Raw genomic sequence first — 70,617 nt, 5'->3', positions numbered from 1 at the left:
AAGTCTTCAGTACTATTGCCGGAATATTGTCAGGGCCCATAGGCTCTGCGCTATCCAGTGTCTTCAGCTGTTTTTTGATACAACATGGAATCAATTGAATTGGCTGAAGACTGGCATCTGTGATGCCGGTGTCCTCCAAAGGCAGCCAAGATGGATTTTCCACTTGGCACTTCTAGCTGAAGATTGTTGCGAATGCTTCAGCCTTATCTTTTGCACTGATGTGTGGGGCTCTCCATAATTGAGGATGGGGATATTTATGCAGCCTTCTCATCCAGTGAGTTGTTTAATTCTCCACCTCCATTCGTGACTGGATGTGGCACGACTGCAGAACTTAGGTCTGATCTGTTTGATTGTGGGATCACTTAACTCTGCCTATCGCTTGCTGCTTATGCTGTTTGGCATGCAAGTAGCCCTGTGTTGTAGCTTCACCAGGTAGACATTTCATTTTTAGGTATGTTTGGTGCTGCTCCTGGCATGCCCTCCTGCGTCTTTCATTGAACCAGGGTTGATCCCCTGGCTTGGTGTTAATGGTAGCGTGGGGGATATGCCTGGCCACGAGGTTACAGATTGTGGTTAAGTACAATTCTGCAGCTACTGATGGCCCACAGCGCCTCATGGTTGTCCAGTCTTGAGTTGCTAGATCTGTTCGAAATCTATCCCCTTTAGCATGGTGGTAGTGCCACACAACATGATGGAGGGCATCCTCGATGTGAAGATTGGACTTGGTCTCCACAATGACTGTGCAGTGTTCACTCCTACCGACACTGTCGTGGGCAGATACATCTACGGTAGGCAGGTTGGTGAGAATGAAGAATGTTTTTCCCTCTTGTTGGTTCCCTTACCAACTGCTGCAGACCCAGTCTAGCAACTATGCCCTTTAGGTCAATAACTTAAGTTTTACAATAAAAGATCCATAATAAGGAGCCATGAGGAGCAGAAGTTCTCTGATCAGCTCCACATTAAAATTGCGACTGATGCTGGCTACCGCCCACCTGCTCTTCCTGATTATCTGCCCATTCCCATACTTAGCTTAGGCCCTTGGCTGGCTAATCTTGCTGCCCACATATGACTAATAAGCCGTCTCTTGGCTGTGACTGGTGCGTGCAGCTTGTTGGTGCTATACAAATGAGGACAGGGGACCATTTTGGCATGTTCCTGGCATTGGCCTCGTTAAGAAGGTGCAGCATGAACTGCACCAAAATCGGGGTCTGATTTGGTTTGATCTAATTTCAGGACCAGTTTTTCTTCCTGCGTCATTTGTTTTAAGAATCCTGTAACATATTATTATATTTTGTCCTATATGGTACCTTTCTAACTTGTTGGATAGTTCTTCTGATATTTAATAGGTCTTTATTTGTAGTTTGCCTTGCCAAGCAACATGCATTTACATATGTATTGAAGCTTGCTTTGTATCTGTAATTATATCACTTCATTGTTCAGGTTCTGTAATTGTCTGTATCTTGTGGTAAAGTGTCGCTTTTTGTTTCTGTTTAACTGTGATTCTATAAAGTCCTTGACATCTCATTGATGAAGTGTTTTATGTCTTGGGAACTTGACGCTTTATGTAAATTTGATTTATTTTCTCAGTGTCTTTCTTTTCCTGTTTGTGCTTTTTGATAATCGTGTTTATTGTCTGATGACCTGATTGTGGATTATATGTGGTGTGCTTACTGGATGTTCGGCTGTTACCATGGTAGCAGCCGGAGGAGGTGCTGTGCACTGTGGGCTGGGTTTGAATGCATTGGAGCAGCTGCTAAGTGTTTCTGTCAGGAAGGTTTTAACAAACCTTGCAAAAGCTATTTTCATATCCGGTATGATAATAATCCCATTAAATACATCCAGTGCATGCTGTATAACTGGCCCAGGGATGCAAATCCGTGTGTAAACATTGAGTCAAGACAGAAACATATAAGGATCAATCAACAGAAAGAAAAATCCTTGCCAGTTTTACAAAAGGGGGCTTCTTCAACCTAACCTAACGATACTAATGAAGGCATATTTGAAATATTAATTCATCTTTCTCTTTTAGATGTTCATCAACTCGTTGTGTTTTTCCTTTGGGTCAATGTTTTTATATAGCATAGATTAGATGGTAATAGACGGGAAGACCACATTGTTTGCTCAATGCAGTTTTTGGGAAGTTGAGCCATTTCTATGATTGGACTTCATTGAAATGTAATCAGCGAGCTGCGAGTGCTAATCCTACTCCCTATAGGCAGCTGGCCAATTGGGAGGCTAGTAAATATGATGGGATGGCCTTATTTAAAGGCATCCTCAAACACCTTAAAGGAGAGTTGGTTTTTTTCAATGGTAGGTTGCTGAAATTGAATTTATGAAGAAGCTAGCAGGATGGCTTCACCCAGGGGCTCAGCTTTATGAATGTACTTATGGAGGTGTTCATTAACATATAAGCTGTAGAAAGAAGGTCCTTTCTTTCCTCCTCTTGCCAGAGTCCAATCACCTTAAGAGTTTAAAATATCATTGATCGCATATAAGTTGACCCACATAATATGCTCCCATTTTTTGCCTGTGAAGAAATAAATACATTTTTTTGGTGCCAAACTGCATGTTTAGGCCTTTACTCGGCGTATAACTCAGCTAATAAATGCATGTTTAGAGCTAAATTCACATTAGGTTTCGGCCTAATTTTTTCAATTCAGAAATACATGTTTGGAGTCATATTTGCCTTAAAAGTCACCACATGGGACCAAGTAGATGATATGGGCTAAGTTGACAAGAATTTGTGAGGGGTGTTTAAGACAACCCCACAGAGACTAGAGTGTGCGTGGCAACCAACAAACAGAAATGGGTCCTCCTGCAAAAAGAATGAAATATGAAGCTAGTAAAGAGTCGTAACACTTGCTAACTTGTCAAATAACTGTGCTGCAACAAGGGAGTTTGGTGTTAGTGAAAACCTAATGCAAGAATAGAAGAAGGAAATCTCCCTGAAGACGATGCCCAAGTCCAAATGCGCCATGAGAACAGGGACCAGCCACTGGCTTGACCTTGAGAAGCAAGTGTTGGAATGGATCCTCGAGAATGGTCAGAATGGTTACATCATCACCAGAAATGCAATGCGTATACATGCACTTAGGTGGGGCACATGAAACCCTGAGGCCAGCAAAGGTTTCAACAGCTGGCTGGTGCAGCTGCTTTATGGAATGAAAATCTCTAGTGTTGCGGCAGAAGGCAAAGATCGCTCAGAGACTACCGAGAGATCTCAATGCCAAAATTAACGGTTTCCAATTATTCATCATTAGACAGCGGCAGAAATGTGAGGACCCATTATGTCACATTGGGAATGTGGATGAAACATCCATGAGTTTTGCTACTCCCGGCAACCAAACTGTGAAGTGGAAAGGTTTGTAAGCAGTTCTAGTGAAAACCACAGGACATGAGAAGACATAACTCATGGTGGTACTAGCCTGCATGGCCGACACAACAAAATTAAAGCCCACAGTAATTTTCAAATGCAAAACCATGTCATTAAGTTCTCCGTGGGAGATTTTGTGTATGTTCATGACAATGGTTGGATGAATGAGGATGGAGTTTAGTTGTGGATTGATAATGTGTGGAATAGGTGTCCCAGAGGCCTATGCAAAAAACACAGCTTATTAGCATGGGACATGTTCAGATCTCATATAACCGATGAGATCAAGAGGTGCCTGCAAAGAAATAACATCCAAATTTCAATTATATTGGGAGTCTAGAGTCCGTAGTTCCACCTTTGGTTGTGTACCTCAACAAGCCATTCAAGAATCATGGTCACACCAAATGCAACAGGTGGGTGGTTGATAGAGAAAAAAACTATCTTGACGAGTGGAAATATGCATTCTGCCCTGCTTGCTGTTTTGTGTGGTTTCATCATCAATTCATGGGATGTATTAGTATACAAACTGTCGTCAGATGGTTCAACAAATGCAGAATATCCAATTCAGAGGATGGAAAGGAGATGATTTTTTGTGGAGGGATGATTATAAAACTGAAAGCACCACATCTGACCCAGAGTGGGATCCTTATGATGATACCATTGCCAAAGTGGCTCAGGATAAATTTGATGAAATTTTTGCATCAGATTCCGAAGAGGATGAATTTGATGATTTTTAAAACATTATGATTGTAGTTCAAACTATCATTGTAGAATAATTTCATTACATAAAACATGACACATTGATTTAATTTGAATTACTGATTTTTTTTTTCACATTTCAGAATGGTGACCACCTACAGCAACACTGGCGCTTCATATTTTTTTACTTGACCTATAAGTCAAACCACATTTTTGGAAGGGTTTTTTGAAGATTCAATGGTCAACTTATATGCTGAGATTTACAGTATTCGAAAACCACAACAAAAATTTTGAAATGCTATAAGTCAAAAACCACAAAGTAAAAGTCACAACAAAATGTCTCCTAAATTTTACTTGCACCTCTGTAACATTAGCCATTTCGGCTCTGCCTCTGCTTATTTGCTGCTGCAACCACACTTCACTATGCTTTTTTTTAGCTTCAGACTCAGTTGTTCCATTGCTGTCCTGCCCAGTCTCCCAACTTCCACCCTCTGTAAACCAGAGCTCATCTAAATCTCTGTTGCCTGCATCCCAAATCATTTATCCATCACCCCTGTACTCACTGACCTGCATTGACTGCTAGTCCACCAATATCTTGTGTTGCCCTCCAAAATCCCCGTGTTCCTGCAAATCTGGTGCCTGGAGCCTCCTTTCACACCATAGTCTTGATGACGTCTTTTGACCCTGACTTGCCGTATTCTTTAGAGCCCTGCTGATTCTAATGGGAGCTTCAGCATCTCAACTGAGGCTCTCTTAAAAATCCAAATGGGAGGACGTCCAGTGGAAGCAGCTCTGTGTTCTCTATGTACTTTTTATGTTTCTAGTGTAAGCAGTATGGTAACCAGTGGAATTTGTGAATGTGTGCAGGAAGGGCTATCCTGAGGAAGTGATATATGATGCATAAATGCAAGTTCTTTCTTCTTTCTTGCTGGAGCATTAACAATGCTAGGAATCCTGCAAGGAGTGAGTAACCCATCTCTTGACTCCCCAAAGCCTGTCCATCATCTACAAGGCACAAGTCAGGAGTGTGATAGAATACTTCCCACTTGCCTGGATGACTGCAGCTCCCACAACACTGAAGAAGCTTGACACCATCCAGGACAAAGCAGCCCGCTTGATTGACATCACATCCACAAACATTCACTGCCTCCACCACTGACGCACAGCAGCAGCAGTGTGTACCATTTACAAGATGCACTGCATGAATTCATCAAGGCACCTTCGACAGCACCTTCCAAGCCCACAACCACTACCATCTAGAAGGACAAGGGCAGCAGATGGATGGGAACACCACCACTTGGAAATTCCCCTCCAAGTCACTCACCATCCTGTCTTGGAAATATATCACCGTTCCTTCACTGTCGCTGGGTCAAAATCCTGGAACACCCTTCCTAACAGCACTGTGGGTGTAGCTACATCAAATGGACTGCAGTAGTTCAAGAAGGCAACTCACCACCACCTTCTCAAGGGCAACTAGGGATGGGCAATACAAGCTGGCCCAGCCAATGAAGCTCACATCTTATAAATGAATAAAAAAGAAAAAATGAGCTGGAAACCTCTGAGTGATCAGCCAGGAAATTATGAGTCATGGAGTCAGAGTCATTATGGCACAAAGGAGGCCATTCGGCCCATCAAGTCCATCCTTGCTCTCTGTAGAGCAAGGCAGTCAGCCTCATTCCCCGCAGTATCCCCATAGCCCTGCAAGTTTATCTTCCTCAAGTGCCCATCCAATTTCTGTTGAAATCATTAATCATCTTTAATGCCACACTCTCATGGGCAATGAGTTCTAGGTCATTACCACTCACTGTGTAAAACACAGTGTTACCTCACATCCACTTGTATCTCTCATCTAAAACCTTAAATCTATGTCCCCTAGTTCTTGTACCACCAGCTGATGGGAACGGCTTTTCTTTGCGAGCTTATCCAAACCTGTCATAATCTTGTACAGCTGTCCCTCACTTAGCACTCTGGATGCGTTCCTAAAAATTACAGTGTGCAAAATGAGAAAGTGCCAAATGAAATCACTTTCCCATAAGAAAGCATGTAGTAAGGGTGGGTCATGTTCCTGACCTGTAATTTTTACATTAAAAACCTATTGTTTGCCTTGAACCTAACTTGTTCAAAAATCCTCTCATGAACTTACTAACTCTTAATAACTTACTAACTCAATAACTTACTAATTATTTCTATTTACCTCCTGCTTGCTGCTTCCCACCTCCTGCTCGCCCTTTCCCAACCCTCCTGCTCACTGATGCCTTCCTTCCCCAACCCTTCTGCTTGCTGCCCCTATCCCAACTCTCCTGCTCGTCACCCCTATCCTGACTCACCCGCTCCCTCCTGTCGTTGTTTCCCTATCCCACTTCCTCTCACTCCCAGATTCTCTCCAAAGGCCCTCCCATTTACTGCTTCCCTTGCCTAACCCTCCTGTTCCCCACTTCTCTCCCGCGACTCTCCTGCACCCTACTACTCACCACTTCCCACTACCCACCTTTTTCCCATTCTCTCCCTCCCTCCCACCATCCCTCTCCTGAACTCTCACTCATAGAGATGGATCTGGAGGAGGTGGTGAGTGAGGTGGTGAACAGGAAGCAGCCAAGGTCTGGGAGAGGGAAGTGGCAAACAGGAAAAAGGAGGTGAGCAAAGCAGCAGCTTATTTTAAAAAAGACTGAGCATGCACAGTAACTGCGCTAAAATGAAAATGAAGCCAGTGCTATTTGGGGAACTTCCCTAATTTGCAAACTGTGCTAAAACGCAAATGTGCTTTTAGAACATGCTTTAAACAGGAGGTACCAGTACAGCCCTATCAAATCTCCCATCGATCTCCTTTGCTCCAAGGAGAACAACCCCAGCTCCTCTAACCTAACCTTCTAACTAAAATTCCTCATCCTTGGACACGATCCAGTAAATTTCCTATGCACCCTCTCCAAGCCCCTCATCATCCTTCCTAAAGTGTAGTGACCAGAACTGGATGCAATACTCCAGATGTGGCCTAACATTGAAGCTTTCTAAAGGTTCAGCATAACATAAAATAATTTGTGGCATGTTGCTATATAAAAGGTAGCTACCACATTTACCTACCTCATAAAAATCTTGATTGCATTTAAAAGGTAATTCATCAGCTGTGAAATGCTTCCAGAAACCCAGTGATGAAATGCTTTATTACGCTTGTAATACTCACATCAATCAAAATAATCATGTACAATTTTTCAAAGATATGGTTCATAGTGGTGTAAGAACTTATTAATGCTAACTGAAAAAATATATTGATTAAAACCTGGCTTTGCTGTTTAACATGGAGTCACTCTTTAAAAATGAGGGGTCGCCCATTTAAAACAGAGATGAGGTGAATTTTTTTCACTCAGAGAGTCTTGAGTCTTTGGAACTCTCTTCCTGAAAAGTTGGTGGAAGCAGAGTCTTTGAATATTTTTAAGACAGAGGTGGATAGATTCTTGGTAAGCAAGGGGGTGATAGATTATAGGGGGTAGGTGGGATGCAGATTTGAGGTTACTATCAGATCAGCCATGATCTTATTAAATGGCAGAGCAGGCTTGAGGGGCTGAATGGCCTACTCCTGCTCCTTGCTTGTGTGTTAGCTGGGTTTTGCTAAATACTGCTCCTTGCATGATATTGCCTGGAGGTTTTGTTAACATACTCTGGTGGATCTAGGCTTTCTGAATGGGACTGGGGGGAGTAGTATTCAAGATCTCACTGACTAGGGTAGAGGGCACTGAGCTGAAAACTGGGGAATACTGACATATCCAGCTTTAACCCTGACCCAGGGACCCACAGAGCTGTAGGCTGAACCTGGAGGCTGAAAATTGAGGCAGGCACCCAAAACCATGTTGCCTGACCTCACCCTGAATGGGGGGGTGGGGGGTGGGTGATAGAATGACATGGCTCCCCCCACCCCACTGCCACCCCTTGGATACTGACTGGCTCTGCCACTGTGAACACACCATGTTCTGGGAATTTGATGCTCCAGAATGTTAGTTCCTAATGCTGGAAAGCCTTTGATGGTGTCAATTGGACAGGACCTCCTCCATATCCCTCAACAATTACTGGTGGGCTTATCATCCGAAAGAGATTTTCTTTCCAGCATATAGTGGGCAATACAGACCAGCAAGTTCTAAATTTAACTTAGCAGGGTTAGCTGATGCCAGTCCTGCTGGTACAATTGACCACAAAGGCAAAAAGTTGGACATCCCTGGCTTAGACAATGAGTGTCAGCAGGTCCTGCTTTTACCCGATGTATAACTAATGTGGAGAGGGAGTGAAAAATTGGCTTCATTTCCTGGTTGACAAGTACTTGTGAGGGTTCCAGTTTCCTGATAGGTTTGTTGCTTTTCCTTGTTTCCTTCACCGACAATTGAATTTGCGTGGTTAAAATTTTCTCTTAAACTCCTGTTGAGAAGGTTGGACGCTCCTTTATTTAAAACCAGACTCTGATATCATGCTGTGTCACAATTGTTCAGTTGATGCTGCTGAAGAAAATTGTTTCTTTTTTGCATTGGAGGATGACATGCTAAAGCAAAGATCTTCAGGGGTGCAGCCAGCAGAGCCAGGCTTTCTTCCCCACAGGGAGGGATGAAAGGATAATTACAGGATGTATCACCCTGTACAGTTCCTGTACTCACCCTGTCAGCTGCTTCAAGTACAGCATTGCAAAAGGACTGGGAGTGGATTGGCTGACAACCAGTGAACACTCAGGATGGAAAAGAGGAAAGTGCCCTTTTTAATAGGGAGCGAGGTGGAGTACTTCTGTACCTTGCTGCTCTACATTCAAAAAATAAAACAGCCTGTAATGGCAGCCTACAAGTGTCTCTTTAAGAGCGGCTGCTTAGATTGGATGTAGATCTGGTTTTCTTGAGCGCAGTCGGCCTCTTCCCAATTTCCCTCTGCTAATTCTTCACTCCCCTTTCCTGCCACCCATGCCCCCCCCTCCTCCTCTCCCCTCTCCCCATCCTCCTATTTGCTTCCTCTCCCTCCCCCCTGCCTTGGTTCCACCATGCTCCACACTTTAGCCCAACTTGTCCAGAAAAATTCAGATTGGTCTTTCAAACTGAGGTACATAAATTGCTACTCCACAACAAGTGGTGAGACACAGCCTGCACTCCCTCACATAAAGAGGCCTTAATCATTGGCACAAAGTGCTGCATTGGGTAGAAAGGAATTTGATATGAATTGAATAATTATGACTTAGCATACTTTAAGAGTTTAAATGATTTCTAATTGGTCTGATATTGGAACAGAGCAATGGGAGAAGGAGTGAACATGAAATTACTGACATTGACTTCTGTTCATGTAACTAGTGATACACCTGGATTGTTTTGTGCTCAATGCGCTGGTCTACTGAAAATGATAAAATGTGCTACTGCTTTTTGTTTGCTTCCCTGCAGTTTACAGTCCAGTCAATGTAATTTGCTATTTTTCCACAAACTTGGAGATTTTATGCCAATATTTCATATTGTTTTGGTGAGTATTATTTCTTGTCAATTATTTCCCCCGTTTGTCGTCCTTTTCCTTTTCTCCTGAAGCCATTGATTTCTTGTTGCCTCACATTTCCTCAGGCAACAATCACCATTAGGCCCTTGCCCCATTATTCACATGCAAGTCCTTTAGAGTGGGGTATTGGTGAGATACATGCACACGATAGGACAATTTTGGTTGAGCGCTCTATTCTGTCCTCAAATTCTGTGTGTTCACACATGTACGTGAACCCTAGATAGCGAGCTTGAACTGAAACCCAAGCAAATGTTTTCTCCCACATCTTAAGGCTCTGAGGTTATTTTTAGTGGTCCGGCCACCACATGGCTCTTGGAATTCAGACTGCTGGTAGGATCATTTCGGGGAGGGTGGGGCACATGTGTACTGATGGCTGAGTCATGTGCAGAAAGAAACCCCAGAGAACATTTCACAAGAAAAGACAGGAACTTTTTTCTAAACAGTATGTATGGCTCTGGGAGCACTTAATTGTATTTCCTTTCCTTAATTCCTATTTCTTTCTTAGCCTAGGTTCAGATTTGACATTCCCTTTGCTTTTAGCAAGTAATTCAATGATTTTTGTGCATTTTCTTTGTTTTTAAATGGGCTGTTAAGAACTTTTTTTCAATGTTATGAGGTGTACATATTCATACATATATTTTATGAAGCTACTATACATATAGGTGTACATTCATATACATTTTGTGAACAATTGTTGTAAATTAAGGGCGCATTTGCACAGATTTTTTGTAAGCTAATTGTACACTTAGATGTATAATCACACAAATTAAATTAGATCCAATATTCCTATATTGTGTTTATGAAGTCACTGCGCATTCTGAATGCAAGTGCCCATGAGAAAAAATGTATCGCCACATCAGGCTGCTTGCAATGAGAACAATGCAGGTTAAGGTGCCAAGGCAATTGGTTTGGGGCATATACTCTGGTAGGGCAGGAGAAGGGTCCAGAATACTGGTAGTCAACTTGATTGGGTTTCACGCATGGTCAATAGTGAGGGTAGTGTGTTGTTGAATGGGAGTCCAGTAACAGGCCCCAGACTGCCTGGCATCTCTCAGATGTTGGATTTTATCTGTAGCACCTGGTGACTATTTCACGGTGACGTTTTTAGTTGTGAAAGGAAAATCTTGAACCGGTGTTGTAAGCTGTGCATCTGAGCTGAGAAGACACTGTTTCTGTTCAACCTGGGCAGCTCGATTTATTTTTATGTTCTGAAATTAATTCTTAAGAATCAGGCTACAAGGGAAAACTCTTCTTTAAGGATTAGCAACATAAACTGAAAGACGAACAGGAAACTTTTTGTGTGGGAGGACATCACCACCTGCTGTATAAAGTGATGTACTGCATCAGGTTAGCTCGCAAGCTGAAAATAATTGTTTGTTAGCAGTAGTAAACATAGGAAGTGAAGTTCCTTGCAAGATAAGGCAGTTACACACTTGTCATGTCATTATTGCACTGCAAAACTTTGAGGAAAATTGCACTAAGCACATTATTATATTGCATCAAATACAAATTTCCTCCATTTTATTAATGGTGCAGTCAAAACCTCTCAGTGCTCATTTGCATAAGTTGCACTTTTGAGGTAAACAGGAGTCTCCTGGATTTTACACTGCTGCATTGGAGTAACTTCATACCCTAAAGAAATCAATCTAACAGCTGACCGTCACACTTTATATTAGTGTGAGTGAGGGGTGAAGAGGGCATGTGAATTCTCAGAACCCATTGAGTCATTTGCGAAATGATTACATGACACTTGACTACTGTGTCCCATTACAAGACAACCTGGAATGATGTCGATAAAAGATTAAATGACTTTAAGAAGCCTGCCAAATAGACCACTGTGTTCAACCATGGGCTCACATAAACACTGGAGCGGGTAATTGTCCTTGCTATTGCATGAGAGGGAAAGGTACATCTCAGGAAAGCAAAGCAGCATATTATAGGAGGTGATGGCAAAATATCGAAAGGGGGAGGTGACTTTGACTGTCATGGCTGCAGCTTGGCTGCTGTAGCTTTGCAGCAGATGACAGACTTGAGCTGGCTTCATTCTAACTTGTGGAGCCACTTTATAATTGAAGTTGCCAGATAGGTGTGTCCAGTCCTACCCATACATTCTGAGCACAAGGCGATGGGGGGGGTTGGGGTGGCTACAGGAAATTCAGGGGCGGAGTGAAGCTTCGCCTCCTGGGCTTTGTTTGCATGGGGTGGACAGGGCTTATGTCCACATCAGCTCCACCCTGAATCCACAGCGGAGAACCACAATTCCTGCAAAGTCAGTAGCTTATTGAGCAGAGGGAGATTTGGCCAGATTTCCCTCTCCCGACCCATATTCAGCAGCCCTTGCTGAAATCATGCTTTGTGGATGTTAGGTAAGATGGGACTAAACATGGCGGTGGTGCCTCCTGCAGTTGAGCAGTCCTTCAACCTGCACAGTGCCCAGAATTAAATTTGGAACCTTCCTAGTCCACACAGCTCACCTACTCAGTTGCTCAATGGAAGGAGCCATCAAGGGAGACATGGTTGTCCCAGTCAGTACCTTGAGAAAAAACCTGCCAGCTAAGGGCGCAGAAAGCTGATGTAGCAGTAGCACATTTCCCAAATGTCAGCTGGTTCTGAAACAGCTCTCAGTCCTGTCCAAAGTCCCAGCTTTCATTAAAACTAGTGGAGCTCCTCCAGGACAAACTTGTCGGTGAGAAAATGAGAAGGGGGGCTGAATTTTACTTTCCACTGGCGGACCTGCTTCCTACTGAAAGTGCACGTAAAATAGGATGGATACCCACCCCACCACCTCCCTACCCAGCCCCTAGCGGAGGGTGGGCGGGTGCCAAAATCGGCAGCCCTCCTGCCACACTTAAATGAGCAATTAAGAGTCAAATAGGCTTGTTATTAAGCCAATTGACCCTGATAATAAACTGCCCACTCTGTGGGCAGCCGGGTGGGAGCAGGAAGTCCATTTTTTTACCTTGTGCTTAAAGGGCAGGAAAGAAGTGGAGGTGGTCACTCTTCGGGGGCTTCCCTTTGTCAAGGGCAGGGTGGCCTCCCCTTAGATAGAACCCTGCCTTCCTTTCCTTCCTACCCACTCCCTCCCTTAAACCCATCCACGCACCCCCCCCTCCCCCCCACCCCCCCCCCACCCCACCACCACCACCACCACCACCACTGCCCCCCTCCCTAACCTACCCAAGTGCTCCCAGCCCAAGACCCTGGACTTACCTGCTCCAGAGATCCATCTTCTTCATCTTCTGCAGTCCTGGCATAGGCTACTGTCATCTTCCTGGCGCTACCGGGACTGAAGGAGCTGCCAATCAATCTGACTGGCCGGCAGCTAAAGAATGTGGGACTTCCTCCTTCATGAGGAGCGGAACTCCCACTCGGCCCTTGTTAGTCCATTCTGCAGCGCTTTATGGAGTCCAGCGTGTAGGCTCCATGTCAACGCAGTTTCTGGGGCGGGCGTATCCAGCCGGGGTTGTAGGGGACTGATTGGAAGGGAACAAAGAGACCTCAAACAACACCTCACATTATGCTGAGAAAATGATCATTTATTAAAAAACATGAAGGAATGCTTACAGCAAACTATTATTGCGTGAGGAGGGGACGGAGTACCCTGTTGAGACGTTTCTTTTCATTTAATCAGCATCCTTGTAAATGAATAATATTTTAAAAATTGATGTACTTCACTGCACTGTTCACAAATGACTGAAAATCTAGGAAAGAACATGCCATACTATCTCTTTCATGCCATTTCTTAATTCCCATCTGACTCTTCTGTTGCCTCAGGTACACTATTCAACAAGGTAGTGCTTCACCTATGAGCCTGATTTTGTCATCACCGCCAGTGTCCACGTGTACATGCTCTATGTTTACAATCAGAAGCTGAAACCTTGAGTGATTTTCCTCCTCCTGTTCCAAGATTGGCAGTCCAAGTGGAACGCCCCTACGCTGAAATCAGCTAACTTGGCATGGCTAAAAGGCCAAATCTAGAAGCTAAATACAGCCCAATGCCAGACTAGGAAAAGGATGTACTTTAACACTCATAAAACAGATCCTGTTGAGCTTGCTCTGAGCTATGTGCTGGCGTACTGTTAGCTTCCAGCTTCCTAATTATTTTCATTGAACCACAGTTCTGTGCAACGTTTTACAACACACCTTTAGAGACCATCACATTCATTCACATCACATCATTTTGCAACTGCAAAACACTTAGCAAACCGATGATGGCATGGAGTCCTGCAGAATGCACTGCAGTAAGTTGGATAGCTTTATAACACGGCAGTACATAGTCGAGCCAGCTTGGCAGAGCATGGTACGTGTGAGTAAGCCATTTTTCCTTTTCCTAAATGGGGCAGAGGTTCCATTTAAGGGTTGGATTTGAAACTAGTTTAAATCCAAACTGGCACTCCATGGGTACAAATTAACAATACCCATTTGTCCTTAATTTGTATTAATATTGTTCCTGCAATCTACTTTTATGGACCACATAATAGTGAATGTAGAGGAGCGTAATGTCCCATTGGTACAGTGGGTTGTTCTTCCAAATCTGGGTACATTGCCAACACAAACTAGAAAGAAGATTTTACATTGCTGTTGACTTAAGTCAGAGGCTTGACACAGTGGTTGAATTCATAAAACACTTAACAAAAAAGCTCAAGAGAAATCTTCTGTTCTGTTGTGCCACACATGCTAGCTCAGACAACTACAGATTGTTTTGTTATTGTTTTCCCAGGCTTTCTCTGGAGATCATTAAACTGACCCTAACAAGCACTCGCATTCCTCAAACCCAAAATGAAAATAAAACCTTACGAATCACAGGATGTTGACTGAAGTTTTGTTTACTGCATTCACTGGGTTATCTTTTATAAGCAGGCTCAACAGATGGCTTGCATTACAGTTTGTAATGGAAGGATCTTTCTGCTGCCAGAATACCCTTAAGTTCCCCAGCTTTTCTGAATCAGAATATTTTAGTACAGATAATAGGGATAGAATAAAATTCTTGGAAATCAGTATCAAATTCACGTGGTTAATAGCTTGACAAGCAATAAAAATAACATGCAGTTATCAAGGATGCAGCTATACAGTAAGTCATCACTTAAAGTTGTAGTTGAGTTCCTGGAAAGTGTATATTTAAGTGCACCTTGACTGCACCTTGCACTGAGCTTAGTGACTGCAGATGGGTGAATTAGTTGTGCTCCGCCCCAGCCCTTCCCACAAGTGGTTGATGTTTAATAATAAGAAAAAAGCGCAAATGCTTCTAATCTGAAATAAAAATACAAAATACTAGGATGATTACCTCCCACTTTTCATTTCTGATGAATTAAGAACATCTTCCTCTTTCCAGACCTACAGTGTGCTTCCAGTGCTTTTCTGACTAACTTTTGATGTTATGAGAGGATGGGTACCAGCATCTGCTCTCCCCTGAGATTAAGATATTTAAAAACATACTTATCTAATCCAGAAGGTCCAATGGGTGTGCTGGGCACTTTCAAAATGCTGTGCTAGACTGGGCTGGGCTATGTTGTACCCAGTGAGAACTTCCCATGATGTGTGGTCTTAGCTCCTGCTTTAGTGTGGTGGGAAGTCAGATCAGCCAAGTTAAATATGTTGATGTTTACTCAAAACCATTTGCACAGCCAAAACTGCATCCTAGACCTTGGGGCAATTCATACTTTCTTTTTCTTCACTTATACTTGCCCGTGATATCTTTTTATTTTGTCTTCTTGGGCACTTACTCTTCCCCCTCTTTCTGTTAAGATCTATCCATCATTCTTAGTTTTATTCATTTCCTGTTTATGATTCTTGCTTTTACTCTACGTTTTACATAATACATGTTCCTTTCTGCCACTGTGTTCCCAGGACACTTTTTTTCCACTCTTACTGTCTCTCCCTTTTTTTACTATGTGTTGAATCTTCTGTATTCTGATCCTCCTGTCAGTCTGGAAAGTGCAAGCAGATGGCATGTGTTGAACGGAATTTAAAAGTTGCATAAGTCTCGGTTTCAGCCTCTATAATCTGGAATCTGGCTCAGAATCTAGGACTCGGAGCCAACAAGGCGCCTGGGGACAAAGGGATGAGACGTAACTTCAAAATATTCAGAGCAAGCATTCATAACGGAGGAAGAAGACAAGATTTCTCGTTTTGAGTATTGATACTGAGGTAAGCAATGCTCTGTAAACTCCTGAAAATGTTTGTCTATTGAGGCTTTATATAAATATGTAGCAAACTTTCCTGGAACATTTCTTTTGCATTATATTGCTCAATCCAAGCAAGTTTGCAATCAGGTCGGTTGTTAGTTTCTGATGGCAGGCTAATAATTGAGCTCAGCAAAACTGTAGTCATTCTGTACGTTAATTTACAATTAAAAAATATTATAACAATTAGCCACCAGCTGATAGTTGTAACATAAATATTTAAATAATGTACTGCTTAATTAGTCGCACCTCTGTGTTATTGTAAACTGTCTAAAGTGCATCGGGAAGAAAAATTGAGTTTTCTGGTAAATGTTTACAAAAAAAGGAGTTTCAGGATATGATTACACTGGCACTGGATCAAATAGCAGCTTATAGAAAAACATGCAAACCCATTTTTAAAAGTATTATTTTTTATAATATAATTATTAAAGAGGCTCTGTTGCTTGACAAATAAACATTAAACGTTACACAGAAGCAAACACACATATTGAAATGCCAACGGTCACTTAGTACATCTGGATGTTTGTGATAATGATACATTTTTCAAAGATGCTATGCAAAAATAGATATATTGTTAAAATCAAAAGGTAAGCAGAGTGACTGTCATTGTATTGTTTAAATTTTGAGTTAGCCTGATCTTGCATTTTGTTTCAGAAGCTGATAAAGTTTTTGAGAGTGAAATAAAGGTTTGCTTAACTGGTTCGTGGTACATGTCATGTGAGAATGTATCTTTTAAATGACAACAATGACTAATGACTTGGGGTTCCACTGCAGTGTGATCTATGAGATTTGAATGCTATGCCTTTCAGGATTTTGCAAGCCTGTGTGGCTGATTTAAGTGCGGTCTACTGTAATTGCACAGTTCTACAACATTCTGTGAAATGAACTTTTGTTTCACAGAAGCGATACTGCAATAATAACATGAAATACAGTGATGGAAAGGAACTGAATTCTGAACATTCATTCACAGTGTCAAGAATTTATTTCCAATGCAGGCCTGTTGAAGTAAAAAAGACCATTATCTCAGGAGAATATTCTGTAAGCCACAGAATGAGAAAAATAGCATACATAAGTTATAATTGATTTATAAAGCTCTTTCTTGGAAGTGGTGCGCCATTCATGACCAATACTTCTATAATGAGATTCTGTTTCTATATTCACTATTTCACTGAATGGAGGTTACTCTCTGCAATGACTGTTTTAACAGTGTATCGTTTTTAAAAGTGTTTGGGGATGGTAGAGCCATGGTGATATTGTGCACAAGTGATACAATGATGTGTTTCAAGACACATTGCAGTGTCTATTTACAAACAGGCAAAGTAAGATTGATCAAATGTGTTTAGGAAGAAAATGATCCTTAACTAATGTATAGGCCCTATGCTTCAACCTCCCTTCATTAGCGGGGCTGAATTTGCAGAACCTTACTGAAACTTGTTAAACAAAGTGGTGGTCCAATTTACAGGAGCCAATTAGCATGATATTTTAATGCCTTACTCCAGATATTTCATGTTATTCTGTTAGAAGGAAGGTTCCCTAAAATTCTCAGACAATTTCTGTGGTCAGTTTTAACAAAATCTCAGAAGACATTTGTTCATCTCCCAGATGTCTTGTGACCTCTTTATTACCCTGATTAAAACTTGTTTTGAAATGCAATGAAACTTATGTGATCTTTGAAGGATACTCCCAGTAGCAAATTGTTCTAATGACTTCTGTGCAAATTAGGTTAATTAGAAAATCAATATCCTCTAAGAAATAAAAAAAAACGTTTTAAAGTTCTAGCTTTAAGTTACTTGAAATATACCCAGTGAAACCGTCATTTTTCTATCTGTTGTTGCCTCCATATTACACCTTCAACATCAGAATCATTCTGAGATTATCAGTAGGCTACTGCTGATATTAAAGTGATGAATCCACTGCCACAGATCAGTATCAGTAGCTGTGAGAAGTCCTGCATCATTCTGTCCTTGGATTGGTAGCAATATAAAAAGTTTCCTTCACTGCACAATGTTTGACTGTTATTAAACAGCAACACCATGGGAATTTGCCTGTACAGCAGGCATATAAGCAGCATTCTTCTGGTTTAACAAGGTGACAAGTCAAAACTATAGCTTATGCCAGACTGAAAACTAATACGTAACGGTATCCTTTAAACATTATATTTTCGCACTGCTGTCACTGGCTGAAGGTGGGATATTAATCCTTTCACTCTGGTGGGATGAGGGGGATTTTAAATTTTGGGTAGCCCACCCACTCCCCCAGCCAAGAGCCACCTTGAGGCCTGGACATCACTGAAGTAGAACCAGTTAACTACCTGAAGCAAACAGACATCTTGGTGCAGTTCACATTCCTGCTCCTCCTGGCTCCACGAATAATAATTCCCAACATAACTTTTCAGGACCTCTTCAGCTTCATCACCAGTTACACCAACCAAAGGGCAAGTAACCCATATCCATGTTGGTGGGGCAGTAAATTTACTGGCTTCATTTCGAGGCCGTTCCTGCCAACATCGACGCATTAAGATTGTCCCCAGCAGCCGTTATAGAATTTCTCATTAGGAGCCAATCAGCCCATGCAAGCTGAGATGGTACCAGTCTATTTCACCTATACTTGGGTCAGTGGATAACAATTAGAGTGGGAGCATGGCTGATTTTCTTTCTCATCAACTCGGGCCACTGTGGACACTCTGACATCTGTCCTAAGTTGGTTCAACTAAATCAGCAAAGACCCTAAATCAAACCTTAGACATTTCTGTTTTGAAGGCTGAGTGCTACATGGGTGGTATGTTCACCCTTGTAGTCATTGGGGCACCATATTAATGCTTTTTAAAAATAAATTGTAACCTTGTGTCAGAAAGAGCTAATAGGCTTGCCCATTGTTTTGACCTATAACAACCTCATCAACTTCAATGAGTGATGTATATCATGATGCAACAGTGACATCAGCAGTCATATGCTAGAGACTCTGATGAGCAGATGTAATGATCTGTACTCATGATACATGTGCCTACCTGTTATGGCACAGTGGATGGTAAATGTTGAGCTGCTCAAATCCCAGAGGGGAACTTGAAACAGCTGCCACAACTGTTTTGCAATTTGTATTTTTATTTCGAGATGCGTGCCTTGAATTCAGTAGCAATAAGTTCACAGAGTCTTAGAGGCTTTTTTTACAAAACTAAATTAAATGTTTATTAATAAAAGCAATTATTTTAAGCACATACATAGGTCTATAAATTACTACCATTATAACTCCTAAACCCCCTAATTAATCAAGCTCCCAGTTACACCTCCATTAAGGCAACAGTAAAAGAACATAGGTTTCAACAGACCCAGGCAAAGCACACAATACCCTGGACAATGATATTTAAAATGAATTCTCTTAGTTTTTGTTACTGGAGACAGCAGCTTGGTACATAGAGGCTGGAGGCTTTTCACACTTATTAGGTCTTAGAATGCCTTCTTTTTACACATAACCTCATCTCCTTTATACATGTTTCTCCTTTTTTAATGTAAGTCCCAATGTCCCAATATGTCTTTGCAACTTTACTTTTTCCATAATATAAATCATTCATAGCACTCATATTATCAGTAATCTTTGGGAAAATAAACACACTGTTTTGCTTAGCCTCTGTTGGCTAGGTGTAACACTTGACCATCTCTTTGAAATTCACTACTTGGGTTTATCTAAAAATGCAAATGTTCTTCACACCTCCCATTCTAAAACTTCAGCCATGTTTACATATTTAGCACTTCAAACCTAGTTTCCCTTCTGATACATCAAAGCACCCAGACTAGATGTCTCCAATTCAAAACCCACAGACACACTTATACACAGAAACTAACCCAAACCCCACTATTAATCTATCTTTACAATAAATTACAAAAATATTATGAAAATTATTATATTTTCATGACACTATCTCATCATGTATAAAGTATAAATAAAGCAGTTTGAAGTAACTCTCAGGAGTCACACCACAGTAACTCAGGAAAAGAGAGGACACACAACTAATATATGAAACATGGTAGCAGTGGTGGTGACACCAATCTAATGAAGGGTTGATGCCATTGATGGAACATCCATTGTGCGAAACTGGAAGAAAATCTGTTAGAAGTAAGAATTTGCAAACGTTCCTAAGAAAACGACAGATAGGAAAGCAGTAGCGATGGCAGCACCAGGCAAGTAGCCACTGTCTCTTTCCCACCCATTTGTAAGCCTTGAGGGCCTGCACAGTGGCCAACATTGGAAGTCATGGAGAGAAAACTTCCTCAGGCATTGAGAAGCGTCGGGTCTACTTACCAAAGAGCAGAAGACTAGGCCAGTTCATTCCTCTACACCTTAGGGCCTATTGCTGACAATGTCCTCCTGAGATAGTAGGTAGAACAGACCTCCACTGACTTCAAAACTGTCCTAAAAGTCTTTGATGCGTAATTTACTCGGTAATGAAACCTTGTTGTTGAGCAAGCGCAATTCAATCAGACCTCCCAAAAGATCAGGGGAATCAGTCAAATCATTTCTTACTGACCCGTATAGGTTAGCTAATTGATGTGAGTATGGGGCATTGAAAGACAAACTTATTTTCAACTGCATTTTGTTGGAGTCTGCAACAAAGAGCTGACAGATTTTTTACAGTCAAAAGATGACCTTACACTCAAATGAATGCTTCAATACATTAGGCAGGCTGAAGTTAGGAAACAAAATTGGCCTTTCATCCATTAACACGCTGAGGCTTCGACAATGTCTGCTAGTTGCTTAGGTCCAAAGTCGGCAGCCCTGCCCATTCAAAAGTCGGTCAAAATGGCCAAAATGGTGGGAACCACTAATGCAGCAATTTGCAGGTGCTTACGCTGCAGTGCAAATACACAACACAGATGGCAAGGTTGCCCAGCAGGAGGCGCAGAGTGTTTCCAATGTGTGAAGACAGGGCACTCCAAATTAAGCTAAGGGAAGAAAGCAACAGACTAGACATGGTACGCAAATCACTCAAAATATTGGACATAAGCAAACAAATGTCATCACTTGATTTCCCTGGAGAAGTAAAGGACCACAAACAAGACTTTCGGTCTGTCACTTTGGAAGTCGAAGGTTTTAAAACTGACTTTAAACTTTGACACTGGAGCTATCGATTCAATACTGGCTGATCATTTGACAAGGCTCAACACAATTCCAGTCTAGCCATCCAACATTAAACTTTAAGGTTCAGGTGGAAAGAATCTGCAAGTAAAAAGTCAGATCACTGCCACTCTTTGCCACAAGGGACGACAGGTCACAGAGACCCTTGATATCTTGCACAATCACAGCATCTCATTACTCAGCCGAAATGTGTGTATGCAACTGGGCATTCTGCAAAAAGTGAACAAAGTCCTACAACAAGACAACAGGACAGAATTCCATCAAGAATTCCCACAGTTTTTCCAGGGGCTCAGTAAACTCAAACATGAATAGCATATTACATTGCTTCCAAATGCGACACCGTTATGCCTATAAATCCCCAACAGGGGACCGCAACCACTGCTACTGAAAGTCAAAAAGGAACTTGACAGAATGCTGCATTTCACCTGTCATTGAGCCAGCCAGGTGGCGTTCGGAGCTGATAACAGTCCCCAAACAGAACTGTCAGCTCAGGCTTTGTGTTGGCCTCACGCAATTAAACAAAGCAGTCCATAGAGCAATCCATCCTGTGGCATCAGTGGATGACAGCTTGGCAAAACTCACTAACAGCATCCCCTTCAATAAATGCGATGCAAATAGTGGGTTTTGGCAAATACCCCTCGATCAGGAATCCTGAACAGCATTTATCCCGCTGTTTGGATGCTTCTATTTAAACCGCCTTCCCTTCGGGATATCATCAGCTCTGGAGATATCCCAGCGAACCATGTCAAGTAGGCTAGAAGGTAAACAAGGAGTCATTTGCCACGTGATGTCCTCATCCATGGAACCAAAGGACAGGAACATGATCATAGGGTTTGGGAGGTTCTCACAAGGCAGGCCTCACCTTAAATAAGAAATGCAAATTCGCCAAAACTACCATCAAATTCCTGGGTACATCATTCAAAGACAGGGGATTCCAGAAAAATCGAAAGCCCTCAGCGACTTTCCACAACTGAAGGATGTTACTGATGTCCAGAGGTTTCTTGGGATGATCAATCAGGTTGGTAAATTTATCCCAAACTTAGCCAAAAAACTGAACTTTTAAGAGATCTTTTATGAAAGGGCCAACAGTGGTTCTGGGGCATTGAGCAACCCAACTCATTTTGATGCATAAAGTGAAAAGCTCATCTCTTCTGATGTACTGGCACGTTACAATCCAACGTTGCCCACAGTGGTGGCCGCTGATGCATCCTTAACAGGCTTTGGAGCAGGAAGCCTGTATACTTTGCCTCCAGGAGTTGACAGAAATGGAGCAATGCTATGCAACCATAGAGAAGGAAATATTCACAGTGACATCAGCAGTCATTCTCCAACTACTTTGCAAATTGAGACTGACCATAAACTATTAATCACCCTCCTGAATTCCACAGAGATCAGCAAAATGTCCCTACGCATCCAACAGTTCAGACTTCAGTTGATCTGTGATCAGTACACAGCTGTACATGTGCCAGGGAAATCGCAGATCACATCTTATGCCCTATACAGAGCTAAGGTGGATCAAGATGTTACCCAGGACTTCATACTTGTTTCCAAGGTGGAAGCATTCTCACCAATCATGACGAATTTCCTATCAGTCTCCATATGGAAGCTGCAAGGGGTCTGGAAAGCACAGAGGGAGGATGTGGAGTGTGCCCAAGTCCTAAAATTTTGCCAAGAAGGCTGGTCAAAATACAATCCGACCGACCAGCTCCTACACAAATCTCATGAACAATGAAAGCAACTAATGATAGTGGTTGAGCTTCTGGTCTTCAACCGCTGTCTGGTCATTCCCAAGATGAAGAAGGAGGAGATTCTCCATTGACTACATGCTTATCATTTGTGAATAGCAAAGTGCAGAGCACGTGCACAGCAATCTGTGTGATGGTTAGACATTTCAAAGGCTATCCAAGATTTTGTCTTGTCTTACTACACTTGTGAAATCAATTGCCAGCCACAGAGCCTCAATTGCCTACCAGTTTCCCAGATAGACCTTGGCTGAAACTAAGGCTCAACCTCTTTGAATTTTGTGGCAAAGCTTACCTCATCACCATTGATTATTAGTCCTAGTGGTTTGAAGTTGCCAGACTCCACACCATGACAGCTTAGACAGTAATAAAGGTATTGCAGAACATATTCTCCAAACATGGCTTCCTGGGTGAAATTATTTCGGATAATGGGTCGCAATTCATCAATGGGAAGTTGAAAAAAATTACAAATGTCGTGGGATCACCCATGTTACCAGTTTTCCCCTCCACCCACAAGCCAATGGAGAGGCTGAGAGAGCCGTGAAAACCATGAGGACGTTAATGACCAAGGACTCTGACTGGAATTCAGCCCTGCTGCAATAAAGAGCTACGCCTTTGATTAATGATTTTCCACTGGCGGAACTTCTCTTGCACTGGTGGCTGAAGACACAAGTCCTGCTGCTGCAATGGAACAAGCAACCCAACATTACAGCAGCTGACCATAAAAGGATGAGAAACATGGAGACAAGCCTGCGCGAGAAGCAAATGAACTGGTATAACATTTTTTTTATTTGTTCATGGGATGTGGGTATTGCTGGTTAGGCCAGCATTTATTTCCCATCCTTAATTACCCTTAAGAAGGTGCTGGTGAGCTGCCTTCTTGATCCACTGCAGTCCATGTGGTGTAGGTACACCCACTGTGCTGTTAGGGAGGGGGTTCCAGGATGTTGACCAGTGAAGGAACAGCAATCTAGTTCCAAGTCAAGATGGTGTGTGGTTGGGAGGGAAACTTCTAGGTGGCGGTTTCCCATGTATCTGCTGTCCTTGCCCTTCTAGATGGTAGCGGCCATAGGTTTGGAAGGTGCCATCTGAGGAGTTGTGTTGAGACATAGAGACAAGTGTTATGAAATGTCAGCTGGTAATTTCTGGGCTGACAAAATCCTAAAGGGAGACTTGGCCAAGCTATCATAGCGATTTGCAATTTGTATTTTTTTTTACGAAAAGGTATGCACACTGAAGTCAGAAGTAAAGAGTCTACTACCACTTTTGGAGATTTTAAAATATTAAATTAAAACATTTCCTTTATTAATAAAAGGAAACTTAAATACACAAGATTACAGTTACATAGTTAAATTTAGTCTTACAACATTTCCCAAAATATTTCTACTTAGCTAGACTATCAAATAAGCAAAATAAGCAAAAGTCCAAATAGATTCTTAATCTATATAATATCCAGTAATATTACCACAAGGTGCCCACTTTTGCTGTGGGATGGTATTTCACAGCTTCTCTCTTCCTCTCACTAGACAATGGAAATCTAAGGCCTTTAACAAAACCTTGCTTTCTGAAACAAACAAGCACTCCTCTGGGGTGGCTAGAAGCTGCTACTTCACAGTACAACCTTTAAGACCTCACATGGCCACTGACCATACAGCTTTCAATATTTTAAATATATTTCTCCTCTTTGATCTCTAAACCCATCATTCTCACACCCCTTTGAAACACAAACTCTTTGAAATATAAGATCTTTCGTGTTTCCATCTTGTCTTTACTTTTGGGTAAATAAAATATGATTTCCTCACTACCTGTTTACCTATGAACTCCTGCAAGATGCAAACATTTTCCGTGTCACCTTATAATTTCCATTTGAAATTCAAACAACCTCTCAACTCATCTACAAATGCAAATGTTAACTCGTCTATCTCCATTTCAAAATGCCTGCTGTTACACCTAATTCCTTTGATGATTTAAACCTTGCAGTCTGACTGTCTTCAGTTTAATTAAATTAGTCACACACACACAATCCCCACAAGCTTGCGTCAGTATCCCACAGTAATATTAGGGAAAAAAATGAAATTTTCTTTACACAAGTCTTTAGCCCCCTTAACACCAGGCCAGAATGTCTGGATTTGGGATTGCAACACTGAAGGCATAGTCCTTCAATGTATGAAACACTCCTGTTCCTACCTGGTCCAAACACCATCAGGCACTTTCAGATGAAACATGAAAACCCTGATCTCATTGGCACCTACAAGAACATATGTGTTTGAGTACCACGCAATTTGAGAGGAAGTTCTGAAGGATACATCAATCAACTTGCAGAATCCTGACCCATCTACTGAATCAGTTCAGGACCACCATGCCTTCTCAGTGGTCATAACAGTGAGATCGGGAAGAGTGGTAAAGGCACTACAGAGACTTACCCTCTGAACTGTGGACTTTGGAGGGAGGTGGTGGTCAGACAAATACAATGTAAATAGTTTAAGAACTATCATTTAACACTGTTATTAAAGAAATTGATATTATACTCGGGGGAGCTGTAGTATATTGGGTTAATAAAATAGTTATGGTAATGAGCTAAGTATATCACGATATGACAGTGACATCAGCAATCATGTGCAAGAGCTGTAGAGCAGATGAAACAGTCTACATTCATGAGAGATGTGACTACCTAGCAGCTCATCATGTGGAGAGTGTTGAATAAAGCAGTTTGAAGTAACCCTCCGGAGTCAGAACACAGTTATTCACTATAATTAGGCCATGCAACCAACATACGAAAGAGTTGGTTGAGGAATAAATATTGGCCAGGACAACAGTACTCTCTTGCTCTTCTTTGACGTAATAACTAGGGATCAATTACATCCAACCAAGACAGCAGATGGGGCCTCAATTTAGCATCTCGACTGAAAGATAGCATCTTCAACATTGCCTCACTCCCTCACTACTGCACTGGAATGCCAGCCTATATTTTGTGCTCTGAAGTGGAACTTGAATTCACAACTTTCTGGTTCAGAGTGAAAAATGCTACCATTGACCCATAGCTGAAATCAGCAGTGGGCCGTGTAGATGTTGCAGATACTCCTTTTGCGGATTTTGAATGTGTATGATAAGCTAACCTGCTGAGTTAATCCTAACTTGAGTTTGCTGTGGATCATTAGTAAAATTATATCACACAAAAATCAAGAGGTTGGAAAAAAATACGCCACCTTTATTCTTTAAAGCAAACTAATTCAAAACACCTTCTGTTTACGGGTAGGTGGTAGGAGGGAAACAGTGCTGCTTGAACTGATCCCCTCCTGTCTGTAACACCAGGCACCCATAGAGATTCGCTGCCTCCCTTTGCACTGTGATGTGCATAAGCAGAGTAACTGGGGCTGTGGCTTGGATTGCTGTTAAAATGCTATAAGTATTGTACTGGTTGGAGCTAAATGAACCAATTTAACGCAGCACAAACCATTACCCATGTTTCCAATCTGCCACAAAATCAAGCTATCAAATAAATATATTTCTTAAATATCCCTGAGTTGAGCCAGAAAAAAATCTGTTTATGTGTCGTACAGCAAACTTCCATGGCTACATAAAAGTGACCCGTTAAAATACTGCAGTCAAGGGCAGCTTTACTACAGCATTTCTACAAAAATAATAAATTACATTAACTACAATTTATTTATCATATTTAACTAGATTACATCCTACAGCATCAATGTTCCCTTATGCTATGGTAAACATAAGGAAAATTTGCACAGTTGGAGGTTTCCATTCTGCTGCATGCCGTTTTGTTTCTGCTTTTAGACCAAATGTTTGTGGGAGATGATTATTTTTTGACTGCACTATGTTGTGGAATCAAACATTTTTAATCGTTTAGAAAACTGGATTTTCCCAGGGGTTTTCACCTTGTTTTCTTGAATTAGTTTTCACCTCTAACAGCACCGTGGGTGCATTTACACCACAAGGACTGCAGTAGTTCAAGAAAGTGGCTCATCATCACCTAAGGGCAGTTGGGGTTGGGCAATGCCGACCTTGTCAGTGATGCTCATATGCCAAAGATGAATTTAAAAAATGAAACCATTGAATTCCAATGATTATCAATGTCTTACTTTGCATTAGATTTCACACTTAGCAGCAGTAGACTGTCAAAAAAATATAATAATGTCTATAATGTTATTGGAAATTATTTTAAAATAGAGTTCTAGTGGTGTCTGTGTCTATAGGCAGAATTTTACATTCAGCATGAAGGTGCCGGCCTGACGAGGGAAAAGTTCTGGCCTATGTGTGTGTGTCTAAATTGGAATAAAGCCAGCTAGTTTAGAGACATGCATCCTGACGTCATCGCACACTTGCGCAATATTTCTATCGGCAGGCCCGAGCCGGAGTTGGCTGCACACCTGCCAATAATTGAAAGGCCTATTAAGGCCATTGACAAGCTAATTAAGATCAAATTAATGCTGCCTGTCCAACCTTACAGTTGGCAGGCAGGCGGGTGAAAAGGCCAAGCGGCCTTTATATTTTTTATGAAACCTCATCCACAAGCAGGATGAGGTTTCCTAAAGCAAACAAACCTTAACTAAAAACTTTATTTTTGAATTAAAAACATGTCCCAGCTCATGTGACAGAGTCACATGAGGGGACATGTTTTTAAAAATTTTTACTGTCTTTATTAATTTTTTAATAAAGTGCTTCAATCTCCCTGAGGCAGCTCCGTGCCCCAGGGAGATTGAAGTCCTCTTTCGTGCACAAACTGTACGTCAGGCCCACTCTACCTTCTCCCCCTGCCCACACAGATAATGCTGAGTGCTGCTGCTCATGATCCATGCAGGGCGGGCCTTAATTGGCCCACCCACGTGAAATCGCGGAGCGGAGCCGATTGCGGGTGGTGGTCGGCTTCCCAACCACTTCTGCCCGCTCCCACTGAGTCCGCCTGACGAGGGAAAATTCTGGCCTATGTGTGTGTATCTAAATTGGATTAAAGCCAGCTAGTATAGAAGCTTTGATGTATCGAAGAGAAGTAGATTTGAAATGTTAGTGAAGAAAACATAGGGAAGTTAGAAAGTGAAGTGTAAAGGTGACAATTTGCATTTTGAAATAAACCATTCAAAACAACGGGTGAAAGATTAGACCTAGCCAGAAGAAGCCAAACAATGCGTTTTTTTTCCCAAAGCTTGCTAATAAAATTGGTGCTATGAAAGGGTTTTATTGTTAGAAGAGGTAAAGTTCAAAAAGCCAGAGTTACAATGAGAATTTGCATTCAAAGAGGAAAATATATACCAAGGAAGAGAAGGCTATTGGTAAAAGAAGAGGGATTCCAAGATCTAAATCCTCCAGCCTGTAAGCCTCAAGCCACTGTATGCGAGGACCCAGAGCTGAAAGAAACTCATTTTGAATGCAACTGCCCAGAGTGTGTTTTGCCAGGGGTCTGTTTAAATGTATGTGCTTTACTAGATAAAATAAAAATACTGAGGATGCTGGAAATCTGAAACAAAAACAGGAAATTCTGGAAAAACTTAGCAGGCCTAACAGCACTAGTGGAGAGAAAAATAGACTTAACATTTTGAGTCTGCATGACTCTTCTTCAGAGCTCTGGAGAGAACTCTTATGGACTTGAAACATTAACTCTGTTTTTCTCTGTACCGGTTCTGTTGACCTGCTGAGTTTTTCCAACATTTTCTGTTTTTGTATGTGCTTTACTTTTGCCTTAATGGAGGTATAACTGGGCATCAGATTAATTAGGGGATTCTTACAAGTTATTATTGTAGTAATTTGTAGATTTATGCATGTGCTTACAATCTTTTAAGTAATAAATGTTTAATTTAGTTTTATAAAAACCTCTTGAGACTCATTGGTCTTATTATAACTGAATTCAAAGCATGCATCTCAAAACATATAAATTGCAAAAATTGGTTATGACAGTTGTTTCAATTCCCTCTGGGATTTGAACAGCTCAGCATTTACTGTCAGCTGTGTCATAACAAGACATTATTATACAGTTGCAAAAGCAAAATGTTACAGATGCTGGAAATCTGAAATAAAAGCAGAAAATGCTGGAAATACTCAGCAGGTCAGACAGCACCTGTGGAATGAAAATGATTGACGTTTCAAATTGATGACCTTGCATCAGGACTGAAAAATGTTAGAACTGCAACAGGTTTTAAATAAGTACAGAGGTAGGGAAAAGGGGGAAGGAGGAAAGAATAAAAAGAAGTGGGTGTTAGGCAGGAGGTATTAAATGGCAAATGGTTGAAGGTGCAAGACAAAAGGTGATGGTAATGAGACAAGAAGCAAACGGTGGGTTTAGAGGAAGTTCAAGTGGCAATAGCAGACTCATTACCAACAGCTATCTAAAAAAATGGGATCAGAGATTATGATCTGAAATTATTGAACTCAATGTTGAGTCCTGGAGTGTAAAATGTTAACTTGATCCATTCCATTTTCCACACTTCTGCTTTTATTCCTTCACCTCCCTTCCAGAACCAGGATAGGTTCCCCTTGACCTTACCTTCTATGCCAGCAACCTCCTCATTCAACAGATCATCCTACACCATTTCTGCTATCTCCAATGTGATGCACCATCAACCCCCTCCCCTTTCAGCATTCTGAAGGGACCTTTCCCTCTGCAATGCCTTGACCCACTCCTTAATCACCCCAATAGCCCTTCCTCTTCCCACAGCTCCTTTCCATGCAAGTGCAGGCAATGCAACACCTGCTTTTTTACTTCCTCTGTTCTCACAGCCCAGGGACCTCAAATTCCTTCCAGATGAAACAGCCATTTCTTTCTATTCATTCACTACTCACAATGCAGTCTCCTCTACACTGGAGAGACCAAATACAGATTCAGTCACCGCTTGTGGAACACCTCCTTTCATTCTGCAAGTTTGACCCCAAGCTTCTGGTTTTAATGCTCTGCTTCACTTCTGCTCTGATCTCCCTCTCCTTGAATTTTTACGTTTGAGGAACAGTACCTCATCTTTTGGTTTGGTACTTTTCAGCCTTCTGGACTCAACATCGAATTCAACAATTTCAGATCATAACCTTGGCTTCCATTTTTTCAGACAGCAGCTGTAGGTAATAACTCTGCTGTTCCCATTTACACATCCTGTAAGCCCAACTTTTATTTATTATCCTATTGCTATCTCCTTTTGCCTTGCACCACCTCCTCTTTTTCATTTAATTACTCCTGCCTTCCTTTTTGTTCTTTTCTCTCTCATCCCTTTCCCTGTCTCTGTTGTTGATTCAACCTGTAGCATCTGTAACTTTTTCAGGTCATCAACCTGAAATGTTAACTCTGTTTCTTTTTCCACAGATACTGCCTGATCTGTTATAGATATCTGAATGTAACAATCTCGTGGATTTCCAGCAGGAACCTGATGAGGATTTTGAGAGCCAACAAAGATTGGGAATGGTGTTCTGCATTTTTCTTGTTTGCATCAGGGCCATTACATAGGTTTTCTGAACATGGGGAGTCTGCTTTACAGGTGAGACCCATGGTGCAGAAAGAGCATGTACCCAGAGACGAGAAGGTTCAGAGGCCCATTAGTGTGCATTGTATGGCTTGTGAGAGGAAGGGGGAATGGGAGGGGTGATGGAGAAAGTCGTTTGAGCAAAGATTATTGGTAAGTTTACGATTTTAGTTTTGTTGATAGCAAATAAGTTTATAATGGGGTAAATTTAAAAATCTAAACACTTAATTTTAAAAGGGTTAAGTTAGAAAATGCAAAAAATGGTTGAAAAAAATCTTCATATCAAATTGTCAAGATTACAATTCATATTTTGGAGAGATTTTCTGGCATTGGTTCCAAGTAATGAGTCAACTACAATGTAAAGCATCATAATTATCACTGTGGCAACTAGACTTTCCTAAAGCACACCAAAGAAAATTTATATTTGTTTAATGATGACTGCAAAATTATCTAAAACCATTAATTCCTAAAACTTACCAACATGTTTTCAATTTGAAGCCCCTCATGTTAAAAATATTAATGGCCCCCTGACATTATAACCCAGATGGAACACATTCCATTATATAATAGATTGCCAATCACAAAGCTAGGGACAAAGCTTACTAGCTCCAAATTGCCAAAACTGGTGAAGCTTGATAATGTTTAGTGCCACTGGAGCCATTTTGACCAAGGCAATGGTGTAAAATGTAATATCAGCTCATTGATCAGTGAAACCCCTCTCCCACTTTTAAGTCAACAGGAGAGCTGTTTAATGGGTGGTTGAGTCAACCTTATGTGTTTTGCACCATCCCCCAAAGTCAAAATTAACCCCCACTGAGTTCTTCTAATGATCCCTTTTATTATCAACATACTAACAGGATGACACTAGAAATTACTGGCTGTGATATTAGAGTATGAAAATTTAACAGATTGTCATGACATCCTTGATTTAACAGAGGAGTTAGCTTGTTTAAAATACTGGGTGTTATTCTGTTTTTTAATGTTTGCTATCAAATATTATAAATATTCCGCCACAAAGAGGCTTCAAAGATGAGAACGAATCCTATAAGCCCATATGGCCCGAGGATCCATTTATTTGCGTGAACAAAAACAGAGTTCCATATAAAGAGTCCCAAAGCAGCTTTATAAGACTGAATGGATTTGTGGTCACATTAGTCTGAAGCTAAATGAAGCAGAGTTGAAACTCTGAAAATCAGCCTATTTTGCTTTTGTTTGCTACACAAAGACCTAATCCTATACATTGAGCAAATGCATCTCAGGTGAGAAAGAGTGGATCACTAAAATGTCAAAACCTCTTTAAAATAGAGAGAAATGTTAAACTAGCGAACAAACTGATGAATCATTTCTGCTGCAGGGTGCTTCTGATTTACAGTTTATCTTAAGAGCATGAAGAATTGGTCTCACTCTCTCATACTTGGTGCCATTTTGTAAGAGCTAGTCATTCTTCTCTTTAATAGGTGCCTTAATATTGAAAAATAGCCCAATGTATATGAGGAACAGAATAAATTTCATTATTTAGGCCATTTGCTCCATCAATTTTCTCCCCATCTCTCTCAAAGCGATGTTATTGAGGCTTTAGTGTCTGCTGATAACTCACCAAAGGGAGCTTTTAAGTGTGAACCTAGACAGCTAATGTTAACAGGCTATTTGACTTTGGATGCTTCACAGTTGAGCCAAATTCTGTCTTTACTCAAGCTCCACATGCAAGCACTATCTAACAGTGAACAACAAACAGCAGTGGGAGCTTGGAATTGTTTTCTCTTCCCAATCCAGTGAAACTGAGATCAATTGTAGTAATGTTCCTGCTATTCAAGCTAATATCATGGCCAAGTTTTCTGAGGAGTTGGATTGCCACACTGCTCCTACTTTTCTCCGCTATGCCAGAGCTCTGCATTTCTGGCCAGGGCTTCTGATTGCAGCTTCTCCAACAATGCGGAGCATCCCTAAAATGGAGCTGCTTCTTTGCAACCCTGGAGCCTCAGGGCAGACAATCCAAGCCCCCTTTTTTTGTCACTAGCTGCTGTATTCTGGTAAGTAAATAGCTTAAATGGCCCGAATCTTCTTCAAAAAGCTAAACAGAGAAGGTAAGTGGGTGAGGGGTTCGGTGGGTAGGGAGTTAGGGTGGGTGAGGTGTTAGGGTGGGTAGGGAGTTAGGGTGGGTGAGGTGTTAGGGTGGGTAGGGAGTTAGGATGGGTGAGGTGTTAGAGTGGGTAGGGAGTTAGGGTGGGTGAGGTGTTAGGGTGGGTAAGGAGGTAGGGTGGGCGAGGGGTTAGGGTGGGTAATGTAAGTGGGTAAGGGAGGTGGTTGAAAATTGGTCCAATGTATATGAAAAGCAGAATAATCACAGAATTGTTATGGTGTCAAAGGAGGCCATTCAGCCCATCATGTCTGCACCGAATGCTCTCTGAACATTTTAACTTAGTGCCAATCTCCTGCCTTTTCTCCATAACCCTGCACTTTGTTTCTATTTAAATAATCATCCAATGCCCTCTTGAATGCCTCAATTGAACCTGCCTCCACCACACTTCCAGGCAGTGCATTCCAAACACTAACTACTCGCTGTGTGATAACGTTTTTCTCACCTCGCATTTGCTTCTTTTGCAAAACACTTTCAAACTGTGCCCTCAGGTTCTCAATCCATTTACGAGCAGGAACAATTTCTCCCTATCTACTCTGTCCAGGCCCCTCATGATTTTGAAAACTTCTATCAAGTCTCTTCTCAGCCTTCTCTTCTCCAATGAAAACAGTCCCAACTTCTCCAATCTTTCCTCACATCTGAAGTGTCTCATCCCTGGGACCATTCTCATAAACCTCTTCTGCACTCTCTCCAATACATTCACATCCTTCCTATAGTGTGGCTCCCAGAATTGTACACAATACCCGAGCTGAGGTCTGACTAGTGTCTTATATAAGTTCATCATAACCTCCCTGCTCTTGTACTCTCTGCCCGTATCAATGAAGTCCAGAATACTGTATGCTTTAGTAACAGCTCTCTCTATCTGTCCTGCCACTTTCAATGACTTATGTACATGTACACCCAGGCCTCTCTGCTTCTGCACACCCTTTACAATAGTATCCCCAGGGGTTGATATTGGGACCCTTGCTTTCCCTGATACATATAAATGATCTAGATCTTGGTGTGCAGGGGACAATTTCAAAGTTTGCAGATGACACAAAACTTGGGAGAAGTGTGAACTGAGAGGAGGACAGTGTAGAACTTCAAAAGGACATTGATACATTGGTGGAATGGGCAGTTAGGTGGCAGATGAAGTTCATTGCGGAGAAGTGTGAGGAGATACACTTTGGTACAAAGAACATGGAGAGACAGTATAAAATAAAGGATGCTACTAAATAAAGGAGAGGCTGGGACTGTTTTCCTTGGAGGGGAGAAGGCTAAGAGGAGAGTTGATAGAAGTTTTCAAAATCATGATGGGTTTGGACAGAGTAGATAGGGAGAAATTGTTCCCGCTCATAAATGGATTGAGAACCAGAGGGCACAGTTTTAAAGTGTTTTGCAAAAGAGGCAAATTACAGAATCTCACAGTGCAGAAGAGGCCCTTCGGCCCATCGAGTCTGCACTGACACGTGGGAAACACCTGACCTACCTACCTAATCCCATTTACCAGCACTTGGCCCATAGCTTTGAATGTTATGATGTGCCAAGTGCTCATCCAGGTACTTTTTAAAGGATGTGAAGCAACCCGCCTCCACCACCCTCCCAGGCAGTGCATTCCAGACCGTCACTACCCTCTGGGTAAAAACATTTTTCCTCACATCCCCCCTAAACCACCTGCCCCTCACCTTGAATTTGTGTCCCCTCGTGATTGACCCTTCAACTAAGGGGAACAGCTGCTCCCTATCCACCCTGTCCATGCCCTTTATAATCTTGTACACCTCGATCAGGTCGCCCCTCAATCTTCTCTGCTCCAATGAAAACAACCCAAGTCTATCCAACCTCTCTTCATAACTTAAATATTTCAGATGTGAGGTGAGAAAAATCTTTTTCACACAGCAAGTAGTTGGGGTTTGGAATGCACTGCCTAGAAGTGCAATGGAGGCAGGTTCAATTGAGGCATTCAAGAGGACATTGGATGATTATTTAAATAGAAACAAAGTGCAGGGTTACGGGGAAAAGGCAGGAGATTGGCACTAAGTTAAAATGCTCAGAGAGTCAGTGCAGACATGATGGGCCAAAAGGCCTCCTTCTACTCTGTAACAATTCTGTGATTTTGTGATTCTGAGTATCCTTTATTTTATACTGTCTCCCCATGTTCTTTGTACCAAAGTGAATCATCTCACACTTCTCCACATTGAACTTCATCTGCCAACTATCTACCCATTCCACCAATGTGTCAATGTCCTTTTGAAGTTCTATGCTGTATAAGGGGTTGGGTGGCTGAGATAAATGGGTAAGGGGGTAGGTGGCAGGTGGGTAGGGTGGCAGGGTGGCAAGTGGGTGAGATGATAGGATGGCACATGAGTAGGGTGGCAGGTAGATGAATGGGTAAGTGGGTCAGGGGGCAGTTGGGTCTGAATGCAGGGGGGGGGTCATGATGTCAGGGGGAAGTCAGATGGTGGGGAATAATCAGCTTGAGTCAGAACTAGTCAGGTTGGGTCGGGGGCAGTTGGTGGGGATCAGTAGGGCGGTGGGGGCTAGTCATGTCGGGTCAGTGGGGAATCTGGGGTTGGTAAGTGTGAGTGATTGTGGGGGTCAGTTGTGTAGTTACCCAGGAGTTAGACTAGGATCTTTCCGTCTAACATTCCGGGTATCTACCCAGTCAAGTAAATCGGAACCATGCAAAGCCTCTGACTCTAGCTCAGAGTTGGAGACTTTTTCAGAGGATCCAGAGGAGCAGGGGAATTGCCCATTGGAATTTCAAGCTTCCTGGACAATTCCCACGGGGTCAGTGCATTGGGACTTCTAAGGGATACCGTAGTGCATCTCCCAGGGTATGTCAGGTCTCTGACTTTCTGGGGACCAAAGATCTGGGCCCACATAATTCAGCATTGGCCATGAATTAAACCAGGGACCTTCTAATCTTTATGGCTTAGCTCTACATTGGCTTTAATAACAGAGTCATTAGGACAGCTGTTCTACAGCTGAGCATGTGTGAGTCGTCATCTTCGATTGCAGAAGTAATTGAAATGTTTACATGTACCACAGTCAACCACACCACCCTCCTCCAACAACTCTCCTCTGATGTCCAGCCCTGCGGCACCACCCCTTGCTTGGTTCCTCTTTCAACAAATCTCCAGCAATGGTTCCTTTTCCCATCCTTGCACCGTATTTCTGAAGTCCTGTATCATTGTGGCCTTCTTTCTCATCTACATGTCATCCATGGTGACATTATCCAAAGACAGGGAGGCAGCCTCCACATGCACACAAACAGCACCCAATTCCACCTCTCCCACCACCTGTTGGCTGTTGATTCCAATGTAATGTATGTCTATTTAATTTGAGAGTTAAATGTATGTTTATTCGCATTGCTGTAGTAAAGTAATTCTCTGTCAGAATTAATGTTTTGAGTCTTATGATTCTTCTTTAGCTTCTTTAGATCTGAAGAAGAGTCATACGGACTCCAAACATTAAACCTCTTTTTTTTTCCCTCCACAGATGCTGTTAGACGTGCTGAGTTTTTCCAGCATTTTCTGTTTTTGTTTCCAGCATCCGTAATATTTTGCTTTTATTTCTTTGTCAGTCTTCAATTTCTTGTGCATGTCCATCTTTTATTGTCCTTTCTTTAAGATCATGTCAGATATTTATTTTTCTCTTTGTTTTTCTGAGCAATCATAATTCTGTTTTATTTTTACAATAGGTGGTAATGCAGATGAACATGAATATTCATTTTGCTTTCATGCTGGCTTTTGAAGTCTCCGTATTCCTGATTTGTATTGATGGATACTTAACTGGAACCCCATCCGTACCACACAATGATCAGCCTAATGATGAACAAAAGAAACAAGAATATTATTACCACTCAGACACTGAATCAGTTACATTTGAGCCCGAGCAGGATTGGCTTGATGCAGATACAAATCAGCCTGAAAACAAGGCTGCGGAAACTGGCACTGCCCAATGTGTCCAATGCTGTGATCGCCCATCACGCCGCAAGCAGCGTTACCATCACTACAACGAGGATCCACCAGAATTTCAAGCTATCCCTCAAATCAACCTGACTATTCTAAAAGGTAAGGTCAAAACTAGAAATGAAGATGAGTAGAGGTTAACCTCTCATGGAAGTAGGAAGTGGTACTAGGACAGATTCCTATTGTCCTATTGTCATTCCTGAAATTCCAGCTGAACTTCTGGTCTTAAATATGCTAACCAAGCTGATAAAAGAGAAGTGGATGCAGGGTGATGAATGGTCACAGACCTGAAACATTGGTCAGGATTTTTCCATGGGCTTTGGGATCCCAACATTGGGACCAAAAGGGGCCCCAAGTCTGCACTTGTTGGCAACGGGACTGGCTCAGCAGTTTTTCCAGAGATGGCCTCCTAATTGATCATCTCTGGGTTTGCTGTTCAGTTCAGAACAGGAGAGGGGATGTAGACATTGTCAGTCCAATCAGAGGGCTGGCAGCTCCGAACATCGTCAGTCCAATCAGAGGGCTGGCAGCTCCGAACATTGTCAGTCCAATCAGAGGGCTGGCAGCTCCGAACATTGTCAGTCCAATCAGAGGGCTGGCAGCTCCGAACATTGTCAGTCCAATCAGAGGGCTGGCAGCTCCGAACATTGTCAGTCCAATCAGAGGGCTGGCAGCTCCGAACATTGTCAGTCCAATCAGAGGGCTGGCAGCTCCGAACATTGTCAGTCCAATCAGAGGGCTGGCAGCTCCGAACATTGTCAGTCCAATCAGAGGGCTGGCAGCTCCGAACATTGTCAGTCCAGTCAGAGGGCTGGCAGCTCCGAAGCCTTGGCAGCCGCATCACTGGGACAGGGAAAAACTAGAGGGACCAGGTAGGCAGGGCACTCCGGATGGTCCATGAGGGCCATGGCAACAGCCTTTCCTGTCCCAGGCTCCAGCTTTAGGACATGGAGCTTCCAGCTCCAATGGCCCCTGGACAGCTGTAGGGAGACCGCCTCCATGAAGCTGGCAGCTGCCCCATGCAGTGGGAGGTCCAAGGCTCCTTTACAAGGCCAGGAGGAACACCCCTGTCTCTCCAGGTACACATGTACACCTGAAAAATACATTTTAAACATAATTACCTCTCCTCCCTCCTGGCAAGGTTTTCCTAATGGAGGAGTGAAAAACCCCTTTCTTCACTCAGACCTGTGGTTGATATTGCAGCTTAGGTCCTGATGACTGATTCGGCCCAATCTGCATATGTAAAACAGAATCCTGTTTCCTTCCTCTGCGTGTCCTCCTCACCGGCTCAAAATCGCAGGTTAATATGGGGAACATGCAGGGAAAGGAGCGGGATTGGTGATGGTAACTGCCCCCTGTCAGATGGGGACATTTCAAATCAGGACGTAGGTATCAGTATGATTCAGTGTCAGCTTTCTTACCTCTGAGTCAGAAGGTGGTAGCTTGAAGTATCGATACAAGCCTGAGCACATAATGTTGGTTAATATTTCAGTAGAGAGCTGTGTTCGGGATGAGACATTAACGCTGTTCAGTTGGATGTAAAAAGATTCCAAGATATTATAACTCAATCAAGGGTCATAAAATAACTAACTGGTCATTTAACACATTGTTGTATGTGGTACTTCGCTGCCTATGCCTACAATACAATAGTGACCACGCTTCATAAGTGATTGGAATATCTGGAGGATATGGAAAGTGATAAATAAATGCAAGTCTTCCTTTCCCTCCTCAGGTGCTGGTGGACATTTCCTATTTTTACTTCACCAACTCTTTAGCTCTTGATGCCAAAAAATATTTGGGTTGGAAACTTGGATCCAAATTTAGACACATGGCTCTTTGCCGCACATTCAGTAATGCATGTCAGAGAAGAAAAACAAGTGGGAAAAGTAAAAATATAAAAACAAAAAAACTGCGGATGCGAAAAAAAGTGGGAAAAGTACTTGGGCAGCCTCTCCAGAGTGACTCACAGCAGCACTGAAATCAATTCTTCATCAGGCACAGAAAGAGAAAAACAGCGACAATGGTCCAAAAGGCTGCAACATACTTTTACTATAAGCCTGTTGGGGATACCATCGAGCAGCATACAAACCTTCACTGTTCTTAGGGATCACAGCACATAGAAAGAAACCATAAAAGCATAGAAACATTACAGCGCAGAAATAGGCCATTCAGCCCAATGGTTTGCACACAGCATTTATACTTCACACAAGTCTAATCTACTCTTTCACCTCACCCCGTAGTCCCTTCTTTCTCATATACAGAATTGCTCAGTAATAGTGTGTTCATTAACAAGTGTTTCAAAATTTTCAGTAGGGTGGCAGGCAGGAAAGATTTATAAAAATAATTTCTTGAAATTGGTCTCCAATTGCAATTTGGCCATAATTTATTGCATTCATTTTTTCTTAAATGCTATTTAGTGGCAGCATTTGATAAGTTATATTAGTTTGGTAGATAAAGTTAGTGGTGCAGTAATGCTTGGCCCAGCCTTGAATTTTTATGTTCATTTGATGCTTGCAACCAATAGCCTTAATGTTTAGTAAATTTGTAACTGTTGTGCTAATTATCTGTGATTTTGGGGATACAATAACATAGTGGTTACTTTACTGGACTACTGATTCAGAGGCTTGGACTAATGGGTGGAATCGTCCCCTCCCACCATATTTTCCGTGGTGGGCTCAGAAAGTCGGAGTGATTCCCGCCACAGAGTGGGATGGGCTTTTACACACTATTGTCCATTCCCTGCCTCATTAGTCATGCACGCGTGCATCATACACGAGTCTCGTGGCGGGGCGGGCAAGAAGTCGGGTGTCCCGCTGTCATGTTCAGGCGCCATATTTAAAAGGCACCCGGACTAACGGGAAGCAGGAGAAGGCAACAAGCTGCGGCTCCCTGCTTCAGCGATGCATCCCTGGAGCATCTCCTCGAGGCAGTACAGGAGAGGCGGGATGTCCTCTTCCCCAGGGATGGCCGCGGAAGACCCACCCGACTGACCACTGCAGTCTGGGAGGAAGTCACCAAGGCGGTCAGCGCCCATGGGATGCAGAGGAGGACCGCCTTGCAATGCAGGAAACAGATCAATGATTTTATCCACACCGCTCGGGTAATAGAACCTTCTACTTTCCCAAGTCACAGCACCATTCTTTTGTGATTCTCTCATGAGACCTGGGCGTCACTAGCAAGGCTAGCATTTCTCTTGCTCATTCCTAAATGCCCTTGACATGGTGGTGGGCTGCTGTCCATGTGCTGTGCTGTTGGTGAGGCAACTGCAGGATTTTCACCCAGCCACATTGAAAGCACAGCCATGAGGTGGAGTTCAGGCAACTTGCAGGTTGTGCTGCTCCCATGCATCTGCTGATCTTGACCTTCTAGCTATGGGTTCAGAGGGGGCTGTTGAAAGAGCCTTGGTGACTTGCTGCAGTACATCTTGTACATGGTACACACTCCTGCAACTCTGCCTTGGTGGTGGAGGGAGTGAATGTTGAGTATACTGGATGGGGTGCAAGTCAAGTGGGCTGCTTTGTCCTGGATGTTGTCCAGCTCCCTGAGTGTTGTAGGAGCTGCACCCTCCACCAGCCCAGGAACATGCACCTCGATGGGTCATATATCAAGTTTAGGCTCAGGCTCACACTCTGGTGGTCACCTCACAGACACTTGTCCACAGCAGAAGGAGGTAGCGACAACCAAGGTCTCTGGCATTCGGAGGACTGTTGGAGAAGAGGCCTCTGCAAAACATAAGTCAGATGATGAGCCTCTGGAAGCGGTCATGGGGAAGATGATGGAGTATCTGCATGACGCAGTGGAACATCAGACAGAGATGGCAGAGGCCCTCAAGAGAGAGGCAGAGGAGTCCATCCGCGTGCTCTCTGATGTTGTGGCTCTGACATGTCAGCGCACACCTCCATGCGGAGGACACCATGGAGAACCTGGTCCAGCAGGACGCCCAGTTTCTGCCAGAGATGTGCTCAGACCCTGCTCTCCATCGCTGTAACCATGGGTAAGCTTTCGCAGTGGCTATGTGAGAGTGGGATGGGGCACCTTGACCTTCCTCCAGGTGCCCTTTCTCCTCAAGGAGTCAGGGCGGGGCCCACGGGCACCCAAGAGGAGGAACCTGTGGCAGACACCATGGGGGCATCCACCCAAGACACTCCAAGATGTTCCCAATCCACTCTGCCTCTGACCCCATCAGCTCTAGCTTCTCGGACTGAGAAGGGTGCACCTGCCCCCGAGCAGGAGACCCAAAGCAGGCTGGGCCCACCAGGCCCCAGACTTCCAGAGGATGCCTGCTGAAGTCATCACAGACAACAGGCATGGTAGTCAGCAGGTTGCCTCTGGCTCTGCTGCAGATAGAAGGGAAGCACCTAGACGTAAGTTGAGACGCAAGTTAACACAGAGTTGGGAAGACTAAGAAGTATTGAATTAATACTGGTGGCATGTGAGTACAATCATTGTATATAGTTTTTGCACTTCTAATTATATGTAATCTTGCACTGATTGGAAAACTTCTGAATTCCCTCTTGCTGCTAGTAGTTTTAATATTCACGTGCACTCCACCCCTTCCAGAATGGGGGGGACCAAGGATGGTCTACCTAATGCATGGCTGCGCACGAAGACATCGCTCTTTGACAAGAGTGTTGACTGCCATGTGTGAGAGGCGTCCCACTCGCACTGACCCACTTTCCTCCAATGCCCTCAAGACTCTATGGAGAGACCTTGTCACAATGGAGAGACTAACACGTGAACCCTAATCAGGCAGGTCCATTCCTCTAGGAGGAGTTTGCAGCTGCGACTTGGCTGCCAATCACCTGTGTACCCCTTGTAGGCATCGCCCTCCCTCCCTCCTCCCTGCCTTCTTCCCTAACTCTGCCAGGAGCAAATGGCAAATGGCTCAGAGAGAACAGCAGCTCTACACCTGGGATCTCGTCGTGAGAACCCTCTGGGCCAGACTTGCTGCCATGTGGCCTTCACCAAATAGTGAAAACTAGCAAATGAGAAAGCTCTCGTACATTCTCCACATGTTTATTAAGGTTGCCCTTTAGTCCTCCAGTTGTGTTGATCTTGAACGTCATCAAGCTAGAAGACCCTCCCCCCACCTTGATGATTTGCAGGTGGACATTGGTCTGAAGCTGGCTCTGTCTCAGAATGGTTTCTGTTTCATATGAGACTGTCTCTACCACCTTTTACTCTCCCCCTGTCACCTACCAATTTCCCCCCATCATGGTCGTGCCCCCCGCCACAACACCCCCCCCCCCCCCCTCCCCAACGCCATATCACCTTCAGTCTCCCCTCAATGACCTTTGAGCCTCCCCCCATCAACCTGGACCCTAAAACTGTGAATTTGGAAATACCTTCCTTCCCTGCTGAGCCCACCCCCATTCACTATTCCTATGCCCACCCTGATCTTTTCCACTCCCGTAATCCATGTCACCATCCTTGTCCCCCTCAATGACCCCCTGGATAAGAACGATACCCACCATAAACAGACCCTGACTCTTCCAACCCACCATGTCCCATTACTCCCTCTCAGAGTCACCGTCCCCTCCTACCATCAGCACTCTCACTTCTCGTCCCAGGGTTCCAACATTGACTCAATCAATCCCTCTCTCTGAAACACTCTGTCCCCACCCTACCCTAGTCCCTTTCCTTCCCCCTTTCCCTTCATACCTTCCTCCCTCCCCTTAACCTACATGCCTTCCTCCCCCACTTCACTCCACCCACACACCCCCATCCCTTCTACTCATCCAGCTTCCCCTCCCACTTCTTCTCCTCTGGATAACTCCTCGCCTTTGTGCCTTCCACCCCCCCACTTCATGTCTTGAATCCAACCCCCACCCCGTCTCCTCTGGACCACCCTCACTTTGTGTTTTTGTCTGCACCATACCTGCAGTTAGCTTCAATGGTGCAGCCAGTTTTGACTGAAAGGTAAGTGTTTTAAAATTCTCCCTCACCTGGTGCAAGCCACGATTGGGCAGTTGGATAACAGAACGACATAAATTCCCGCTGGCGGTGCAGAAGATTTGACGGGGATGCACAACTTTGGTCTGTTAGGGTTTTAATTAGCATGCATGAGACGCAAAATGGGTTCCCACTGACTTGACCCCCCCCCATCAACCCCTCCATGAACGTCAGGAGGGGAAGTTCCTGATCTGATTTCCTCACGTGGGAAACCATTTTTTTGCACCCCACTATATCTCACGCCCCCGCTCGCCATAAATCCTGCTGATGGCGAGAGGGAACGATTCCACCCAATGACTCAGAGACATGAGATCAAATCCCACCATCGCAGCTGGATAATTGAAATTCAATTCATTGAATAAAGCTGGAATACAAAGCTAGTACCAGTAATGGTGACTATGATAGTTCCAGGTTGTCATAAAATTATATCTGGTTTACTAAGGTCCTTTAGGGAAAGCAACCTGCAATCCTTACCCAGTCTGGCCTACATGCCCACTCCCAACTCACAGCAACGTGGTTAACTCTTAACTGCCATCTAACAAGTTACTGTGGTATATTCAAGAATGTGGCTCACCATCACCTTCTCAAAGGCAATTAGGGATGGGCAATGGAAAAAAAAGTGCACAAAGACTTGGTGGAGGAAGCTACAATAAAAGAAAGATAATTTGAAAGCTGAAGCTGAAATGGTGTATTTAGCTCAATGAGAACATTACCTTTGCTTGCAGGTTATCCTGAGCATACTGTGAAATTGAGCTCATAAACTCAATTTTACATCTTGCTATCCCTATTGGGAAGGGGTAGACATAAGACCTATGGTGTTCCCCAAAAGAAGTGTTAACCAGTCACAAAATTAGGAATTGCAAGGACTGTATTGTTACTGCCAAGAAACTTTTATTGTAAGTATCCAATCAAGGTGAAATTGCTCTCAACAAGATTAACCAGGTGGTGGGCCATATCTCAAAGTAATCGGCCTAGAAATTGGTTCATATGGCCTACCACAGGTAGCATCCATTGAGAAAAATCTACCCTGAGATATTCACAAAGTAGTATTATTAACAATATAGGAAACGCAAAAGCACTTAAAAAAAAGACTCTTGTATTCCCATCTTACTATTGTAAAAACAAATTCAAAAATATTTCAGAACTGACAATCTTGACAGGGGGCACACAGTAAGGGAAGCACAGAGTGCAGCAAGGAACGAGTGCTAACTGGGGAATTGGTACAGGTGGGAATTCAGTGGAGAGGGCAAAAAAGGTGCTGCTTTTTATACCCTCTTTCATCCTTCAGTATCTGATCAGTGTTCTTCTTTAGTCTCTAAGCTAGGAGACTTACTATTACTTTAGCTGTGTAAATTAATAACTAATTGACAATTAAATAAACAAGGCTAGACAGACATGGCAGAGATGGTGTTGGCCATGACTGCAGCAAGTGGGAATCTGTGGAAGACTTTGCAATCCAGGACTTCTGTAGGGGTTTGAGACTTGAGCAACTTCGGCTCAAGAGTTGCTGAGTTGCAGGCATTACAGAGTATCAGGTAAAAGTTACCTTTGTTCCAGGAGATAGTCACACCCCTAGGGATAGGTAAAACTTCAGAGCTGGTCAGGGACAGGAGAGTGTGACTGCGATCCAGGTGCGTATAGGGATCCAGCAAGTACTGCTGGAGGAGCCTCAGCCCTTGACTTTGACCAACGGGAATGAGGTGCTTGCTACCTGTGTGGATGAGGAAAAGGACTACAGGGTGGATGTGCAAACTGGCCATGGCACCAAGGTAAAGAACACCTTTCAAGTTGGGGAGAGTGGAAAGGAACATGGTAGTGACAGGGGACAGTATAGTCAGGGGGATAGACACTTCTCTGTAGCCATGATCAGGAGCTCCGAAGGTTGGGTTGCCTGGCTGGTGCCAAGGTTAAGGACATCTCCTCGGGGCTGGAGATGAACTTGTAGTGGGAGAGGGAGAATTCAGTTGTCATGGTCCATGTAGGAATCAATGACATAGATAGAACCAGGAATGATGTTCTGCTGGGGGAGTTTGAAGAGTTAGGGTTCAAATTAAAACACAGGACATCAAAGGTAATCATCTCTGGATCGTTACCTGAGGCATGTGCCAACTGGCATAAGGTCAAGAAGATTAGAGAATTAAATGCATGGCTCAAAGACTGGTGTAGGAAAAGGGGTTTCAATTCATGGGGCACTGGCACCAATATCAGGAAAGAGTGAGCTGCTTTGCTGGGATGGGCACCACTTAAATTGGGCTGAGATCAGTGTCCTGGCAAATCATAAAACTAGGGCTTTGGATAAGGTTTTAAACTAACAGAGTTGGGGTGAGCGTTTGGGTGAAAGGAGATTTAAAAACCCAAAGAGAAAAGTTGAGGCAACAGAACAGCATTGTGATGTGGGTAAAAAAGAGCAGAATTGGACAGGAGGTGAGAGTGTTTAACAGTAACTGCATCAGTGGGTAATGTCTATGTAGGGAATAATAGTAAAATAATGAAATTAAAGTCTCTTTATCTGAATACATGAAGCATCACAATAAGGCAGATGAACGAGTGACACAAATGGTTAGGATTTAATTCCCACTACAGAGACATGGGGCTGGATTTTACGGTCCTCCGCTATGTTTGAGAGTTTGTTAAATGCAGCATGTGGCCTGTCCACTGCCTTCTTGCCCACTCCCAACCTGTCTCCCATCTTGTAGTGGGCGGTGGATGGGGTCCCACCCTCCCTTGGGCCTATTGATGGCTGCTGAATTGCCTCATCCTACTGCCGCCTCTATTTATACCATGGCAGGGGTGGCCCAGGCAAAATGGGAAGTCTGGCAGCTTTTACAGGCCAAGCCTGGGGGCTATCTCCTTTAGGGGGGTGTCCTTTGTGCCCATCAAAGGCATCCTCCCCAAGGTCATACCCCCCTTTAACCTGCCCACTACCCCTGGTCTCTCAAACCTTGCACCCTCACCCTCCTCACCTCCATCGCTGGGAACTGCCAGCCTGATACTGTTGATACCCCAGACTTAGCTGAAGTCTGGCTTCGATAACCCCCTCTTCTTCAGAGACTGGCTGTAGTCACAGCAGTGGCCATTGCTCGAACCTGGTACTGCTGGGACTACAGACTTGGCTGGCGGCTCTCTAAGGTGGGACCTCCTCCTCAGGTGGGAGTGGAAGCCTTGTCCTTAGCCAATTAAAACCCTACCAAGCATAATATGGCTGCAGGGCAGCCGGTTTTTCCGTTGGCAGGCTCCTGACCGACTCTTCAGTCAAGGTTCGGGGGTGGAGGGGGTGGGTGTAGGGAACATGGTACCCCACAAAATCTAGGCCATGGTTATATGATGATCAAGTTGGAAAATAAATATCCCAGGGTACACAATATTTTGGCAAAGCAGACAGAACGGCAAAGGAGGAGGAGTAGCCCTGACATTAAAGGACGACATAGAGACATTAGTGGGGAAGGATCTTGGCTAAGAAGCTCATGAAATAGAATCAGGAGATCAGAAATAGCAAGAGTCAGAAAACACTGATGGGAGTAGTTTAAACATCCCCTAACAGTAGTTACACTGTTGGACAGAGCATTAAACAAGAAGTCATTGGAGCATACAACAAAGGCAATGTGATAATTGTGAGGGACTTTAATCTTCAAATAGATTGGACCAATCAAATTGGCAAGGGTGATCTAGAAGATGAGCTTGTGCAATGTTTTTGTAACAGTTTCCTGGAGCAATATGTTGTGGCACAAACTAGGTGTGACAGAATAGCACCTAATATTGTATATTTTTTGATAAAAAATATATCCTCATTGCTATTTCTTAATTTTAAACTGGACTTTCTGGCTAAAGGAAGACCATTAAGATGGCTGACCCTCTGTCTGTGAGTTATTGTCTGTGAGCCCCTAAGACAAAAGAAGCCATTTCCCAGTTTTGGAAATGTCACACCTCGCTATTTCTGAGGAGCTACTAAAAGACCACCTGCGGACTGCACAGTCCAACTTCCAAGGGAGCTACATGAAGGTCATTTGTATTTGATAAATCAGGCCTACCAACGGAGTCAGAAAGTCTATGGAGACAATGACTTCCCAAACACCAGACCTCAACAAATAGCACCTCTTTCAACCCAAAATGACTGAGATGTAATCAGCCTGGAACACAAAGCGAATTTCCAGACACTGGATAAACATCCTTTGTTGAAGATATTGTGGAGAGGTAATTTCACATGACCTAACACTCTGGCTTGTTGAAGAAGTTAATATTGTCTTCCTGAGCTGCAAGCCCAGTCTGCTGTTTTAACATTTGACTAGCAGGCCACACAGAAGATGCTTTGACCTGGTTGGACAACTGGCCCCATCTACCTCACCTCTTCTGAAAGTTCGGTACCATGGCCTACAAACGGATTCATCTGTGTGTGCCAATTTCATCATGTGAAGTCAACACCACCAGAGAAGTGAATCTTACACCACCAGTTTTCAGCCCGCCGACCTCTGGAAGGAATATCTCATTTGATTTTGGACTCTGGAACTCAAGTGAACCATTATTTATTTTCTCCATGTGCCTGTAATATAAAACCTTCTTTTCTTTACCCCTCCTTTTACTGTGAGTGCAGAGGGGGACATTGTGGACCCTCTTTTTCAAGGTTTTTGAATGTGTGCAATAAAATAACCTTTAGAGTTCATCCTACCTCAAGTTTGTTGTGGGGTTATTAGTAGAAATTGGATCACACAAAAAAAACCAAGGGGTTGGGAAATACGCCACCACTTATTGAAAAGGAAACAAATCAAAACACCTTTCTGCTTACGGACGGGTGGTGAGAGGAAACATTAGCGCTGGTTGAACAGACCCTTCCTGTCTGTAACATAGGGATAAAGCTAAAATAAAAGCAATAAGTGCTGGAAATACTCAGCAAGTCAGGCAGCATCTGTGGACAGAGAAACAGAATTAACATTTCATGTCAATAACCTTTCATCTGAACTGGGAAAAGTTACAGATGTAATAGGTTTTGAACAAGGGCTGTATGGGACAAGGACAAAAGAAAAGTCTGTGACAGGCTGGAAGAGGAGACACGAGCAATTGAATGGCAGAAGAGTTAGTCTTACAGGGCCAAAGGGAATGGTGATGGGGGAAGGGAAAGAAACAAATGGTGTTTCTAAAGCATCTGCTACTTTCTGAAAGCGAAAACAAGAGAAAAACTGAAACATGTAAAGAAAAGGAACAATGGATGGAATTGTCCAAGATTTGCACTAACTGTGGTAGCGGGTAGGAAAATAGACATTTTACCCACCGTCCCCATTGGCAGCTTTTCACGCCGTTTTGCCCCAATCCCATCTCATTAATCATGCATTCCAGAGAAACACACCGTTTCCCACCTGGCTCTCATTCCCCCACCACTCTATCACCGCGCTGCTTCATCATGCCAGGTGTCATATTTAAAGTGCAGCTGCATGAACACCTCTCAGTGCTTCCAGCCCAGGACTGCTGCAAAGAAGACATGGCCCCAAAAGGCAAGATTTAGTGACGTGGCCTTCGAGTGCCTTTTCGATGCAGTGGAGGATCCCTGTGATGTCCTCTGCGTCCACTCTGGCCGCAGGAGGGGCAGCAACATCGTCAATCCAGCATTGGAGGCGATGGCAGCAGTGGTCAGCGCCAATGCCCTGCAAAAGAAGACAACCACCCAGGTTGCAGGAAGAGGATGAATGGTCTCATCCATTCCGCCAGGCTAACTCACTCTTCTCATCACTCTCAACTCACACACTCACAAACCCATCACACATCCACAGGGATCTCACACCGCAAGGGACAACACCACTAACTCTCACACATGCCTCACATCTCTATCAGGCTCATATACTCTCGAGTTCGCATCCTCGTCCTGTCCATGGCTACGCTCACCACACAAACATTCCATGCAGTGTCATGTGTCCTGCTCACACTCTCTCCATCTGTTTTCATGCAGGAGAAGCTGGCTCACAGCAGGAGGGAAAGGTCCCAGACCGGGGGGTGGAGTAGCCCACATTAGGCCCCCCACTCATTTTGAGGTGCATGCCATTGCACTGAATGGTGAGGACCATGCCTGCAAAGATGGTGAGGTTGGTGGCGAACACCCACCTGAGGATCCTGCGCCACATAATCCCTCTCTCAATGCAAGTGCGAATGCTCTCTCTCCTGCTTTTGACTGTACTGCCAAGCACTAATTATCTCTACCGTGGGCCAGAGGGAGCTCTGCCAAGTGATCGACACCCCTCAGCCAGCCAGTCCCTCAGCTCCATCCAGGTCCTCATCTCCAGCCAAGATTGTCAGCCCACACCGCCAAACATGCCTGATGCCAGCGGGCATGGAAAATTCCGCCCAAAACAGGGGGACAAAGTTTATGGCTGGGATTTTCTAGTCCTGCCTGCAGTGGGAATCGTCACTGGCGGGATGGAAAATTTGACGGACCAGCCAAAGACCTGTTACAGTTGGGCGGGAATTTCTGGTCCCGTGGCAGACAGTCGCGGCAGTCTGTTGAACTCAGTGTAGTGTGCATAAGGCCATTTCATGCCTGTGATTATTGAGGTTGGATTTGAACTCATATGCCAGCTGAAAGGCATTGTCTAACTCATTCCATTTAATATCATGTATAAATAGAATAATGCAGCATTACAAACATTACTTTTCTGCCTTGCGTGTTCTAGACAAGGCTACTTCCACACTCTATTGTAGGATGCCAAAAATGGGCCCTCAAAAGCAGACTTAGATGGACGGCAAGAAAATTGTTTGGATGTGTTTCAGGGCCTTTGTCTGAGCATTTTTGCTTTGTATTATGTTCTCATGCACATTACTCTTCCAATGGAAGGAAGTCTTTTCTCTCTAGAATATTCCCCTAGAGAGACTAGTTAAAAATATTTATTTTTGAAGGGGAAATTGTCTCCATTTTGTTACTATAAACACAGCTTAACTGAGAGCTGCTATTTTGTCATTTTATCTTTGGCTGACTGATCCAGTTGGCTGTCAGCATTTTACCTTAATTTCAACCCCAGAGTCAGCACCTAGGATCAGAAAGGATACTGATCTCTACTCAGCTTACTGGTCGCCAGCTAAAGGCAAATGGTAAATAAATCTACTTTTAAACTAAAAATATTTCTCTATAGAGTCCTAATGCACTGTAAACCAAAGTGCCAGTGGGTAGGTATATTTTTTTGTGAGGTCGATGAATATTGACACAAGTCTTTTCCAGCCCTGCTTAATTCTAGATTTTATTTTCAGATTGTTGCTAAAAATTAATGTCTGGTCTTTGAAGAGAACAGAACCACTCATGCTTCATTTTGTCACTTTTTGACAGAAAAAGGGATGATCAATCTTTTAATGTGGCAAACAAAGTAGATGTGTGGGAGAAGGTGATAAAATGAGGGTTAAAAGTGATAATGGAGTATAATTCTGTTTGGAGAGATGTACTGAGGACTCCACCCCTCCAGAAATGGGTGAACAAACAACAACGGTCAGTGAGAAATCGATCTAATTTTGTGCTTAACAGCTCCAGAATGTCACGAATAAGGAGCTTGTGAAGTTTTCTTCAGCTAAATCAAAATGTTACCATTTCACTCTGTTCAGACTTGAAATTAGCAATCCTAATGAATGGGAAGATATTGAAGCATCAGCGCAGCAGTGACCAAAATAGCACAGTTCTGAATGATGTACGTATGCGGGGATAAGGGACAACAGTTATAGGTACCAGATAAACAGTTTCATTTTGTAAAATGAATGAACAGAACTTCCAACCTCTACCATTTCCAGTCCTTAAAGAAAAATATCTCAGGTGTGAAATACATTCTCTACAGAGGCCTAGCTCTGTTTTGCCTGAGCATGATGTCCACTGGGCACTTCCAATGGGTCCTGTGCAGCAGTCCATCAGGAAAAGGGCACACATGGCGGTGTCCTAAGTGTGCACTGGAAGGCTATGAAGTGACGCTGTCCTGATGTCACACAGCCCAATGCTAATGTGACACCAGGTGTAATGACTCGATGAAGCAGACAGGTTTCAACAAGAAACAGGTAAACTTTATTACAGGGAGCTTTTCAGGTTCTACATGCTCAATCAGGGCTCTCGTCAGGAAGCCCCACCCCCCTGGATTACCTACGCTTGGGGCTCATTGGTTAGAGCCTCCCAGAACATCACGTGACCCATGATGGACAACAGGCGAGGCTATACCTTTATTTACTATACCAGGGGCTGAATTTTATATTGATCAGGTGGGCCCGCACTTGAGCGGCGTAGCTCTACCGCTTGAGATTCCTCAACAGGATCGACAGGATCTGGAACTGCAGCATGAGGCACATTATTAGAAAGTGGCAGTTCTGGGTTTGGCAACTCTACAGAGACATCAGGCATGTCTATTCTAGGTTGATCTGTCACCTCAGGAATTAACGGTTTGACATTAATCACAGGCGGAATAGTCGGTTGTTAGAATTTCTCTTTAGCATGAATATAATCTAAGCGCTTCCGAATGATTCTATCTTCCACTTGCACTTGGAAAGATAATGGACCAGTTTCTGAGACAATGGTTCCAGGAACCCAGCAAGGCCCACTTCTGAAATTTTGTATGAATACTGTGTCACCTACACTGTGCGAGTTTTGCTGTGTATATCGTGGTTCAATTTTTAATTACTCTGATTCTGCTCTACCTTCCCCTCTAAATTTGGAAACTTCAGGCTTAACCATGTATGTAGGCGGTATTTCATCAATAATTCAGACAGCGTTGAACCCATAGTCCAATGTGATGTTGTACAATAACTGAGAAGAAAATGGGTAAGTCGGGATTCCAGGGCACCTTCTGATAACCTTTTCATACCAGCCTTGAAAGTTTGTACAGCTCTCTCAGCTAAACCGTTCAGTGAGGGATGGTAAGGGGCTGTTTTAATTTGTCTGATTCCATTCAGATTCATGAATTTCTGAAACTTTGTGCTAGTAAAGGCTGTACCATTATCAGAAACGATGATTTCAGGTAGGCCATGTATGCTAAAACAGTGAAGCAGCTTCTCGATAGTTGCGCTCCCTATTGGCGATTTGACTTTGTGTACATTCATCCATTTAGAATGTGCATCTACAATCAACAAAAACATGGTACCTAAGAATGGTCCTGCATAATCGATATGTAGTCTAACCCACTGTCAACCAGGCTACTCCCACGGATGCAGGGGGGCTGAAACAAGCGACTTCTGTGTTGCTGACAATGGAGACAGTGCTTGACCATGCTTTCAATGTCACTGTTAATGCCTGGCCACCACACATAGCTTCATACAAACATTTTCATCTTTGGTATGCCTGGATGTGTACTGTGAAGCTCTGTCAAGAGTGATTCTCTACCTTGTGATGGGTGGTGACTTTTGATCCCCACAACAAAATTCCATCTTGATAGCTTAACTCTGTGTTTCTGGCATGGAATGGTCTCACATCTTCAGATACAGGTGAATTTGACAACCCTTGCAAAACAGAGTCTCTGACTTTCGACAATATTTGATTGCTGTTTGTCCAATTTCTAATAAGCTTCACATACACAGGCGAAGAATCCAAGAAATTCAGTAACAGCACAACTTGTGGCACTGGAGCATGTACAATGCTATCTGGTAACGGGAGATGATTGGGTGTGTCCGCATTTGCAATGTGTAAGCCAGGACAGTACATAGAAATATACTCATAGACAGATAATATCAGAGCCCAACATTATATTCTTGCTGATGCTATTGGAAGAATGGCCTTATCCTCACTGAATAAACCCATTAGTGGTTTATGATCCAACATAATGGTGAAATGTCGTCCATGTAGGTACTGGTGGAATTTCTTCACTTTTTATACCACCAATAAACCTTCCTTTTCTCGCAGGAAATAACTCTTCTTGGCTGTGGGGAAGATTCTCGAGACAAAGCCATGGGCATTTCTGATCCATCTTCCATTCCTTGTGATAACATGGCTCCTACACCATAAGGAGAGACATCACATGTTAATACCAACTCTTTCAATTGGTTATAGTGTACCTATAATCACAACAATGCAACAGATTCTTTACTTTCACAAAGGCTTCTTACTGTTGTGAATTCCACGACCAATGGAGATTCCTTTTTAACAACAAGTGTAATGGTGCCAACACTGTTGCTAAGTTAGGCAAGAAGCATCTATAATAGTTGATTGTACCCAGGAAGGACTTGAGTTTGATTACACTGGATAGTGAGGATGCATCTTTTATTGCCCGAACTTTCTCTTCTACTGGATGCAAACCCATGGTGTCCACCCTATGACGCAGGTAATTAACTTCTGGCGCTTGAAATGTACATTTTTCTTTCTTTAATCGTATGGCAGCTTCCATGAATCTTCTTAGCACCTCCTCCAGGTTGGCCAAGTGTTTAATCTCGGTTGTTCTTTGGAAGATAGCACATGCAGACGATACTCCAAAGGGTAGGCAAGTGTATTGATAAAGACCCTTGTGTTTGTTAATAGTCACGTATTGTCTTGACGTGCTATCCAGTTCTAATTGCTGGTAGGCATGGCTCATATCCAATTTTGTATAGGGCTTGCCTCTAGCCAGATTTGCATATAAGTAAGTCCTCTATCCTTGGAGTGGGGTACTTGTTTAGTTTTGCTGCCTTAATTAAGTCAATTTATAGTCCCCACAAATGCTTATGGTTTGGTCAGGCTTAACCACTGAAACTATGGGTGCTGCTCGTTCTGAAAATTGGACAGATTGGATGATGCCCAGCTTTTCTAACTAGCATAGTTCTGCATTCACTTTCTCCTTCAATGCATAAGGCACAGGTCTGGCCTTAAAGAAACATGGTGGCGCCTGAGGATCCACGTACATCTTGGCCTGCACCCCTTTGAACTTCCCTAATTCATCCCAATACCATGTCTTATTTCGTGGGCAGTTCAGGAACTCCTCCTATTTTCATGTAAAATATCTCAGTCCAGTCAGGCTTAATCTTCTGTAACCAGTCTCAGCTTAAAAGACTGGGTCCTTCTCCTTTCACTATTATCACAGGTAGCTGGGCTGTCTGTTGCCTATAAGACACTGGTACAGTAGCCAATGCCCTTTACCTGAATAGATTCTCCAGTGTATACCTTTAATTTAGCAGTTGTCCCCTCCAGGTTTATTGGCTGTCTACCTTCATTAAGCTATTTGAAAGTGTGCTCTCCCACCACTGTAGTTGAGGAAAATGTATCCACCTCCATTATTATTGGCTTCTCATTAGCTTGGATTGTGACAGTGATAGATTTGGTTTTTGCAGGAATAAATGTCGGTGTCGGCAGCTTCAGGTTCTGCTGTATTTTTTAATTCAGTCATGTTGGTTTGCTGCTTTTCGGGCTGTTTCGACTTTGCCCTGCATTGACCTTTCTGCCTCCTTGAATTTACAGATGTCAGGTCTGTGGTTACCTCCACATCTATAACAATTTAATCTTGGAGTCACTGCTGAAGTGTTTCTTCTCGGCCTTTTCACGTTTCTAACAGTGGACATTGCATCTTGCTTCAATGCTATGCGTCTGGTTTTTGTGCCATGCTCGGTGGTAAGTTCCTGCCCCACGTGAAGAACAGCGGCAAATTGTATATGTTGCATAGCCTGCGAGATTCTTGCAGCACTTTTCATGGTGAGGGAGATTTCTAGGGCACGCTTAAAGTCGATGTTGACCTTGATGAGTAAACAGCGCTGAATGGCAACGTCCTGAACTCCACAAACTAATCGCTCCTGCAGCATATTACTTAATATGTCCCCTAAGTCACAGTGTTACCTGGTTTATATTTTCTGCGTTTATTTTGCTTTCAGATTTCCAGAATTTGTAGTTTATTGGCAGTTGAAGTTGCCAACGTGAACTTGTCACGCTGTAATTGCACTCTGCTGTCCCGTTCCCTCGACTGCACTGACTATTTTGATTATTTTTAAAGTCATCCTGGGTCATACTTTGCCCACCCTGGTGATTTACATGTTTCTTTACAAATGTGTAGCAGCCAGAGGGAAATAGAAAACTGAGTGGACAAGACTTAAGGGGACAGATACATGCAGCCAAGCATGGGAGGGAAGATTGAGATAGGGACAGATGGGGGAGAAATTAGTAAAGAAAAGCAAGGAAGAGGAAAGGAAATGTCAGGTGAAAGAGAAACAGGAGACAGATAAGGAGAAAGAGAGAGATGTAGAAAGATGCAGGAGGGAGACAGAAAGGGCAAGCGAATGTGATTTATTGTAATATGACATTAGGAGGGAGATAGGATTGAAGGACCTCTTGATAAGACATAATGGGCAGAGACTGGCAGAGCAGCAGACCAATTGTGTTGGATATGGACAACAGGAAATTTTGAAACATGTTAATAATAGATACAAGAAAGACAAATCAATAGAAGAGAACACGAAGATAGAGAAATTGAGAGATCAGTACAGAGGAAGAAAATGATGAGGGACAGACTTTTATGTTATCTGAAATAAATGCTCAAGGATATTTTTAAATTTTAGAAGTAGTTGCCTGGAATTGATTTTAAAATATGTTTGGGCTCCACATTGTAACTCAAATATGCAGCATAAAATGAAGGTCGGTTTAAGTCATTACAGTTGGAACATGTTTTGGATTTTATACATTTACCTGGTTCCTGGAATAGGAATGCTGAGATCAATTATTCCGTTTAACATAAGAACTTAAGACATTGGAACAAGAGTAGACCACATGGTCCGTTGAGCCTGCTCCGCTATTCAGTATAATCATGGCTGACAGAAAGAACATGAACGCACATTGCATCTGTTTCAGCTAAACAAAATAAGTGATAGCCATTCGCTGATTTATTCCTCAGGGAAATGCCGTGGCCAATTAGAGTCAAGCTGCCTGGTTGAAATTTCAAATAATGCTGGGCAGTCACCATTAACTGGTGCATTCTCCATGGCAACACCCCTACCAATCAAAGTCCTCTTCCCAACTAATAAACACTCTTTCTCATACAGTATAAAGTTGTTGCTTCCCCTGACATTGGTATTCTTGTGGTTGTCCTGATGAGTGCAAGACAAAAGGCTTCAACAAAATGTCTTTTTTCAGCAATATACAAATGGAGTTAGTAAATCCAGCGCAAAACACAAAATTAGCAGGCTATTTCAGAGCAAACAAAGGCAAATGAAGAGTAAATTGTTGGCTAATAGAAACAGTTTGTAGGAAACAACAAGAACATTTGTTAAAGGAAAATTTTGGTCCCTACTTTAAAAAAAATACATATATCATACAGTAGAAATTGAAGATGTCACACTCGATGATTTGGGATGGGGATTGCACAGTGTCTACTATTTTTATCATTGAGAACAATTGTTAATGCATTACAGAAGGAGATCTGAGTTGAATCTAATAATTGCCCCATTAACCTTGAATTTATTTAACCTTGTATTTTTGGTTCCAATATTAGTTGCATTTTCCTCACCTTAACATAATGAAAAATAATGCAGTAGATAGATACAGTCAACTATGATAACTTACTGCTTTTTAACATTGTATTTATTTTTTTTAGGTGAGAAAGGTGATAAAGGGCCACGAGGATCTTTTGGCAAAAATGGAAAAACAGGAATACCTGGACTCCGGGGTCCAGCAGGTTCAAAAGGTGCAAAAGGAAGTACAGGAAACTTTGGAGAGCCATGCAAAATGTACTACGCTGCTTTCTCTGTTGGCCGGAAGAAAGAACTACACAGTAACAATTACTACCAGACACTGGTGTTTGATACCGTGTATGTCAATCTGTATGATCAATTTAATATGTTCACAGGGAGGTTTTACTGCTCCATCCCAGGTATTTATCACTTCAGCCTAAATGTACACACCTGGAATCAGAAGGAAACCTACATGCACATCATGAAGAATGACGAGGAGGTTGTCATTCTCTATGCTCAGCCCAGTGACCGCAGCATCATGCAAAGTCAGAGCATTATGATTGATTTGAAACAGAATGACGAAGTTTGGATTCGTTTGTTTAAGGGAGAACGAGAGAATGCCATCTTCAGTGATGGCTTTGATACTTACATCACCTTTAATGGCTACTTGATTAAACCAAACAGTGAGAATTGAATGAATAACTAAATAAGTAACACTTTGATTAATATGGGACTGTTATTAGGAAACAGTAAGGAAGCTTATTGAAGGGAAACTCCAGGTTTTTAAAGTTGTTTCATATCTCTTATCTTGATTAACAATGGCTAAAATCATCTTAGTTGCTTTGTATATTCTTTTTAATAGTATGCAGGCATCCTTCCCAAAACACAGAAACTTGAATTCATTTTAGTGACTCTTCTTTGTTTCCAGCTTGCTTCAGTGGTATCATAGGGACTGTCAGTATTATCTCTGCTCTGCAGTTCTGTTCAATCCAAGAACACAATGAAGCTTCAGATCTTTCCTGTATTGTAAAGAGCAAGTGTGCTCTTTTTTGTGGCTGCCATTAAAGTCTCGAAGATCAGTGCTGTCACATTTTCTACACCCACTCAAGCAACTTGCTTTTATAACCTGTACGTCCAATTAGTATTGTGCTGTCAAAATGTGAGACAACAAGGAGATTAGTGAGTTACTGCCCATAATTATCTGAGTTGCAATACACAAGAATCTTAAAAGTGTATCTTGTAGAACCAGATCACTGCAATTATTGCAAAGAATCTATTCTGCTGCAGGCTAGATGAGGCAATTCTAATCTAACCCACGGAGTCAGTTATAATCCTTGTTTTTCACTCTATCAGCATTTTACCTTGAGTCGGGCCATTATGGCTCATCTTCTGAATGCAAGCACTTTACAAGTGTGACTGAAGGAACTTTTTTCTGTTTCTATTATTATAAATTAGCTAGTGAATGTCATTATTTTTAAATATTTGTTCTTGCAATGTGGGCATTGCTGGTTAGGCCAGCATTTATTGCCCATCGCTAACTGCCCTTGTTTAGAGGGCATTCAAGAGTCAACCACATTACTGTGGGTCTAGAGTCACATGTAGGCCAGATCAGGTAAGGACTAACATCATATATAACATACAGCAAAACATAATTGGCTCCATTATAGAGTAACATTAGGTGGGGTGTCAAATTAGTATTCCACCTACCTAGCTCGTTATATTAAAATTACCTACAGAGATAACATCTGAGATCCCTGGAGATTCCCCTTAACTAAACAGCTTTCATTTTGTCAGTCTTTCTGTCAACTCTATTTCTGATACAATTCTATTCACTTTATAGCTGTAAAAGTTGTGGTCATGAATTTAAACAAATTATATTAACTTATAGAACTCAATTTCTGCAACAGCAAAACCATCAGGCACTTAAGTTTGGATTTTCCAATTGGTTTAAGATGAAAAACAAAGGGTCAGTTTGTCAAAATTAACTAGAAATCAGTGAGGAATCGTTGCCAGATTCTTGCCTATTTATTGTTCATGACGGTAAGGTGCTTATAACTTCTGGGACTCATATGCATGTGCTGTCAGTTACCTGCTTCAACTTGGTGGAAAGCAGAGTGAATCCTACTACATTATGGACATAAATGTTATCATGATTTGCAGCTGATTTTTTAGCATTCAAGCTGGTAGCCATTTTGTGCAACTCTTGCTATGTAGTTCACATAGAGGTGCAGTGTCACTCCAACTTAAAAAGAGCTGTCCTCAGCTCTCTTCCTGTGTCTCATTTCCTTTGGCACAAGTTCTACGGCCTCATCTGAAAATTAGGGCATGCTGTTGAACTCCTCCCAGACTTTGGCAAGCACTGAAGAAGCTCACTGCCATGAAAAACCATAAACCATTAGAGTTGTTCATTTAACTTCTGCAGAAGCACTCAATTTCCAGCCTTAAAATGGACAAATTCTTAATCATAGGGATTTACAAAGTGAGGAGCCTGCCTTTTTGATAGTATTAAGGCTGATCACAGAAATACAAGAATGGGTTCCACACACTAAAGGTTGGGCAGCTGCCACTCCTGCACCTTTTGATGCCTAGTCAAGCTTATTCCTGATTGGAAAATTTAGACCAGAATATTGCTACTATAATAAAATAAACATGCAACATTTGCATGAACAAACTATATTAAGCAACCTGTAATTTTTCTACCATATTTTTGTGAAATGATGGGCAAGTAAAAATATGGTTGACCAAAACAGAAACTCACCCTCCTTGAGCCTTAAGTATCAATTCCTGTTATGGCCAGTTCCTTTTTTGTGATTTAATAGGATATCAGATTGCACCATCAGTTACTTGTAATTATATCGATTTCCACTTTGACCATGGTTTTGATGACGCTTGATTTCTGTTTCGAAATGATATCCTCGACAGGTGCTGTTAATGCAAAAAACCCCCAAAATTATATGATACAACATTATATTTGCATAAGGCTTTTTTCATAACCTGCAGGGTACTTTCAATAAATTACAAAAGGTAGCGATGTTATTTGCCTTCTGGAATCTGGTAGCCATCTTTGAATGGACTGACTTAGACGAAACAAATAAACAGCAACACTGTACAGAATGTGAACACATGTTGTGTAAACGGGGATGATTTATGTCCGTATTGGGGACAGATCATGCTCCATTTTAGAAACTCATTGCTCAAGATCAAATGTAGCACAAGACTGAGGCAAAGTAAAGGACTCTGCTCAATCTCAACGATGTTACTTTATCTCAGCTGTAGAAGAGTGTGATCTTCTGCATCTGTATGAAGCTGCCCTGAATAATTTCAGGTAGGATCCTTGCAGCCAGCACATTGGACTGTTCTTGATTTGGTACCTTGCGTTTCAGGCACATTGCCCTGGTGTGGCATATAAGCCATTGAGCTGGATAAATGCCAGCCTTAAAGGACCTAAGCATTGAGTCAGGCTAAATTATGGCTCATCTTCTGAATACAGACACTATGGAGGTGTGACTGAATGAATTTTATTTTGTTTCTAATATTATAGATTAGCTAGTGAATATCACCATGAAAAGTGACACTGGGATGTATTCTCACAAATCTGAGATTGAACTTGGGATCTTCCTGGTTTTATGGGGCAGTAGCATATCTACCCACTGAGTCATGTAGGGAAACTCAACTTTTACTTTTTAAAGTACTAACATCATATATAATATACAGCATAACAAAATTGGCTTCAATAAGCTATTTGGGTTTCAATAGTCTGAATTGTGACCATCTGAATATAAATGCTGTTTATTGAAGTCAACCTCAATCTCTTCATACGCTTTCCATTCTCTTCTCAATATCAAAACAACCTAATCTTACTTGGCAGGATTTTCCGTGCAGACTTCTGAACCCTGCTGGCTGGCTCAAATGGGGGTCAGAAGCCCGCACTCCACAGGAAGCAGTCACTCTAGCAGTCACTGCTAGAATATAGCAATATTCTAGCCCAAATTTTCCAAACAGGAATAAGCTTGACTAGACATCAGAAGGTGCAGGAATGGCAGCTGCCCAGCCTTTAGTGTATGGAACCCTTGTAATTCTGTGATCAGCCCTTAATAATATCAAAAAGGCAGGTTCCTTCTCGGATGGTGGGTGGGCTCTTGAAGCCAGAGGGCCCACCTGAAGTCTTCTAACTTGAAAGTGGCAGCAGGATCCTATGGCAGGTAAATGAGGGAGAGCCTCCGAACATACAAATTAGGAGCAGGAGTAGACCATTTGGCCCTTCAAGCCTGCTTTGCTATTCAATAAGATCGTGGCTGATCTGATTGTAACCTCAACTCCATATTCCCGCCTATCCATAACCTTTCACCCTCTTACTTATCAAGAATCTATCTACCTCTGCCTCAAAACTATTCAATATCCAATAGAATGAGAATGAATGCGTCAAACTTGGGGAGAGAGACTGTGAGGTTCTTGAGCAAATTGATATAGGGAGTGACAAGGTATTGGAGGTGTTGGCAGGGTTAAAAGTGGACAAATCTCCAGGTCCGAATGATTTGTGTCCCAGTCTGCTGAGGGAGACAAGGGAGGAGATCACAGGGGCTCTGACCCAAATTTTTAATTCCTCTCTGGCCACGGGGGAGGTGCCAGTGGACGAGAACAGCTAATGTGGTTCCACTATTTAAGAAGGGTTGTAGAGATAAGCCAGGGAACTACAGGCCAGTGAGTCTCACGTCAGTGGTAGGGAAACCATTGGAGAAAATTCTGAAGGAGGGAATCTATCTCCACTTGGAGAGGCAAGGTTTGATCAGGGATAGTCAGCATGGCTTTAACAGAGGGAGGTCATGCCTAACAAATTTGAATGAATTTTTTGAGGAGGTGACCAATTTGTAGATGAGGGGAGTGCAGTTGATGTAGTTTATAAGGATTTCAGCAAAGCCTTTGACAAAGTCCCACATGGGAGACTTATAAAGAAGGCAAATGCACATGGGTTACAGGGTAATTTGATAAGGTGGATTCAAAATTGGCTTAGTCGTAGGAGATAAAGGGGATGACAGGAGGATGCTTTAGTGACTGGAAGCCAGGGATCTGTGCTGGGTCCCCTATTTTTCATTATTTATATAAATGATATAGATGACTATGTGGGGGGTAGGATTAGTAAGTTTGCGGATGACACAAAGATTGGCTGGGTGGTTAACAGTGGGGTTGAGTGTCTTGGGCTACAGGAAGATATAGACGGGATGGTCAAATGGGCAGATAAGTGGCAGATGGAACTTAACCCTGAAAAGTGTGACGTGACACACTTTGGAAGGAGTAATTTGGCAAGGAAGTATTCAATGACTGGCATGACACTAGGAAGTTCTGAGGAACAAAGGGACCTTGGTGTGTGTGTCCATAAACCACTGAAGGCAGAGGGCCATGTTAGTGGGGTGGTGAAAAAGGCATATGGGACACTTGCCTTTATCAATCGAGGCATAGATTACAAAAGTAGGGAGATCATTTTGGAGTTGTATAGAACCTTGGTGAGGCCACAGCTGGAGTACTGTGTGCAGTTCTGGTCACCACATTATAGGAAGAATGTGATTGCACTGGAGAGGGTGCAGAGGAGATTCACCAGGATGTTGCCTGGGATGAAACATTTAAGTTATGAAGAGAGGTTGGATAGACTTGGGTTGTTTTCGTTGAAGAAGAGAAGACTGAGAGGCAACCTGATCGAGGTGTACAAGATTATGAGGGGCACGGACAGGGTGGATAGGGAGCAGCTGTTCCCCTTAGTTGAAGGGTCAGTCACGAGGGGACACAAGTTCAAGGTGAGGGGCAGGTGGTTTAGGGGGGATATGGGGAAAAACGTTTTTACCCAGAGGGTGGTGATGGTCTGGAATGCGCTGCCTGGGAGGGTGGTGGAGGCGGGTTGCCTCACATCCTTTAAAAAGTACCTGGATGAGCACTTGGTACGTCATAACATTCAAGGCTATGGGCCAAGTGCTGGTAAATGGGATTAGGTAGGTAGGTCAGGTGATTCTCACATGTTGGTGCAGACTCAATGGGCCGAAGGGCCTCTTCTGCACTGTGTGATTCTGCGGTTCTGTGACTCTACTTCTAGTGCCTTTTGGGAAAGGGAGTTCCAAAGACTCACGGCCCGCTGAGAGAAAAAAAATCTCCTGATCTCTGTCTTAAATGGGTGGCCCTTTACTTTTAAACAGTGACCGCTAGTTGTAGATGCTCCCACAAGAGGAAACATCTCTCCCTCTTTTGAGAGTGCGCTTCAAAATGGAGATGTGCTCTCTCCAATAATTTCAGATTTTATATTAAAAATGGACTTTACAGTCAGTCCCTCACAACTGTGGTGTTCCCTCTGCGAGTTGGACCTGTGGCTGTTCCTGCCATGCAGGAAGGGAGGGCCTCTAGGCTGCCTGGAGCACTGTCCCACCCACCATCACCAAGAGGCTGCCTCCAGGAGGCTAAACAGTCCCTCCCTGTCTCTGGGGGCCTGGGAACTCAGACTCAGCCTCTATTCACAAGTCTTTATAGGCCTTTAATTGGGTGAATTGGTCACACAGCAGATATCCATACCATGCCACCAAACCTCCTGTCCCATCCCTACTCTGGATTAATGACCCAAGTGCGGGATGGAGCCAGGGAACTGGCATGCAGGCTGTGAACGTGAAATCCTGTGTCCATTTTCCTCCTTTCCTGGTCCCGGAGGTCTCCACAATGCAATATCATGCGATGTCATTTCCATAGCACTGCCACTTGATTCCAGCATTGTCTCTATTTCCCCACTTTTCCACAGTCTCATAGATGTTATGACATAGTTTCTGCTGACTTACCATGTTTCATAAATGTTGAATTATTCCACCTCTTTGGTGTTTGTCTTCATTCGAAGTTATCATATTGTGATACTGCTGTATTCCCTTTATGCAATATAATGTACTGGATTAGCATTATATATAAAACCATATAACATTGCTGTTATCATTGCTCATTGTTCATACAACAGATGATATTTATATTGCACCTTTAACATAATATAACATTCCAAGATGTTTCGCAAGAGCATTAAAAGACAAAATTTGACACGAGGCACCTAAGGAGATATTCGGGTGGATGGCCAAAAGCTTGGTCAAAGAGATAGGGTTTGAAAGAGCATCTTAAAGAAGGAAACAGATGTAGTGGGGTGGGGAGGTTTATGGAGAGAATTCCAGAGTTAAGGGACCACTCATAGCCTCCAATGGTGGACGAATTAAAATCAGGAATGCCAAAGAGGCTCGAATTAGAAGAGGGCAGATATTTCGGAGGGTAGTAGAGCTGGAGGAGATTACAGAAATTGGGAAGGGGCAAGGCCAATGGAAGGATTTGAAAACAAGTGTGAGAATTTTAAAATTAAGGCATTGCCTAACCAGGAACCAGTGTAGGTCACCGAGCACAGGGGCGATGTGTGAACAGGACTTGGTGTGAGTAGGCACACGGGCAGCAGAGTTTTGGACAACGTCATGTTTGCAGTGGGCAGACTAGGCAAGCCAATAGTGCGAAGGAAAATTCAAGTAGCATTCCCATGGCCTTTTTTGTTTAACCATAAATTCTGAAGATCTAATTTCTGTGAATATTTGTGATTATTGTAATATTAAAACCACTTTGCTACAAAACATTTGTTTAGTCTGTCGAAAATGATCAGTTTGGGACAGACCATTTAATATTCCGAATTAAGGAGAAAAGTTCATGTGGGTGGGGCAATAATCACGTATAAGAAAAAGCAAAAATTGCAGATGCTGGAAATCTGAAATAAAAGCAGAAAATGCTGGAAATGCTTAGCAGGTCAGGCAGCATCTGTGGAGAGAGTTACAGAATTAACGGAGAGAATTTTAAACTCAACAAAATGGATGAATTTGGGTCGGTTGGGAGGTTAAAGTATTAAAAGCCTGAATCCTGACACAATGCCACTTCTAACCCATCAATTTCTGATTTTAATGGAGGCAAGACAGGGGCTAGGTAACCAACTTGCTCCAAGGAGGTGGTTTAAAACTTTAAATATTATAGTGAGGCTGTGAGCTGAATTGTTATACAACATTTGAAATTTAACTTTGGATAACCAGGTTTCTTATGTCTTGGGAAACCCGGCAGCTACAGATGTGGAACATGCCTTTTTGTTTATCTGCTGGATTCAGTGTGTCTGCCTGGGTAACCCCCTGCAATTAGATGCCATTGCTCTTCCAGTCTCCTCCCAACCTCTCCTCAAGGCCTCTGACCACTCCCATGACTGCCATCCTCTTGTGGGACCCTGGGGCCCCCAGATTGACCCCAATGCAAGATTACTCTCCCTTCTGGGGATCGCTCCTAACCTGCTGTAACATCTCCCACCCCCTGGACCCACTTTGTGTGGTCGCTACTGAACTGCACCCTACCCAACTGGAAGCCAAGCCTGTCAAATCAGTGTTGTTGCATGCACACTGTGGAGTCAAACGTCATAGTGTACAGGGAAACCCCCACATCAGAGTTCCGATGCCTCACTGATTCTCACCGGGGTTGGGGGCGGGGGGCTGCTGCTGGGGTGGGTGGTGATGGAAGTAGAGTTCAGCATTGTGCCGAGCCCAAAATTCATTGAGGTGAGGGTGTAAGGAGTCCTGTGCTGAGCATAGAACATTCAGGATCAGAGAGGGGAAGGTCAGAGGGTATGGTGAATACATGGCAAGGGCCGGGATTAAAAGAAGGGATGGGCTCAGGGGGACGGGAAGAGGTGGAGGGTCCCGGATGGGCGTTGGTATCAATAGTTGTTGGAGCTTGTGTTCCTTAACACCTGAAAGAAAGGGAAAAAGTTTTCTGTTAAGGCATCGGATGGGACGAAGAATGAAATGAAACTGGGGACAAGGATGGCTTTGAGATAGGATGTGTCAGCACTGCTGGAGAGAGAAGTCGAGTGTACACATGGCGACACATGGCACTGAGTGTGGATCTCAGGATGCAGCGAGAACAGCATACAACATCCTGGATGTCCTGGAGATACCTGTAGTTCTGGGTGGATCGAAACACGAGGGATGGAACTTCAGTTGGGGTAAGTCAGAGATGGAGATAATCGCTCCTCCATTTAGAATGTTCATTTATGTTTTCAGTGGCTAGAAGCTATTTTTTGAGGTTTCAATTTAGCACAACTCTCCAGAGAAAGTTCTGGGCTGTGATGATTGTGGAATTTGCATATGGCTTCTAAAATATGTCATTGTTTATAATTTAGTGGAATCGGTCTGAACCCTGTGTAAACTTCTCACTTTACTGCCCTGTCAGTTGCATAGGACCTGAAATCTCGTAAAAGAAAATGTGATTGGAAATGGTAACATTCTGCAATACAAAGTGGATTAGATTTTAAAGTCAATGCTGGAATTTCAATTGACCAGCTTGCTGGCTGAACAAGGTCAGTATATAATTATTGCATGCAAGCAAATTGCTTCATGGTGTGTTCTGAGAACTTTATACAGCAACAAGATTCTTCATTTTCATGGATTAATCAAAAACCATTCCAGTTTATTGAAGTCTTTTGTAAAGACCGAAAAAATAGTTTGGAAAGAAAAGGCTGTTCTTTTACCAGACAAAACCTTTCTGTTCATATTTGACAATATAATCGTATACTTTCTAGTATATGCCTAATATTTGTACTTTTGCATATATGTTTGAAGTGTAACCAAATTTATCATTCACTTTGGCCATGATGGCCATTATGTATCTGCATTTTAATTGGTTGGGGATCCTACATTCATTCCATTGTTCACTACCATTACAAAGTGGGCAAATAACCCAAGGGCTACATAATCTGCAAAGTTCCAAACAACAAAGAATCACTCACAGTGATTATAGTACAACCATTGAAAGAAGATTGTGCTTTAAAAAAGCCCAAGCTCCAAGTCCTCATTTCAAATGTCCTCAGGTGAACTAGTGAAGGTACAGTGATGCTATAAAAGGGCCATCTTAGCTTAATCCACTCTCCTAGGGTAGTAAAAAGGAGCTCTGCTTGCAAATGTTCCATGTTACATCTGACATTGTTCAACTTGCACTGCACAGATCACTGCTGCTCTTAATTCCTAGAACAGCATTAATACAGCTGTTGAGTATTTCCTGCCTGATTAGACCTGTCCTTCTTAGTCAGATGACTACCAAAAGCAGACTTCAAAGGAAAGTAGAAAGAAGGAAACAATTTTGGTATGAAATTTCTTTGCAGTTTTTATATTCTGCATTGAATGCAGAAGGGTCTGAGTAGATATGAATCAAAACTCAAAAATTCATCTAAGTGTATCCGAATACCTATTAAATCATGATAGAAAATCTAAAATGTATCAAGCAGCCTATCATTAAAATATATTCAATTTAACTTAATTGCATCTCTAATCAAAAATTATGGCTCGTGTAAAACTGGATACAGGGGAACTCAAAAAATATTTTTTGAATAATGGCAAAGATTAAATACTGCATAAAGAGGATTAATTATCTGTGGGTTTCAGTAATGTTCACTTTATTTTAATTCAATTGACTGTTGAATTGTGAAAACGAGATGAACATTTTTGAAGGCTGATTAGGGCTTCTGTAGCTTCCACACTCAGTCATGAGACAAGACACTCACAGAATATTTGATTCAAATACATGGATCTCACTTTTAATCATATTTTCAAAATGCACATTTTGATTAGATTCTGAACTTGTACAGGGAGTATATAATTAACAAGAGCTCTGCAGCAATTATTTCAGTATAAAAATCAGTTTATTTTTTTATTTCACTGATCAGGTGAATCCATTCACACTCTCCTGGTTTCCATACTCTTGGTTATTTTTAACTCCTGATGTCACTCAAAATATTTCACCTTAGCACTTGAGTTATTTCTGATTGCACTCTGCCTCTGTGTTCTTTTTATGAGGTAAATGCAAAACCAAGCTTGTTCAAATTTCTTTTCAGATTATTTGAAGATTGTAGAGAGTTTACAGTAGTAACCTAGAGAAATTAATTGACAGTTTCTTGTACTTGAAAGAGGAATGCTCTGTACCCCCTTGACAAAACAGGAATCAGTGACTGTTCAGCATAAATATATATATATATAAATATATATATATATAAATAAAAACAAAAAAACTGCGGATGCTGGAAATCCAAATTCAGCATGGTGGAATGGATGCTTTGATCTCGATAGTTAATTAAGAGTAAATGTCAGACATTGAAGGCCATGGTTTGATTAAAACAACTCAACTCCATCTTCCAACTCTTCAGCATTCTATTGGACACCATGTGGACTTAAGGAGAAGTTAGAAGGTACATAATCACAAACTGAATGCCAAGAATACAATGTTCCTTTAGCTGATTTCAGATAAATGCTCTAGATTACATATTTCTAGTGGCTTCTTTTCTTTTCAAGCTGTTTGGCAGGCAGATTATTCAGGAATTATCAGCAGAATAGATACTTTTGGAAAAGGGCACAGCTATAATTTTTGTTCAGTTAAAAAAAAAACTTAGAAATGTTATTGTACCTTATTACAGACATACTGAGATGCTTTGATGAAATGAATTACAGTTCTGGAAATATATCCACTGTTCTCCCATGTGGCAAGGACAAGTGCACTTGTCTTTTAAACTGAAATGAACTACAGGCATGAAAATCCATTTTTAGTGGGGAGTGCAGGGATTTACTGCCTCAATGCTCCTGACTGTCTACATTGGGTGTGTGTATTCAACTGCCACTGAAAATAATTATGAGCTCAAGGCATTAAAAAAAATATTTATAGCAGTCATTTTCTGCTAACCCAACCAGACAGGATCAGGTTCAAAATAAATTTTGCACCCTGCCCGATTTTAGTCTCCTTTGACTTGGAGCAAAATCAGTCAGGTTGCAAAGCCAGTGTTCAACCTGAGCTCGTCTGTTTCCCACTGGGGCAGATAAGGTTAAAATCACCCAGTAAAATTCTTACTACAGCCCTTCACTGATAGCCTCATTATAAGTAAACTATATCTCAAGTGGAGATTTAAATAATAAGAACCTTAGAGCAGAACTGTTTTTGTCACTGTGCAGAACAAAAGAACCGCAACAGCCATGCATCATTGTCAATAGAATCTTGTCACACGTAAGTGGCATGACGTTTTCCAATGCAGTTTATGTGGTTTGACGCAATTTGCATCAATATGTTGATGCTGAAACACACATTTTCAAGAAAAACAGCGTCTCTTTAATTTAATGTTCAGTCATGAACAGAAAAATACACAATGACAATTTATTTCTTAATATGGAATAATTAATTATTAATGCATTCGAATAGCAACTGTACACATTTTGGATTATTACATGGTTTAAGTATCTTATGCTAAAGGTGATTATATGGCAGTGTTGAAGATCAAAGCATTTGGCAGTGCCTGAATGAACTCAGGGACTTGGCATATCAAATGATCAATAGAGGTAACATAATTAAATCCTGTATTGGGGTTTGTTCTATTTGACCAGAATGATACCAATTAGCTGAAGTGAGATATAGTGTATGCGAATCTCGATATCATATGATGCACAAAGCCTACAGCAGGTAGGGCATAAATCAAACAGTTCCAGCCTTGGCAAAAATTGGATGTGTGGCAAAGCTGACCTTATTTTGAAATTATACAACAAATCGTCTTCAATGCTAATGCTGGCACTTGAACAAGATATTTGTTCTATATCAACTTACATTGGAGGAGTGGAAGTCAAGATACAGCAGTTTGATCAGAATTTAGAATATCTGGTTGTGATACTCAGAAACCAAATCATAAAATATTTAGGTAAAATAGTATTCTTTCTCCCTAGGTTTAATCTCTGAATACAATCTTGTAGAATAATATACTTCTATACTCTACCTTTGCAGATTCAATCCTGGAAAACTGTCTAGTTCCAGAAAATCACTCTAAAAATCCAAGGTTCGATCAAACCAAATATGGACATTAGGAAATGGTGACTAATTGATAACCCTTCTTTATTAATAATCAGCCAATCAATTAGTATTTAAACTTAATAAGTATGAAGAGGGACTGGATGGCATAGGCTCAATGACTGCATACATATCTTTCTCAAATCTTTTCTTAGATGGGTAATAGACCATTCTGTGAAATTCCAGAAATGACACTGAGCTTCTCAATCCAATTTTATGTATTTTGTTGTGTCTCTGCTAGATGTCTTTTTGATGGGTTATAGGTGTTGTTTCATTTTGGGCTGTGAGTTTGGAGCAAGACAAAACTGATGAGATGAAAATCTCTTTCTTTGTTGACTGTAAATGCTGAAGTTTGGAAACCAAACTCCATTTTTGATGGGTATGGATCTGCAGCACAAAAAAAACCCTCAAGAGTTTCAGGGTCAGCCTACAAAGAGGCTTTCTGTTGGCAGTAAAAAAAATCATAACAGTGTAAATGGATGTTCATCTATGGTTAAGTTAAAGATGCATTACGAATCAGTGGCAGTGTGTTGTTCAATAGCATGTCGAGGGTGTGCTTGATGCTAATACTCATCAAATTCTGAAAAGTGTTCCATTTTCCACAAATGACAGTTGTCATCTTCATCAGTGCTGAGATATAAACATTAGACAAAAAATGGCACAGTTGTTGTGTTGGTTAGCAGGAACAAAGACATTTGGGAAGGAGATATGCATTGGAAAGGCAAAGAGTAACAACAAAGTAGGACAAATATAAAAGAGGAAATATTGGTTGCTTGTGATAAAGGGATGGCAATTATCATGGGTGATTTTAATCTACATATAAGCTGGAAAAATCAGATTGGCAGTAGTAGCCTGGATGAGGAGTTCCTAGAATGTTTTTGAGATAGTTTCTTAGAGCAGCACGTTCTGGAACCAACCAGAGAACAGGTTATATTAGACTCGGTATTGTGTAATGTGACAGTATTAATTAATGACCTCACAGAAAAAGCACCCCATAGGTAGCAGCAACTACAACATGATTGAATTTTACATCCAATTTGAAAGAGAGATGAGTGGGTTTAAGACAAGTATTTTAAACTTAAATAAAGGCAATTGTGTGGGCATGAGAGCTGAGCTAGCTGAAGTGAACTAGGAAACTAGGCTAGAGGATAGATCAATAGAGGAGCAGTGGGAGGCATTTAAGGGGATATTTCAGAATACTCAAAATAAGTGTATTTCCACTATAAAGAGATAGTCTAAGAGGAGGACCCACCATCCTTGTTTCACTAAAGAAGGAAAGCATTAAACTTAAGGAAATAACTGTGCAAAGATGAGTGGCAGGTCAGATGATTGGTCAGAATATAAAGAACAGCAGAGAATGAGTAAAAGGTTAATTAGGAGGAAGAAACTAGAGTATGCAAGGAAGCTAACTAGAAATGTGAAAACGGATAGCAAGAGCTTCTTCAGGTATTTAAAAAGGAAAGACTAAGTGAAATTAGTGTTGTTCCTCTACAGAGTGAGAATGGGGAATTAATAGTAAAAATAAGGAAAAGGCGGATGAAATGAACAAATATTTTGCTCCTGTCTTCATTACAGAGGATACAAAAAAAATTCCAGAAATAGCCATAAATCAAGAGGTGGCAGGGAGAGGGGAACTTACAATCACTAAGGAAGCCTTACTGAGCAAACTGTTGGAGCTGCGGGCTGACAAGTATCTGGGTCCTGATGGACTTCATCCTAGGGTCTTAAAAGAGGTGGATAATGAGGTAGAAGATGCCACTGGTGTTAATTTTCCAAAATTTGCTAGATTCTGGAAAGGTTCCATCAGATTGGAAAGTAGCAAATATAGCCCATCTGTTCAAGAATAGAGGGAGCCAGAAAACAGGAAACAATATGCCAGTTAGCTTGATGTCTGTCACGGGGAAGGTGCTAGAATCGATCATTAAGGAGGTTATAACTAGGCACTTAGAAAAAACTTAAGATGATTAGGAACAGTCAGCATGGTTTTGTGAAAGGGAAATCATGTTTAACTGATTTATTGGAGTTCTTTGCGCAATGGATAAAGGGGAGCCTGTAGACGTACTATACTTGGATTTCCAGAAGGCATTTGATAAGGTGCCGCATCAAAGGTTATTGCAGAAAATAAAACTTCATGGTGTAGGGGGTAACATATTAGCATGGAAAGAAGGTTGACAGGCTGGCAGAAAACAGAGAGAGGCATAAATGGGTCATTTTCTGATTGGCTGGATAATGAGTGGAGTTCTGCAGGGATCTGTGCTGGGGCC

The 70,617-nt window shown here is 42.4% G+C and overlaps 1 protein-coding gene across 3 annotated transcripts; it reads left to right on the top strand.

Moving 5' to 3' along the window:
* The first annotated feature begins 15,630 nt into the window (after positions 1-15,630).
* On the top strand, positions 15,631-56,535 carry c1qtnf1 (C1q and TNF related 1). 3 transcript variants are annotated; one of them, XM_041217458.1, is made up of 4 exons: positions 15,637-15,718; positions 29,923-30,094; positions 35,896-36,268; positions 55,600-56,535. In XM_041217458.1, the coding sequence occupies exons 2-4, from the start codon at positions 29,987-29,989 to the stop codon at positions 56,148-56,150; spliced, it is 1,032 nt and encodes a 343-aa protein (XP_041073392.1). In that variant the 5' UTR covers positions 15,637-15,718; positions 29,923-29,986; the 3' UTR covers positions 56,151-56,535. The 3 variants fall into 3 exon arrangements, with proteins under 3 accessions (XP_041073394.1, XP_041073392.1, XP_041073395.1); XM_041217460.1 differs by lacking the exon at positions 29,923-30,094 and having other exon boundaries at positions 15,631-15,718; XM_041217461.1 differs by lacking the exons at positions 15,637-15,718; positions 29,923-30,094 and adding an exon at positions 30,176-30,232.
* Positions 56,536-70,617: the final 14,082 nt, after the last annotated feature.

The sequence above is a fragment of the Carcharodon carcharias genome, chromosome 22, assembly GCF_017639515.1.
Source record: "Carcharodon carcharias isolate sCarCar2 chromosome 22, sCarCar2.pri, whole genome shotgun sequence".
Taxonomy (NCBI): Eukaryota; Metazoa; Chordata; class Chondrichthyes; order Lamniformes; family Lamnidae; genus Carcharodon; species Carcharodon carcharias.
The sequence above is the reverse complement of the archived record's forward strand: the minus strand, read 5'-3'. Positions and strand labels throughout refer to the sequence as shown.

Bases quoted from the DNA above. Each gene is read 5' to 3' on its own strand.
- c1qtnf1 (XM_041217458.1), top strand. From the start codon at position 29,987: ATGAGGATTTTGAGAGCCAACAAAGATTGGGAATGGTGTTCTGCATTT. The intron at 30,095-35,895 runs GTGAGACCCATG...TTTTTACAATAG, and splicing joins ATGGGGAGTCTGCTTTACAG to GTGGTAATGCAGATGAACAT. The intron at 36,269-55,599 runs GTAAGGTCAAAA...TATTTTTTTTAG, and splicing joins CAACCTGACTATTCTAAAAG to GTGAGAAAGGTGATAAAGGG.